This window comes from Dipteris shenzhenensis, chromosome 8 (assembly GCF_047967505.1).
Source record: "Dipteris shenzhenensis isolate YYH24624 ecotype China chromosome 8, Dip_SZ_1.0, whole genome shotgun sequence".
Lineage (NCBI taxonomy): Eukaryota > Viridiplantae > Streptophyta > Polypodiopsida > Gleicheniales > Dipteridaceae > Dipteris > Dipteris shenzhenensis.
Window position 1 is genome coordinate 43441371 of NC_141603.1, and position 72089 is coordinate 43513459.

At 43.7% G+C, this 72089-nt stretch overlaps 2 protein-coding genes across 3 annotated transcripts; both read right to left on the reverse strand.

Moving 5' to 3' along the window:
* Window positions 1–7067: 7067 nt before the first annotated feature.
* Window positions 7068–40878, reverse strand: LOC147899553 (aspartate--tRNA ligase 1, cytoplasmic-like). 2 transcript variants are annotated; one of them, XM_087378372.1, is made up of 11 exons: window positions 40700–40878; window positions 40081–40578; window positions 38697–38807; window positions 38496–38612; window positions 30297–30587; window positions 30002–30112; window positions 29829–29882; window positions 29585–29664; window positions 29353–29468; window positions 7613–7727; window positions 7068–7504 (listed from the first exon to the last, which is right to left on the reverse strand). In XM_087378372.1, the coding sequence occupies exons 2-11, from the start codon at window positions 40570–40572 to the stop codon at window positions 7378–7380; spliced, it is 1614 nt and encodes a 537-aa protein (XP_087234498.1). In that variant the 5' UTR covers window positions 40573–40578; window positions 40700–40878; the 3' UTR covers window positions 7068–7377. The 2 variants fall into 2 exon arrangements, with proteins under 2 accessions (XP_087234498.1, XP_087234497.1); XM_087378371.1 differs by having other exon boundaries at window positions 7069–7504; window positions 40081–40878.
* Window positions 40879–61417: 20539 nt separating this feature from the next.
* LOC147899554 (pentatricopeptide repeat-containing protein At3g12770-like) lies at window positions 61418–66621 on the reverse strand. Its single transcript, XM_087377747.1, has 6 exons — window positions 65871–66621; window positions 65578–65789; window positions 65272–65418; window positions 64915–65115; window positions 64249–64812; window positions 61418–61525 (listed from the first exon to the last, which is right to left on the reverse strand). The coding sequence occupies exons 1-6, from the start codon at window positions 66619–66621 to the stop codon at window positions 61418–61420; spliced, it is 1983 nt and encodes a 660-aa protein (XP_087233873.1).
* Window positions 66622–72089: the final 5468 nt, after the last annotated feature.

Consider the following 72089-nt stretch of genomic DNA (forward strand, 5'->3'; position numbering starts at 1 on the left):
AAGACACATATACACATCATATATATGCCAACATACACACTCATTCAATGCTATGAAAAACAATTTTCCCAACTAAAAGGAATGCTAAGGCCAATTTGAAAATTGGATTAAAAACATTTAAATATTGTAATTAAAACTTTTATTCCTTGAAATTAAAGGCAACCTAGGATCCAAAGGTTGAGACCTATCACAATCATAGACTGATCATGCTTCTTGTAAGAGCGAACTCTAGAAAGAAGAGCACATGTAGGTGGTGGTAAGAATTGGCTCAACTGCTATTCTATTTCTTAAGGAAGAGTTGCCACGTAGCAAGAGGAGCTAGAGTGGAAGGGAGCTGGAAGATGTGCCACCTGATAGCTCTCCTTCTTATTTTGAGTGGCACATAGCACTAACTAGCTACCATCTACTAAAAGGGTGCTACATGGTGCTTTGTGGAAGCCTTATTGTTGTGAGTGTGCCAGCATCGTCATGGGTAATATGGAGTGTGCTACGTCTTCTAACCACGTTTGACATGCTAGCCCAACACACTTCAACTCTGAAATTTGAAATTCAAACAACTTTCTTATGTCATTACCTCACTCTTTCTATGTTGTCTCCTCTTCACAGTTATCCTTGAGCTCAACACGCCCCCTCCCTACCTCCACATCTCAGCTCTAACATTTTTTCATACAAGTCCTTTTGCATGGCTTGGTCCTTCTACTTGGCTAAAAAGCAATGAATGGACTAGCATGATGGATGGCATACATAGTTAATGAGATTTGCAAGTGCATGGAATGCCAATTAGTGGTGATGGCTCAAAGTTCCAACAAAACTACTCAACCTTGCAAAGATAAGGAGGACCAAGGACAACCTTAGCTTGGTGATCTCAAAGCTTTGTCATCATTATTCCTACTTAAACCAGGCAGAGTCTGCACTTATGTCACAACAAAACTAGGAGAAACTTTCTGACAGCATTCATATGTCAAACATCAGACAACAACAAATTGTGAAAGTATCACACAATTGATTGATGAGCTTCTGGATTCGAATGCTTTGGAATGCAATTTTACATTACCAAATCTTTTTCCTTCAACTTTTTTTCCAAATATTTCTAGCTCCTTGTAGCAGTTTGAGGATGTTGACCAACTCTAGATTTAGTGTTTTATCTCTCATAAAAATTAACTTGAGCATGGACGGATTACTTTAAGATATTGCAAGCAGTGGAAGACTACATTGCGTCCACATCAAATAATCATTAGTAAGTCCTAAGTTATTAGGGATTCTATTAGCTACACAACATTTCTCTACTTCTTCGGCAACCAACATGTGCAAATATTCTATATACAGCATTAGTACCAAGCTGGATTTGTTTTGAAAAATGGACTTAGTTGTATGGAGATTTGGCACCACTAGTGGAGCTAAATAGCTATCCTCTGGGGAGGAATATGCAAAGCATATCTATTGAGATTGGACAACCATTTACAAGCATTGAGACATTGTGATCCATTGTGAAGCCAAGAATATTTGCTAATGAAAAGTCTTGGCATTAGGGTGGACATTCACTGACTTGGATAAGGGCTCCCCAACCATTTAACATTGATGAATAGCTGGTCCTAAGGAGTTGGTCATAAGGAAAGTCTAAAGAGCGAATCAAAACCATACGATGATGAAGACACAAAAGCTACGGATCTCAAAGTTGAATAGAGTGATGGGCAGGGTTACGACAAACAACTTGACAGCGTAGATGGTAATAAAGGACAACAACAAGCTAATGATCGATGACAGCAACAATGGGCTGGTTGACGGCAAGGTGAGGAGCCCCAACAACTTTGTCTTCTCCTCTAGACACATGCTTGCCTAATAAACCTTCGATGTTTTTTTCTTATGCACAAAATGATGAATAAAGCCAGCAAACTTTGCAAAAAACCTTTTGGAGTTTACGACTCCTGTGCTCGATTGGCTCGAAGTCGCCAACGAATACAAACGAGAACAGGGACAAGGACCCAAGTCGAATTAGATTTATGATCTAGGGTTATCCATTTTGCTTGATGGTTTCTATGCCCTTGCCTCCATTTCACTAGATCCATTACCATAACCCCAGTGTTAAAGTAGCATCCTTGCCTCCCTCAAAACACATATGACAAGGATTCATCTACAAAAAAAGCATCAGTAAAGTATGTGGTAAAATTTTCTATGCCACAACCCAATATTCTTCTCAAAGAACAGGCTCCTTACTTCACGACCTTAAGCTCATTATTTAATAAAATATCCCCCTTATTGCATGCAAGTTTGTAGAATCAAGGGTGGACACAGAACTAAGGGTGAGGTATAAAGGTGAGCATGAGAGAGACACCCAATCCCAGTAGAAGCAGATGCACAAGTCATGGTGTATAGACAATGTTGAACCATAACATGCACAAAGTGGTGAAATTCCCTTCTATCTATGTGGAAAACACAATAACTCCCACATCTGCCATCATAATTGGATTGGTTTACTTGAAAAAGGACTAGCGGACTTCACTTTATGAATATAGAGCTCCCTACAATTCTGTTTGGTTTTCTCACCAGTGTATGGCATCTCTTGGCTAGATTGTCATGTCTTTAATTTAAAGATCCATGCATATCAAAAATATTCATATGTTGATCTTTGCACTAGAAAAGCAACTCTTTTTTGCAAGAGAACTACAAACTATGCAAGGTTTGAACTGCTAGCTTTCATGACAGGGGATCCCCTATCACCTCATACAATGAGGCAACAAACAGGAATCTGGATCCCTTGAGTGAAGCTAATGATATGATCAAGATATCGTTTGCAAAGTAAATTAATCACACAAAAAGATATCATTGCCACCGAGGAAGTGGTGTCGTTTGTAAAGTTTGACATTGAAAACATTATTAGGGTCAGTGGTGGTTGTAATAGAGAAGAATTGGTGTCACAAGCATCGTAAGAAGGTAGTTTTGAAATAGTTCATGTGCAAGACCCAACTGAACAAGAATTGTCACTCGATTGGGTAATGTGTTCATGATTCGCCAAGGTACCAAGGCTTTGGTAACTCTTCCTAGAGGAAAAGGGATCAAGCTGTCATATAAAAGAAAAAACCAACAATTTTAGAGGTTGGTTTTCAACCACCTACATATTTTTTTACTATCGAGATTTAAGCTAGGAGTCTTTTTGAATAAGATTTTGGCTCGTCCACATTGCGAAGGCTCGCTGGTTGCAAAACCCTCCAAGTGTCATATCATCTGTAAACTCTGAGTCTAGCAACTCCTCCTCTTGTCAAATTAGGAGCATCATCCATCTTGAGAGCGCAAACTAGCCTAGCGCCTCTACTACAAAAGAAAGAGAAAGGGAGTGAATGGGCAACCCTATCAAGCTGGGTGGGAAAGAGGGAACGCCTCGCCCATATGGCCATCGGTAAGCATCTGACTGGAACTCCATTCAAGGCCGAGACCCCTCTAATCCATCTACCTAAAAGGCCTGAACACTGCAGTGTGCCCTCCAAGAAAGTACCACTCCAACTTGTCATATGCCTTATCAATATCCAATAAAAGGATAGCAAGAGGATGAGGCTTCTCCCGGGCCCAAGCTACTAGCTAGAGCCTCCCAAAAAGTGAAGATGTTGTGCAAGATACTCCTTTCCTAAACAAACCCAATTTGCTTGTTATGAATGATGTCCGCTCGTTGGGGCAACATCTCATGCGCAGTGTAGTAAAGTGATGAACTGCCACTGTTGTAAATCAACCATGTTTTCCCCTTTCGAGACCAAACATATCCATCCTCGACTCAGAGATTGTGGGAGAGAGCCTGCATCAAAAATCTCCTCAAAATCTAGTGGAAGAAGGGTGCCTCAAAATCAAACTCAGTAAAGTTGTCAACTACCACTATCTGAGGCGACGACTCCACTACCGTGAAGGATAGTCTCATACTCCTTTAGAAGCCCCAAAGCGCGAAGTCACCGTGAAGAGAGGCACATAGTGTGTCGAATTCACATCAACTGTGAACTCATGGTATCAAGGAATGAAATAAACAAGATGCAGACCCAGGAGGAGAGGGCTTCGCTCCACAAGTGAACAAATTGTGTCAGGGGAGTTCAAATGAAGAAGGAAGACCCCTCTCCCATAGGTGGTAACCTCCTGGATGTGGTCACCCTCTTGTGCTTGTATAATTCCAAACATGCACCTGGTTCTTGTTGGCGTGAGGCCAACTATCCTGCCCACCACTCCTCTGTCTTGAAGTAACTAGACTGCTTCTTCACAAGCGCTTGGCTTGTGGAGAGAGAGCCTCAACGGTGGGGAGTCGAGGGTATTGCCATGTGAGCCGCCCTGGCTACCACCAAGATTCGTTCTTCAAAAAATAAGCACTAATGTTGCGCTACCAAAAGGAGAAGGGAAGGGAAAACCAAAGGCTCGCTATAAAAGCCAACAGGAAAGGAGAGCTCGCTGATTAAAACTAGCAAAGGTAAGGGCCCTCAAAAAACCGCTACCAAAAGCTCCAAAATGGGGCTCACAACGAGCCAAGAAAAAGCTAACTGTGGAGGAGCTACTCCCGGTTGCAAAGTACACCACCAAGAAACGGCTCGAAAAAAACGCCTTGACGTCCTGGAACACCTCCACAACAGGCTCCCCCGAGAACTCGACCTATGGCAAAGGCACCCTTGACTGCCAGAAAACGGCCAACTACCAAGGTGGCCAGCGAACGCAACGAGCTGCCCTACGTTACGAGGTCATCACGAAAAGTGGTCTAGGGGAAGCGCAAAGAAGCTACTGGTTGGAGCTCGCCACGACCGAGAGCGGCCCAAGCTTTGCCCTCAGAGGCAACCACGACCAAAGCGAGTATGCAAAGCTGCTTCAAAGAGCCAGAGAGGCAGCTAAAGCTCTCCCAACCACCTAGAAGGAGACGGAGAGCTTGCAAGTACCCGCAAGGATCCGTCGAGGAGGAGCGAGAGCAATGGCACGCCAGAAGCGAGGGGAGAGCGCAACAATGGTGAGCGAAAGGAAGAACCGAGAGAGACGAGAGGCAGAAGAAGAAAGGCTAAAGAAAGGACAGATGGGCAACGAGCAAGAGAGAAACTAGGAGGCTCCATTGGAGTTAATTTCTAATCATCAATCCTATGCTTTTCTACTTTGCAGATGAGAAAGCTACCGTTTCATGAAAGAGATCATTTTTGTTTGGGTCTCACCATCACCAAATACAACCCCACATTTTTTTAAAAACTATAAAAATGTTGTCTTTGATAACTTTTGGTGAAGATTGCATTCAATTTTGATATAATTTGGTCGACTTGTAATGATTTCTTCTTCATAAAGTGACTTAAAGTAGTGTTTGATCTATCGTTTGGGGCTTGAAATGATTGACAAAAACATTTTTACTTCAATCGAGTTGATATGATGCATGGGTGTAGTTAGACTAGTAACTAGGGTTGGATAATTCTCAAATGACCATGATTAAGGATGACCATAGGTTATGCTATTTTAGATCGTGTAGAAAATAATGATGTGGCATGCTTAACATGTAGATATGGTTAGCGTGGAGATCATTGCCTTTCTCTAGCCATTGATCGTGCTATGTGTTGAGAATTGTGTCTGCCTTTGAAAGCTTTATATCATTACCTAGCCTCGTCGCTTCTTGAAGCGACCGCTGCAAAAGCTTTTGAGCTTGTAGTTGCCTTACTAAGCATGGAAACCTTGTTTAGATGCATTTGTTGACGTTCATGTCACAACCATTTGTAGAGGTCGTGCATTGTTTATTGCAAAGGTCCATCATGTGGACAATCAAAGATCGGCCTTTTTGTGTGGGCTACAAATTTTGGCATGCATGAGTTAAAGTCAACAAGGTGGTACGGACGACGCTGCTAGGTATATGTCATTGAATCCTATTGCTCAACCTCAACTACTAAGATTATATAGTTTTTTAGCAACAAGTGTTCTCGAGCAACATAGCCAAGCCTCAAAGACTAGGCCTCATAACGAGGCTCATCAAGGCCACTCGTGACATAAGATGAGGATTACAAGGTTTTTTTAAGCAAAACATGAGAGCCTAGAAGAGCAACAAGAGACGTAGATGTAGAGGACTTGAGGGTCACCATGTAGCCTTGAATGGTGGCTATTCGACTTTGAATCTACCTTGGATGATGCTCATGGTGTTGTTTTGGAGTTCAAAAAGGACCAAAGGCTTCAAGTCTAGACTAATTGCCACGAAAAGTTGTACGTATAGCAATCGATGCTCAATGAAGTACTTCCACGTGGTAAGTCCTTCCCTCGCTTGAGGAACATTTGGATTAGGAGCCAATGCACATGTCAAGGAACCGCAATAATACTTCTAGATGATGAGGCGACTTAGGGGAAGCCATGGAGAAGAATGAAGAATGTTTAGAGAAAGAGACCACCCAAGTCAACATGCCAAACTCATATCATAGCCAATCACATGTCAAAATCATGAGCTTGTTGAACTAAAGCTCCGATACAACTCCATCACAAATATGTCCGCTACACCATCAAGAAACTTTAAGGAGATGTAGAAGGACCTAGCTATTGGCGAAGAACAACTAAAACGGGGCAAGATCGACCAATACGCATATCTAATGAGAAAAATGTGTAGAGTGTTCAAACCTTTAACTCGATGAAGACAACACAAGTAGGACGAGATACAAAGCTGCTGAAAGAGTATCGTACATATAAAACTTATACCCAGCTTGCATACCATGAGTTAAGTTTACCAGTCCATACCAATAGGAAAGATATTGTAGAGTGTATCGCATTTGAGAGAGTGAAAACACAACTATCTATTTTCCTAGATTGAAATCTTCTAGTGTGAAGCGTATGAATTCATACACGTTGATGGATGGGGAGCAATGCCTACCGGAACAAACGATGGTTCATTATGTGACTTTCATTGGCATTATATCAAATACACAAGAGTGTGAAAAGTAAAAAGCTAAAAGATTACAGCTACAAAAATTGTGGAGGTAATCTGTAGAGATTACTTACCTCTACATCGTTATCTATTAAACTTCAGAAAAAACTTCGAATGTGGCAATTTTAAGTTGGTCTAAGGTTTTTCTAAAATGGTGGTGGATAAATAGGATGTGAGTTATGTGGTTCCTGTGGGTAATAGACATTAAAGATGTGCACAACAGTGAACTTAAAATGGTACATTGAGAATTTCTCTAATGCATCTCTTTAGCATCTCGTTTCATGATTGTTTTAAATGTAAATCCTGCTGAGCTGGTGTCTAAGGCAGCCAATAGCTTCTCTCTCTCTCTCTCTCTAAACAATGTGCTCATTCATACTGATCTAAGCTCTTTCAGGGCACATCAGCCCAGAAACCCCAAAAATAATCAATGCAAATCCTGTTTATCTATCAGTTATGCTCAAAAAGCTTATTTTATCACATCCACACTATGGAGCCAGCCTCATTGGGTCACGAGGGAACAGCGAAGTTTTCCGTATATTGTTCAGGGCACAAAAAAGCATCACCACTCTTTCCAAACCCACGCCCACACCACCATGCGGCACTGCACCCCACCTAGATAACAGAAGCATCATTCCATCAAAGTCACAATAATACAATAAAGCCTGTCCACTGTCAGATTTCACAATCAATAAGCAGTCTAAAAAGGCAATGCGGCCAAACCTGAATGAGTCAATATACGTGGACAGACTCTTGATATCAATCCCAAGAGCTTGTGCTCGCAAGACAAGAAGTTCAGGCTCGTGCACACGTTGAGCTCCAGAGATAATCTCTTCCCCTGTAATCAGATATTAGAAATTATACTGAGACATGGAAATACAAATCACAATCAAAAGTGTCACATGCCAGTTCGTGCCATTGTTTTGCTTATACAAACTGACCTGTCTTCACAACAAGAGGAGCCAGTAGTAAAATTTAAACGAGAAAAGCCTCAGTCCAAATGGTCATTTAGGTGGGAAAAACTCTACCAAGGATACGGTGCATGATCCACTTTAGAATACTCTAATGTTTTTTCAGCATGTCAATTGAAATCATTCACCAAAGAGAAGGGCAGACATGCTCATAAGGCTGGCACTAGATGATGAACAGTAAGAAGTGCTCTGTCTCAGAATAATCACTTTCGATTTTGTCTTTAGTGTAACAAAAGCAAACAGTCAATGTCAGGCGATGACTAGCATTCACAAATAGCCTGCTTCTTTGCAAACTGCGACATTGACCTCTTGCAGACACGAGAGTTTCAATTCTAAGAGGCATCTACCAGTAACATTTCAATACCAATTTTGAGGCTACTTTTAGCGGTTGTGGAGTTAAAGCTCCAACCTTCATCATTTTATACCTTAATAATAAAAAGTATTAGCTGTTCTTTTCAGCTAAAGAATTATCTGCCTTGACTCTCAGGAGCCTATAGCTCACATTTGGCCTCTGACTTGGCGACTATTCACTCATTGGACTCCCAAATCGTGAGCTTGCTTCAACTGAGATTCCCCACACAGAGCAGCTCTTCTCATCTTCCATCCAGCAACTAACATTCAAATCTAATTACCAAAAGTTGGCGCAACATTACAAGAGGTGCAACGACGAGAGCAATCTGCCCAGTCATTAAATGATACATCCTCAATCAATTTGACCACGTCATGGCACGGAGCGTTCCAAGAGGTTCATTAGGAGAAAGAAAAAGCAGTTTTCATTGATCATGGCAACTCTCTCAAGACGTTCATTAGGAGAAAGAAAAAGCAGTTTTCATTGATCACGGCAACTAATGCTCTCCTTGCTCTGCACTAGCAACTCAGTGGATCTTTTGGCAGATGCCTCCCCCAAGGAGATCATCCCTCGGATAGTCACATAGAGCTTTAAACTTGGAATGAAAATGCAAGGCCATGAACCCCTGGTCCCTATGCTCTGGAGTCTGAGCCCTCCATCTCCCCTCAGTCACCCCTCATCCTGTCTCTCCTGCAGCACTTTACCCTTTTCCACCCAGGCCCTTGATTTCACTCCCCCCTTCCCTTTCCAACGCTTTGGGTCTGCCTCCTTTTCCATTCCTCCACAAATTTCCGCATGAAAGAGCAACCGTCATGGATGAAGCACGTCAAGCTATGGCTGGTGGTCATTTTTCCACCGAAGTCCCAGTCAGGAAAAATTTTAAGAGCAGAACTATGGTGGAGTCCCATCTATGCACATGTTACAAGACACTGCAAGTGATGTGATGCAAGCAATGGGTAGGGAGGCCAACCTTCCAAGATCAACGCCAAACCTCTCCATGGGAACCCTTTGGATGCCGAATAGAAAGCCTTGCAGGACAACACAGCTCGAAGCACAGCAATGTTCTTATATGAGAATATCACCTGCAGATCCAGAGGCCCCATTGATCTCATGTCTGACCAAGGAATTCCCTTCATCAATTCAATGATTTAGATCATGACAAAGAAATTCCAGATCCAGCAGAAGAAATTGAAAATGTACTACTCAAGGGTAACGATCAAGCCGAAGCAACGAATAAGGTGCAAAAGGCTGTTTGTATAAAAATCTTAGGAAAGTAGCTGGCAACTGTTAAACTCGATGGCCAAGGAGAATATTGGGTCTTGAATAGGAGACCACGTAGCACTCACTGGCATCTCAACCTTTTGGTAAGCCGCAATCTTGCCCTAAACGGGACCTAAGTAACATAGCAGATTCTTACTCTGTCTTACTCTATTGGGAAGCTTAAGAGTAAAACGTGGTTAGTCAAAATTAATAGTTTGCAAAGCTGCCTCTAGTGAAACAGGGATAGGGCTAGACTCCCCACAAATGTTTGAAAGAAAGAAAGGGAGAAACGGGGAGGCTAGACTCCCCAAAAATGACCGAGGGAGTGAGACGGGGGGATGCATTAACGCCTTCAGGTGACCTCGTGGGCCTATGAGGACATGGCATTGATGGAGGGATTACTTGTTGAAGGGGCACACAAACTCAGAAATCCTGAGATGACAAGAGAGGGCATGGTCTCTGCAATCCCTGTATCCGGTAAGCCATATCGAGATTGACACCTCGCCTCTGGCAGTCCCCTCCAAGTAATGCTAAGATGGGTTGGACATCCATCGTGCGTGCTAGGGTCATTCTTTGCATCGTGTGTGGTCTCTGTCCCCACAACTCCATGTCACCTCTGCCTGCTGATCCGTTCTGCCCTCACTCTGCTATGGCCTAGGGCTGACTCAAATGCGTAAAAATATGTGACATATCGCTCCATATTCTATGGCACTGTCACCTCCTGCTATCTGATTTATCTCAATAGGATCTCTCTGTTGTCGCCGCATCTCAATCAGATAGAGACCAACACAAACCTAGTTATGGAAGTGGATCAGCCAAAAGAGTCAACCAAAGCCTTGCCCCTCCTGAAAGAGACAATGGTACCATCCACCGACCTCATAACAAGATGGGCAAGTAGTACATAGAAAATGCTCCTTAGTCTCTACCTTCTCTAGTGTGCATAGTCTACAGATCCGCTACTGTCTCTAGCTCTCCCTGCCCCAATCATCAACTGATGGGACGAGACGCGCATCTGCTCATGGCTATGTGAGACTCGTCTGTCCTCGTATTGAGGTCTGATAACCACTTCATCCTTTGATCAAAAAGTAGTCGCAAGAACTGGATCTTGGTAGGGAACTCCTGGTTCCCACTCCAAGTCTATGGCATATAGAGCTGGAGCAGATCCAACCGTATGATACGGTTGACCTCATCTCGTGGGAGCAAGGGGACGGGGCATTCAAGCTATACTAGAAGGAAGAGAGTCGGTCCATTCGAATGCCCTAACTGTAAAACCATCTGTGTATGCATGCATACTAGGCCGTGTTAACCCCTTTCTCGCTAGATGATTCTAGTCCCAACCTCGATAGTCTTCAGCCAAGCAAAAGCGCAAACCCTATAAGGATATGTCACCCTTTGAAAGATGGCATGAATTTGGAGTGGCATCATGAAGAACTCTGCTTGTCCTATCTGATGAACTGATGACTTATCCAAATCATCCTGGACCCAAAATTCACATGTAGCCTCTCAAATCTCCACCAATCGGTCACCCAAAGATCACTCCCCTAGAAGGGTGCTGCATACAAGGTTGTCGGCCTCACTAGTGTATCAAATCACCATCCCTTTGTCAAGAAGTCCTAGAAGTGTGCACGAAAGAGAGAGAGAGCCTAAGTACCATCTTGGAAAGGTCTCACGGCCTATGAGACAAAAGAATACGTCAAAGTTGATCAACTACATGCCGTCGTGGACGAGTACAAGGTACACTAAGACCCTTGCAATATGAAAAGTAGTGACAAAAACTAACCCTTGTACAAAGGTACAATAAGGAGTGGAATTGGACATCAAAAAACAAAGGAAGATATAGAAGTGGGGAGTAGTCGAGGAGCCCTCCCAATGGACACAACCATATTATGTTTGTGAGGTTCCGATGTGAAATCGTGAATCTATCATTGTCAAGCCGTCTCATGTGTGGTTTCCATGTCCTTTGTATGTGTCCGGACCATGTCAATGGGTGACTCCTCATGAGTCATGTCCAACAACAATCTTCCAATTAAAGCCGAAATAGACTGAAACTCCATTGTACATGCTCTAGTCCATCTCTGCTCTTGCTCTAACCCCTTGCAATCCCAGCTCCATCTCTCCTCGCCACCTCCTAATACTAATCCACTTTGCCCTCATCTCATCCACCTCCCCTCCTTGTGGCTCGCCTATGATTCAAACTCATAGAACTCTGTGACATGCATCTATCTCAAGTGTCACCATCTCCTACTTTTTAATCCGCTTGAGTAGGATCTCTCTATGCCTGCGCAACTGTATGGAATATAGAGGTAACATACACTTGATCAAAAAAATGAATCACCTGAGTTACTGGTATGCCTCTCATGTTAAAGGAAAGTGATATCTCCCCCCATGTCTCATATATACTAGGCATCTACCTAGATGAATCCAAGAACATTCCCAAACTCATCCTCTAAAAACACAACATAGTGCAGTTTCAATCTCATGATAGTCACTCACAAGGTTGAAAACCATAAACTCCATCATGCATAGCAGGGACTAGCTACTATGACATCCCCACTGACGTCATCAGCGCCCAACAGTGGGTGTAGACCATAGTATAAAAATATGCTCTCTCACATACAAATCCACACACCCACACATACTTGAGCATCCATTTATACAAAGTCTTCGTACTGAGTTTCTGTCGGCACTCCGGAGGTGAAGGGCAGACTCAGCCATGATGAAGGCTAGCACTAGAGAAGAAGGCTAATCAAAAGGTAGGCATCTACCATTTAAATGCTCCTCATATATACTAGGCATCTACCATTTAAATGCTCCTCGTCCCCACCTCCCCCAACACGCTTAGTCTACATACACTTGCATACCAAGATGTTTAATAGTACCATAGATGACCCCAAAGGTAGTCTCAATAGTCTCTAGTGTTAGAAATCGACCAACAGAGGGTACGCACATCGGAAGACTGATAGAATAGCCCAGGAGCTCAAACAATGGGTGTGGGGAGTGGAATCACAAACTTCTTCAAATTATTTGCATCACATAGATGTGCAGACTCATCAATAGACAATGATCCAGCCATATATAGTAGCTACCAAAACAATATATTTCTGTCCAAAACTATGGACACAACAAAAGAGAGAGAGATCCAAAGTCCCACCAGAGCATGGTCCTTTGATCTTACCACAAGGTACTTTTACTATCTGCCAGAAATTCTCGACTCGAGCTCGCGTGCTCCACCTCAAGCGTTTGTAGACTCTCCATCTAGATCCCTTCCACCTTGCTGTCTGCAAACCAGCCTAGGTGGGCTGCCAGTGAGTGAGCTAAGTCTGCAGGTCTCCAGCCAGGTTCACCTCCAGGATGAGGCCCAACTGTTGCTGCTGGTGCTAACTCCGTTTTGCACCTAAAGGCTGCTCCAAAAGGTAATTTATGAGGACACAAGCCCCTCCCTTTTATAGGGGCTGAGCCCTCCAAAACTGGCCAACCAATAGGGGGATTTGTACCAACCCCCCCTGGCCGACTTTATGCAGGAAGCCCTATATAAGGGCCCTTTGCTGGCCCTTTTGAACTGCTGCCAGGCCCCAAGGGCAGCCCCCTTTGGGCCCCACCCTTGGGCACACCTATGGCCAGGTGGATGGCCCACCATAGCCTCCACCTCTGCCCCTTTGCTCCGCCTATGTACAGCCTGCTTCCAGGGCCTGTTGCAGGCCAAGACCCTGCCCACAGCCCTCGCCATGTTGCGTACTCGTCCACACCACTCCCATCATGCTGCTCTTCAAGAATCACCTTCTGCCAGGGCAGATCCAGGGCTATGTGCCCTCGCCATCTCTCCTGTGATGCCATCTGATGCAGCCACAAGGGTCCCTCCAGGCACCTCTTTCTTTCTCTGATCTCTGCCCCCATGGCAGCCATGCTGCGGCTTATGTGGCATTCTCTCAGTTCCCAGGTTCGCCCCCCCCCATGCTCTCCTCATATGGGGGCTTACAAATTGGGAGACGACGTTTCCCAACACATCCCACACCCGGTGCAAATACGTCACTGCATAAAAGATGACCCTTGTCCCAAGTGGGATCATAGCAAACTCTAGCTATACTATTTGATGAGGGACAAAGGGCCTACTCCATATCATTTTGGATCCCATAATCACATGTAGCCTCTCAAATCTCCTCTACTCAACTGTCGAGAGATGACTCCCTCAGACAAGCATTGCATACATAGCCATCAGTCGTCTCACCAAGGTATCGAAAAGGTCACCCTCCGTCGAGGGATCCTGAAAATGTGTCTGAAAGCACATCGCTTCATCCATACCAAAGATCCCTAACCCAGGCTGCATGAAGCGTCCTAAATAACATTGCCCCTAAGTGTATGCCTATACAATCTTCACCTGCCCATGTATGTGCAAGCTGGCCGTAGATGTGAAGAATCATAGCCTTGGTCTTCCAAGGTTAAGAGTTAGGTTTGTCCTCCTACAGAACACCTCTAAGGCCTCCAAGTGTCTCTGTAAACCCACTGCCAAGAGGAATAAGAGGACAATATCATATGCATATAAGAGCATCAATATCATTGTGTCTGCCAACAGCGAAACCGTGCCTCCAATTCAGTCAATAAAGATCATGATCTCACTGTTGTAGGGTCAAAAAGTATCAGTGATCGAGGACATCCTTGCTTCACACCCATCAAGCTCTCAATCATACCATCGGGGCTTTATCATCCCTTTGACTCACGCAACACACATAATCTCACCACCCCCAAGATCATGATTCTTGGGATCCTAAACTCCTAGAGCCTCCTAATCATGCATGCTCATGGTATTGTGTCGACGGCCTTCCGGAAGTCTACAAAGCAAGTAAAGACTTTCTAAGATCTTGATCGCACCTCCTTAATGACGGCTCTCAAAATGAAAATGTGGTCCAAGGTCAAATGCCACGTACAAAACCATGCCTGCCCCAATGCCCTTTTGTTGGGGTAAAGGCACTCGCCACCCTATGTAAATAGTACTTTATGTTGTACTTTAGTGTAGGACACTTAAGTACGCTAAGTACACATTTGTACTTAGCTGTACTTAAGGGTTACTACCTTATCCATAATATAAAAGTGTGTACTTGGGGAGGTACCACTCACTCATTGTGATTATCCCCACTAGTGTGTGTGTACAGTGAGTCACTCCCTACTCCCTACTCTCTCCCTCTAAAACTATCAACTGGTATCAGAGCCAACGGGCTCTCCCCCCCCTCTAATCATCCTTCATCCTCACGGGCTTTTCACCGCGCCATCTCCCTCAGCCAAGTGGCTGGGACTAGCTTCGTCGCGGGATTCTCTGCGTGAGAACGGTCGCCATCTCTCAGCCTTCGACGCAGGCCTCCAAACGACGGCTGACAGCAAAGTCTGCACGAAGATTATCAAGCAGCTGCACTCAGCTGCTGCGCGAAAAGGTGCGAGCAGGCTGTGCGTGAGAGGCGGGCGAGGCGCGCGTGCGAGCGACGGCAGGAAGGCGGGCGAGGAGGCACGGGCACGAGGCGATCTGCTGCAGCTCGCTGCCGACAGCAGTCGGCCACAAGGCCGACACCTTCGTCGGCCAAGTGCTGACACTCGGCTACCACATCGCTCTTCCGATTTCGACACTTGCGCATCCAGGGCCAAGCCGACTGACAGGGTTCTACGAGCTCTCCGGGCGAGCGTGTGCAAGGCGGAGAAGCGGCGGTGAAGGCGTGGGCGAACGAAGCTGCAAGGCGCAGCATCAAGAGCTAGCTGCAGCGTAAGAGCTGCAGGTGGGCGAGCTACAGCCGATCAAGGTCAGCTGCAGCCCCGCAGCTGACCACTTTCGGCCAAAGGCCTACATACGTCGGCCACATCGCCACGAACAGCAGCACAAGCAGGGTACCGTGCAAAGGGTGCACCCTGTGCAAGGGCACACATGCTGTTCTTTTCTTGCACTTCGACAGCAGATTTTTTATTTTTTGTGCTTTCCCGCACATCGAGGAGGATCTTTGAGTCTCACTGGGCTCATACATTGAGGAGAAATTCTTTTCTGTTTATTCGTTGTCCACGGGACAACATTGTACTTCGCCATTGGCATATGAGCCAGTGTTGAGACAGGTGTTATTCACTTGGCCAGTGAAGGGTTACACAGCGTATGCATTGACAGATTTGCAGTGTGCATGCCTATTACTTGAGCAGAAGTCTATGCCATCTTGATGCGGTGTATGCATTGTCACTTGCAGTGTGTATGCTTATTCGTTGACAGAAACAGATGCATTAGTCCGGGGTGTTACCCACACATGCAGTAAATGCAGGCAGTCTACAAAATGTTGTAAAAAATGCCATTCTAGAGCACAGCAGTACTCTAAAATTTGGGGCTTTGCACCTGCTCCAGTGTATTACTGTTTGGGGGGAAGCTAATGCTCTTCTCATTCTACATTGGAACCCGTGCATTTCTAAAATTGTGACAAAATCCCTCAAAATCCCTGTTCAAACAAGGGGCTTTTGTTGGCTTCCAATCCTATACTGTATAATTGCAGTAGAAGGACTGTTCCAAGTCAATACGGGTCACTTTACAGCAGTTTTTTTTTTGGGGCAACCGTGTCATAATGCAGGTCTGAATATTACATGACAGTTTTGGAACTGTTATGACAGTCAAATCAGTTCTGTAATCACTGTTATAACAGTGTCATTTGCCTCCAAAATAATCCATAAAGTTGCTGGACTGTTCGAAGGCTGTTTTATTACAGCTGTACTGTTTTATTGCAGCAAGGGGGAAGAGTGGTTTATGCCACAAAAACAGAGTTCTTTTCATTGAAGCTTCCGCTTGCGGGAGAGATCTTTTATTTGTGCTTCATTGCACATACATTCAAGGAGTCAGGCAGTTCCATTGAGGAACAAACTCTTCTTTCTTTACCATGAGTTCCAGCAGCGACGTGTCGTCCTTGTTCCAGATAAAGAAGCTCGAAGGAGCTAAAAACTACGACATATGGAGGACACAGTGCTACAATGTGTTGATGCAAAAGGACCAGTACAAACCTATAAAGGAGAAGGGTGTTAAGCCCTCCAACGTTACTGATGAGCAGTGGGAGAAGATGGACAACTTGGCCATGTCTACCATTATGCTTACAGTTGTTGATTCACTGGTCGTAGGCATCAGGGATGAACCTACTGCGTGGAAGATGTGGAAACGCCTTGAGGATACTTATGCCAAGAAAAGTGCCACGGGAAAAGCTTACTGGCTGAAAAAGCTTGTTGGTCTTCAAATGAAGGAGGGGACACCTATGTCCACTCATATTATTGAGTTTAACAGCATATTCAGCCAGGTGATCAACCAGGGGTTGAAGCTCGATGATGAGCTGAAAGCTACACTCATCCTATGTTCTCTACCTGAGTCATGGGACACATTCAGGACTTCTACCAGCAACTCAAATGCCATTCTGTTATTTGCAGATGTGGAGAGTGCTCTTCTACAGGAAGAGATGAATAGAAAGAACAATTCTATTGGGAAGTCAAATGCTTTGAATGCACGCAGCAGGTCCAAAACACGTGGAAAAGACAAAGAAAGAGAAAGGAGCAAGTCCCGCTCTAAAAGTGATCTTGTATGCAACTATTGCGGCAAGAAGGGACATATTGAGAAAAAGTGTTTTAAAAAGAAGAACGACCTAAGAGCCAAAGAAGGCAAGTCTAAGAGCAAGGAAAAAGAGGAGCTGCATGTTACTTATGTTAGTGACAGTGACAGTGGACGTGAGATATGTTTCACCTCTACACTGGAGGCTCATACACTTCATGCTGGTGATGGATCAGATATGCTTTCCTGGATTATAGATTCAGGTGCTTCCTTTCATGTTACACCCTACAGAGATCTGTTTGTCAGATATGCAGGAGGGCAGAAGGGAGTTGTCTTTCTTGGTGATAACCATGCATGTTCGATCATTGGCATAGGTGATGTCAGGCTTGTTCTTGAAAATGGCCAACAGTTAATGCTCAAAGGAGTCAGGCATGTCCCTGAAGTGAAGAAGAACTTGATTTCCACAGGTTTATTGGATGACGATGGTTATCAGACCACCTTTGGCAGTCAGAAATGGAAAATCAGCAAAGGGGCAATGGCTATTGCCAGGGGTCCTAAGGTTGATACTTTGTACTCACTTCATGCTGGACATTGTACGCATTCCGATGTAAATGCCGCCGAGCTGCCAAAGATTTCATTGTGGCATAGCCGGCTTGGCCATATGAGTATTAAGGGAATGGAGCAATTGGCTCATTTTGGTTACTTGCCGAGTCTAAAATTTTCAGATTTAAAGAAATGTGAATTTTGTCTCTACGGTCGTCAAGTACAAATACCTCATAAGAGAAGGTCAGATCAGAAATTACAGCTCTTGGAGCTTGTACATACAGATGTGTGTGAGATGCCTACACTCTCTTTAGGAGGTTCTAAGTACATATTGTCATTCATAGATGACGCCACCCGCAAAGTGTGGGTTTACACTCTCAAAAAGAAGAGTGACACGTTCAAGGCTTTCACTAAGTTTGTTGCACTGGTCGAAAATGAGACAAGCAATAAACTGAAAGCTTTACGATCTGACAATGGTGGAGAATATTTGTCCAAAGAGTTTCAGGAATTCTGTGAGGCAAAGGGTATTCAAAGGGTGTTGTCTGCACCATATGATCCTCCACAGAATGGTACCGCTGAAAAAATGTTCAGGACCATTCAAGAGAAAGTCAGATCCATGTTGTCACATGCTGCACTGCCCCACACATTTTGGGCTGAAGCTGTAAAGACAGCTGTGCACCTTATTAATAGGTCACCAAACAAGAGACTATGTGGCGGTGTTCCTGAACAAGCATGGACGGGTAAGCCTCCGTCTTACAAACACCTACGGGTCTTTGGTTGTGTCGCGTATGTGCATGTACGCAGGGAGGACAGAACTAAACTGGATCCAAAGTCTCTTAAATGCATATTCCTAGGTTACGGTGACAAAGGTGAGATGGGCTACAGGATTTGGGATCCCAAGAACAGAAAACTTATACGCAGCAATGATGCCGTGTTTGATGAAACCATCATGTTCAAGGAACCTGTTGTACAACAGGGACCTTTAAAAGTAACTATTGATGATGACAGGCATCATGGGCAACACAAACAGGCTGTAAATCAGCCACAACAGCAGCATAACCAGCCATTAAATGATGCTGCAGCAGGTCCTAATGGACAGCCAGGTATGGCAGAAGACATCCAAATGGATGAAGCACAGTTAGGTGATCTTCCTGACATGCAAATGCAGCCAAGAGACATGGGACAGCCACCTTATCTGGGTGATGAACAGGCTGGACAGCCAGCTCAAGACGATGGTCATTGGGTTAGAAGGTCAACCAGACCGACGCGGCAGCCAGAAAGATTTGTTCCAGGCATTGATTATTTAATGCTCACTGATTGTGGAGAGCCTTCATGCTACAGAGAGGCTAGGCAGAGGGCAGACAAGGTTCAATGGGATCTTGCTATGAAGGCTGAAATGGACAGCCTTCACAAGAATGGCACTTGGGAATTGGTATCCTTGCCTACTGGTAAGAAAGTACTGCCATGCAAATGGGTTTATCGACTTAAGGTCACACCTGGTGAAAAGCCAAGGCATAAAGCCAGACTGGTTGCCAAGGGGTTCAAGCAGGAATATGGTGTTGACTTTGACGAGATATTCTCTCCTGTTGTTAAGATGACAACACTCAGAACTGTATTAGCATTGGTTGCACATGCAGATATGGACTTGGTCCAAATGGATGTCAAGACAGCATTTCTTCATGGTGATTTACATGAGGAAATTTTTATGCAGCAGCCAGAGGGTTTTACAGTGAAGGGCAAAGAGAAGCTTGTATGCAGACTGAAGAAAAGTCTTTATGGTCTAAAGCAGGCACCCAGGGAATGGTATCATAAGTTTGATACATTCATGCGAACCCAGGGTTACAGGAGAAGTGACATTGATCACTGCTTATATACCAAGAAAGCTTCAGATGGGAGTTTACTGATCCTCATCTTGTATGTGGATGACATGTTAATTGCTGGAAAATCTCATAAGGAGATGAATGCCTTAAAAAAGCGATTGCACCAAACCTTTGATATGAAAGATCTTGGTGATGCCAACCATATATTGGGTATGCGGATACTTCGGGATAACGAAAAGCGGATGCTATACTTGTCCCAGAAGGAATACATTGGCAAGGTCTTGCAGAGATTTCACATGGAGGGGGGGAAGAGTATTGGTACTCCATTGCCTCCTTATGTGAAAATCAGTGCTTTGGACAGCCCTCAGACAGATGCTGAGAGAGCTGAGATGTCAAAGATCCCGTATGCATCAGCGTGTGGCAGTCTCATGTATGCTATGGTTGCAACCAGGCCCGATATTGCGTTTGCAGTGGGAGTGGTTAGTAGATACATGGCAAACCCCGGCAAGAAGCATTGGAATGCAGTGAAAGGTATCATGAGATACCTGAAGGGTACACAAGATTTGTGTATATGTTTCGGCAGTCAAGATGCAAAAGTGCAAGGTTATACAGACTCTGATTATGCCGGTCACCCTGATACCCGGAAGTCTACTACCGGATACGTTTTCACTTTCACTGGAGGTGCAGTGTCGTGGGTATCTAGAATGCAGCAATGCGTTGCATTGTCTACCACAGAAGCTGAATATATTGCAGCCACTGAGGCATGCAAGGAGGCTATATGGCTATCTCGGTTAGTGGCAGATTTGGGTTATCCATTGGAGATTCCATTGTTGCATTGTGACAGTCAGAGTGCCATACAGTTGGCACGTAATCCTGTCTTTCATGCAAAGACGAAGCACATAGATGTGAAATATCACTTCATCAGGGAGGTGCTTGAAAACAAGCAAATTCAGCTTGTTAAGGTGCATACAGATGACAATCCGGCAGATCTGTTAACCAAAGGGTTAGCTGCAGAGAGGTATGCACACTGCAGATCTCTTATGGGTATTGGTTGAGGCCAATATTCTTTCTCTCCTTGAGGGCACACTGCCTTTAAGTGGGAGGTTGTTGGGGTAAAGGCACTGGCCACCCTATGTAAATAGTACTTTATGTTGTACTTTAGTGTAGGACACTTAAGTACGCTAAGTACACATTTGTACTTAGCTGTACTTAAGGGTTACTACCTTATCCATAATATAAAAGTGTGTACTTGGGGAGGTACCACTCACTCATTGTGATTATCCCCACTAGTGTGTGTGTACAGTGAGTCACTCCCTACTCCCTACTCTCTCCCTCTAAAACTATCACCTTTGTCCCTAAATCTTTGCAAATCTCCCTCTCTAGTACGGACCCATAGATTGTGGCCAACGTGTGGCCTATCATAAAAATGCGGTTGGTCTTGCATCCAATAGGGTCCCCACTCTTGTATATCGGCACAATGGTGAAGGTGCTCCAAGCGGGAGGAAATCCATGGGATACTACTACGTTAAATATTTGGGTTATGTTCTAGACGAGGACATCCTGCCCATGAGCGAGTGCTCTGTCTATCATAGTTACCATGGAACGAGAACATTCTAAGAACATCACATGCCAGAACGGAGGGTTCAAGAAGCAGGAATGTGGAAAAGAGAAAAAGAACACCATGTGATATGGCACATCATCATATGGCAAAACTATACTAGGACACGAAAGAAACCAACTTTTTATAGCTTTGAGAGGAGCCCCCCCCACCCCCTCTTTTATCTCCCCAAAAGGAAAGGATAATCTCATCAAGTAAAGGAAGATCACCTTTCACAACAAGTAAGGCATTGTGACACTCATTGCACCTTGCGTGCAGTCAAATGTCCCAAAGCCTGCTCCTGTGTAAGGTGAGCTCTCATCTCTTGGCTTCCTCATCATACAATGAGTTCTAGGGCATTTTCCCAAATGAAGGGTGGCATGTAGATTGCCGCATGCATAGAAAGGATTTAGAGGTAGACTGTGGATCGCTGATGTTACAAACGTATGAGATCAAGATCATGAGTGAGGTAAGGGGACATCACAATTTAGGACGCATAGATATCAAGGGGCATTGGTCCTTCAAGTTGCAACAAGTAAGCCACCAATGATGTTTTGATGCACTTCAAGGAACGATGTTTTGCTTTAGTCAAAAAATTTTAAAGCTTGGAAGCCACAAGTGTGACACTAATAGGAGAAAAAGCCCACCTTGATAAGGCTTTGGATGAGGTCAAGAAGCAAGGAGAAAGAATGCCAGAAAAGCGACGAAAGAAGAACTAGAGTTGCGGTATGCAATCTTTCTATTGTCGAGCATGTAACTACCAACTCAAAATTGAACTTGAACCCTAGTATTTTATCAAATTTTCAAAGGAAAAAAAGTGAATGTGGACATGAGACATGACATAGTGTCCGTTAGGACCCGATCCTCCCTGCAAATGCTGGGGTTGGTGATTTATTATTGACTTGGCCATATTGTTTGTGCTTTTTGGGAGTTGAAGCCCAACAAAAACATGAATAAAGCGATGCTCACAAGAGCTCATAACTAATCCTCATCGCAGTCTATACAATATTATCAGATGGACTACAATCATATGAATAAAGGTGTCGATATCTTTTGATCTTGCATCCAGCTTGGATTTCCTTATCTCCTCGCATCGAGAACATGCATAGCTCCACTTTTGCCTACAGCTCCCTCCTCTCCCCTCCCGCAGCTCCTCCACCCTCGCAGCTCCTCCCCGCCCGCGCAGCTCCCTCCCTGCCCGCTCTGCAGCTCCGCCTCCCTCCTTCGCCATTCCACCTCCCTCCTGCAGCCCGCTGCCGATCCTCGCCCATCCACTCCCCCGGTGCTGCTCTCTTGCCTGCATCCCCCCTGCCCACTGCTCTCCGCTCCAGCCTCCCCTCCCCTCCTAGCTGCTCCGCCTCCCCTCCTTGCTGCTCCACCCTGCAGCCCACTGCCCACCCCCTGCAGCTCCCCCTTCAGCCCCCTCCTTCTAGCTCTCCCACTGCCCATCATTTTCAGCCCCTAGGACTGGGTGTGCCTCCTGCCATGGGGGGGGGGGGGCTCACGCCCCTACTCTTGCACTAAGACCTGCACCGAACGCGGGATCAGCCAAACAAAGAAATGGGGAAAGGTGGCAAAGATATGGATAAAGCCGCCAAGAAAGATGACAACAAAAACAAGAAACAAACACAACTGAAACTCCAGGATGTGAACACACACTACAACCACAGTGGACTCGGAGTTGACAGCAAAGCAAAGGCGGGGCCCACCTCAGCCTCAGCTTCAGCTTCAGTCTCAGCTTCCGTCTCAGCTACATCAGCTTCAGCACCAGCCTCAGCTTCAGCTTCAGTTCATCCTCAGTTTCAGTTTCAGCTCCACTTCCGTCCACAGCCTCTACATCCGCAGCTATAGCTACTGGCACTGATATACCCCTACAAATGACATCAATTGCTCCACCCTCCCCTAGGATAGAGGGGTTGTCACTAACACCATCTCTCCCTTCTTCTCCCGCTACAGTTCTCTCTCCGAGTATGACACCTACTTTGGAGGGGTCATACATTGTTCCGCACTACTCAACCTTTTTCTCCCCTCTGCCTATCAGTCAACCCACGTTCCCACACCCTGTTGGGATCGCCTCCTCCAGGCCACTATCATCTCCATACCGCACCCATCTCACCCAGCCTCCAGTCTCATCCCCACACTTTCATGCCACAGTCCTTTTAGTTTCCACTAGGGCACGGACGAGCTGACCCATCAGAGGCTTGGGAGAACTTGCTCATGGAGGTTCACACTTCGCACGAGCAGACACCTTCACCCAGGAGCAAGCACGTCTCATACGGGAGCACTCTCAAGCTATCCGAGACCAGGCTGATCTTATTCAGAGGCTCAAACAAGAGATCTCGCAACTCTGACAGGAGGTTACTGCTATACACACAGTCCCACGCTATGAGACTCAGATATCCAAGACCCTATCCTGCACCATCTGGAACTGTAATGGTACCTTATGGTCAGAACCAGGGAGTTTCTCAAAATCCTATACAAGTCACGACATAGTCTTTTATACAGAGACACATCAAAGTCCAGAGCGCCTACTATCAGTCAGCGGGTATACATGGGAGTCTGCCTACAGAGATGAGACGAGGGATACAAGAGGGGTTCGAGGGTCAAGAGGAGTTGCAGTCCTTTACAGATACACACTTTTGGAGGCCATCTCAGTGGAGCAGAGACATGCATATTCCAAGTTTCTTTGGATCCGGATTCAGCACATTAACAGCCAGGATCTATTTATTGCTATTTGCTACTTCCTCCCTGAGACCTCCCACTTTGCCAGAGATATTCGAGGGGGGACTTCAACGCGAGAACAGGCGCTCGTAAGGCATCACTCCTCGACTTCAAAAATGATTCCACTCTACTGCCAGACATTGACCTTGAGGAGGCACGTATGCTATGGGTTTCGGCTGACAGACGAGGACCGTTCACATCGTATGAGCACGCCCTATTAGACCTCAGCAAGATGCATGATCTCATCCATAGTTGCCAAACATTTAAAAACATCACGTTTAGAAACGTTTGGAAAATTTTCCAAACGTGTTTCAATTCAAAATTTTTCCCAGGTGCCTGTTTTACCAAAAAATATATGCCTACTATATAAGTACACATTCCTAGGACCTAAAATGCATGATTTCATGCACTAATGGCACCCAGAACACTAAGGAGCATAGAGGAAAACATTTCAGCAATCTAATATGTTCATACACTTAGAAGTGAGCCCAAGAAGACATTTTCCAACAAAGCGTGATGGCGACAACTCCTTTGACTGTTTTGATAAAAAATAGGGCCAAAAATTGACCTTAGGGCCTTTTGCCCCAAAAACCATTGCCAAAAAAACGCGTTTTTTATTTCCTAACGTTTGAAAACGTTTAAAAAAATAAAAAATGTGTTTCATTGCAACTATGATCGCATCATCTATAATGGTCTTGACAGATGACCCGCCTCAGGTGGTTTCACGTGCTTTCCACATGGGGGAGGCTCGAGTGTTGTTGACTACATCATGGGATCCCCTACCTTCACATCTCGCATCACTGACTTCACCATAGCACCTCTCCCTCCAGGGGCTGATCATACCTATCTTTTCTATAGCATCTCCACTTCCCATCATGCAGCACTTCCCACCCCGCTAAGTTCTTACTCCACATACCATGATATACACTTTGATCGCGATCACTCACCTACCTACTCTGGCTGTCCATTTATACTTCTCGCCTACATCGACTTCATACCCCTATTAGAGGATCGTGATGCCCTAGTCATCCGCTCACTACACGAGGCTGCTCTTCAAGCTTTCCCCCACACCACCCGCTCCACCCGCCCACCACCCCCTGGGACTGTACCCTGTAATAGCTAGTACGATGATGAGTGTAAAGCTTTACGCCATCAACTCAGATTCAAAGTCTTCCGAGCGAACCAAAGACCCTACGCGAGTACCGTCGATTGGTACGCAGAAAGAAACTAGACTTTGTTCGTCGAAACGACGAGGAGCTACTGAACATTTTGTTCAATAACAACTCTTTTGGCGGAGATTTCTAGAGGGACGGTCCCCCTCACCACTCACTGATACCCAGGTGTGGTTTAATTATCCACGCACTCTATGATATTCCTAATTAGCCAGCCCCTAACCTCTCACATATGCCACGCCCCACATCCTGCACCCTCTTCACTAGGGGGGGTAAAGAATGCCGCAATGAAACTTCATAATGGCCGAGAGAAGGATCATGAGGGACTATGCACTGAGTTCATTGCATATGGGATTAACCTCCTAGCATCGATCTTAGCAAAGCTATTTAATGAAGTTGTTTGTTTGGGGTTTCCACGCACCTGGACCATTAACACTATCTCGCACATTCACAAGGCAAGGGATCCCATGAGTCCGGAGAACTACAGGACCATTACGATTGGACATGTCATGTCCAAGATTTATGCATCAGTACTTGATTCTGAGGTCAGCAGATTTGCGGAGGGTCAAGGACTTAGAGCAGCAGCACAGGCCAGATTCTGACATGATCATGGGACCATGGACCACATTCTCACGCTCAGATGTATCATCGAGGAGGCGAGGGCACGGAAGCAAAGGGTTTATTGTTGCTTTGTGGATTTCTGCAAGGCATTTGACACAGTTCCGAGAGCCCGCCTCATACGGTGCCTACAAGATTTGGGTTACGACCAGGAGATCATTTGGGCTGTCATGGCACTTTATGAGAGAGTTTCAGACAGAGTCCAAGCAAGATCTGGGTAGACAGACGAGATCATGAGCACTATCGAGGTGTCAATTATCACCTTATACATTGACGAGCTTGAGCCAGTGATGCAGACACAAGGGGGGGTAGGTTGCTCTCTTGCGGGCATGCTGATCTGGATATTGCTTTACGCAGAGGACGTGGCTCTCTTGTCTTCCTTAGCAGAGGGGCTCCAAAGACACCTTGACGCACTACAATCCTTTTATGAGTCTCATGATTTGAAGGTCAACTTGGGCAAAACCAAGGTTATGATCTTCAATACATCTCGAGCCGTCATACGCCAGGACCACTTCACATTTGATGGGTCACCTGTTGAGGTAGTTTCATCATACACTTATCTTGGGGTCGTCTTTTCGGGACCCATCTTCACTATGAGACCCGCGATGCAGGCACGCTTGAGCAGAGGATATGCTTCTTTGGCTAGACTAGAGAGGCAATGCTTCCACTCTCACTTTTAGGATCCACGGACCAAAGGGTTGCTTTTTGACTCCTTGGTCTGTCCAACGGGGATGTATGGCAGTCCATGTTGGAGGCTAGACTTGTCGGATACAGGGTGGGCCAAGGTGGAGCGGCTATAAGTTCTCATGTTATCACGGATGATCTGTGGTAAGCCATCCGTTCCTCACCAGATCATTCAGGCGGAGTTTGGGTCACCCCCATTACAACTAGATGCTGCATTTCAGGTCATCACGTATCTGTACGGAGTCAGGGAGTATGTGGATTACACCTCTGGACGTAGCACTGTCTTTTTCTATGGCACTTGCAACAGGAGGAGACCAAAGGTGCTGGTATGCACGCGCAGAGAGATGGTTCAAGGGATTGGGACTCCACATGGACAGACTTATCCCATTCCAATACAATATGGATGTTCCGTTTTCTCCCCTCCTATCACACAAGGTCAACCAAGTTATCCGTGAGGATCTATTACAGCTACACACATTCCAGACCTGGCTAGGCCCGAGTGATCTTCCCCAGTGAAGCTGGGCTTCTACAGAGATCACTTCTTGCATATCACAGCAGAGGGTTTCATTGACCCACCAGGGTACACTCAAATTTATTTACCCCCCTCACTGAGGATCTCTCTTTGGGCAGTTCCGGGTCTCTTCACATAGACTTTGTATCAAGAGCGGCAGAGCAGAGCGACTACCTAGGTAGAGGCGCATATGCACTTTGTGTGACATGCAGCAGGTTGAGACAAGGGAGCACTTTATCTTCAGGTGTCTTGCTTACTATGAGATCCGCGGGCGTTTCTACTACCGCTTCAGAGACAGCTATGGGGTTTTGGCTCGATTCATCTCCTACCTAGACCAGCGATGTTTGGCACGTTTCGTTCATGAGACTTCTTCCTTGGCTGATCCCTCTTAGAGTTCTATCACGGAGTTTTTCCAGCCAGATCACATGGACACCCATGGGACGAGGCCTCGACATGACCGTGACCCGAAGCCTGTGAGCCGACAGCTCAAACAGAGGGTTGACACACAGATCACACTTAAGGACATCCCCTCCACATTTAGAGTCGGATCTCGCCCGACGGGGATCACAGTAGCCTTGGTTAGACGTAGAACTATGACCAGGAGACATGCCAGGGCTGCACCTTTGAGTGGCCGACAGCACTCTATCGCCGATTTCATGCCCCCATTGCCACATCCACCTTGATGTCTTAATGATGATGATGATGATGAGATAGTCGACTACCGACATGACATGACTATGTTGTATTTAGGATTTAATACTGACATTCTGCATATTTTGCATTTGCATTGGTGTGGATGCTCGATTAGTAGCTCCACCACCATAGCTCGTTTGTACCAGGTTTTTCAGTCTCATAGACCCATCGGTCTTCCAAAGGCTTTAATAACCTTTCTTTCTTTCTTTCACCATCATCACTCTCTACCCAAAAGGTGTCTAAAAAGCTTCATGAATCTGTCCATGTAGATTGGAAATTGGAAGAGGCACATGGCACAACTAGAGCTCAGAAAACCCAAACTTCCCCCTAGGCTGCCTACCGTAGCAAGAGAGGGTTGGCAAAAAGAAAAGAAAACATGCGGAAAGGATATGAATAACATGATGCACAACATAGAGAGAGAGTTCAGAGGAATAATGGAGTTAAAAGAGATACCTTGAACATGTGCAAGGAAGTGGAAGAATTGAAAACATAAAATGAGAAGCTCAAGAAGAAGATGGTGGCAATGAGAGTAGCACAAGATAGCATGAGGAGATGGCGAAGGACATCTAATAAACATGTGGAGATTTCGAAGAAATTAAGAAAAAAGTTATTGAATGAAAGTACTCATAACGGGACAAGGTATCAAGGTCACAAGGGCAAGTCGAGACAAGGTGTTGGGTCCAAGGCTTGCTACGGTCTCAAAGGTGGGGCATCCAGGTTAGGAGCGGCACAAGATATGAAGGTCCGAGAGGAATGTCGAGATCAAACGCCAAGTAGGGCGAGGCCATGCGGAGGGAGGCAACAAGACCAAGTCTTGAGGCATCGGGCTAGATGGTGATGAGAGAGGCCAAGATCAAGCGCATCACATGGCGACGTAAGATAAGACGAAGCGAGGCATCGAGGTTAGGAGGGCAAGGCAAGAAGAGGCATCGAGTTAAGGCATTCCGTGGTCTCAAGGCATCGCAAGCGAGACATCCAGATTGAGGACGGAGGTGGGTCAAGTTCGAGATTGAGATTAAATTGGGGCGGAAACGGGCCAGGCTGGGTTCAGGCGTCGAGGTCAAGGACCGTCGTGGGATCGTGGACAGGCCATATGAGGTGGTGGACAGAGAGAAAAGAAACAAGGCATCAGGGGTGGAGCAAGGCTAGGTAGAATGAGGTGGTGGACGGAGCAAAACGAAACAAGGGATCAGGTCGAGGCTGGACGTGGGCGTTGGGTCACATCAGGTTGCAAGCGCAACGCAGGATGACGCATGCCACAGTCTCAACACATTGGGGTCAACATAGGAGGTCAAGATTCAGGCCAAGGCAAGCAGAAAGGAGTCCAAAATCACCACCAAATGGAAGAAATGATATGACAAGATCAAAATTCCCACCTAACAAAATCTGAATTCAAAACCTCAAATATTTGGAACAGTAAGGATCAAACTTTTAAGAAGGAAAACAGTTCCATTGGTATATTGCATTCTCTCTCCAAGACTTGAGCATGACTTAAAAAGAGAGAATTATTTGTCTATGCTAAGCATTGAGAGGTGTGCTAATACATCATGGCAAAAGGGTGATACAATATCAGCATGGCTTCATATGTTTCTGAGTATTCTTGCCCAAAACTTAGATATCCCTAATGAAGGTATTCAAGTTCACTTAAGGAGCACATAAACATTACCAAAAGCCCTTCCATTTGACTTTGAGGGCTATACGAAGATCAGGCTATGATTACATGAAGACCCTTTGTAAATCCAACAATGACTTTCACATATTCTCAATCGAAAAGTACCACGGCAAATAAAAGTCTTTGATTAAACATACAAATTGTGTACAAACCCACCCTGCAATACAAACTATATTCCTTACTTGCAAATCATTCAACATCCACCATCACTTGCATACTCCTTGGTTAAATGGTTCTATACAAAGGACAAGGAGATAGTGACCGTCAACAAAGAGTTAGTGCATTAAAAGTGGAAGGATTGCACCAACTAACCTCTTATAAAGACATCGAAAGAATTGCTGTATCGTGGATCATCATGGCAAGGCATTGTGTAGAATGGCCGGACAGCTAAAGGATAGCGATGAAGTATGAAAAAGTCTGTTTCATATCTGAAAGACAAAAACCCTCCTAAAAAATGAGAACGATAAGCAAATCAAAGACCCCCCCAAACCCCCACCCCCCGCCCCCCCCCCAAAAAAAAGGAGCTTATGGTTTTGCTCCATACTTTTCTCTGACAAGAGATCCCAGTTTCCTTTCAGATGCTGTATCCAGGTCACCAAAGGGGTCAATCTCCACACCATTTTCCTGCAGATAAATAAACAACTTGTTTCATACAATGCATGATCCCTGTATTCTGAAAATTCACAGCCACTGCACAGGTTCAGTAACTACTAAATGCAATCCAGCCAACCCTCCCCACCTCAAAAATTTAACCGATTTAGCTTCCAATATAAATAATTGTTTCTTGCCTGAAGTAGTTGAACACCCTCTTCAAATGTAAGACGCAAAGTTTTCCTCAAGTACTGCAACCGCCAACGAGTCATTAGCTTGAGACATGCAACAAGAACATGAAATGTAACCCTATGATAAACGTTTGCAGACATGTCAACGAAGCAAGTTTTAAACAGAAAACCATGGCAACCTTTAAGGCCTCAAAAGGATACTGCTCATTGATGGCCTCGATCTCTTTCTTGCAGTTCTTGTTTAGCCCATCAAAGATGTAAACGAACATCTCATCAAGAACATCCAAAACCTATAGCAATACAGAAAACCATATTCAATACCAACAGATCAAAGGTCGGTGGACTTATAGTCCACTTTCATTTGTTAGACTCATTTCCTCTCATTTTTCCCCTGGTCTGTGCTATAGTCCTTCCCAGACACCACAATAAGAACGGCAAATACATAACAGAAAGGAACATAGGCCACTAAGGTACCTCGAAGTAATGCTCCTTGATTTCCATTTCAAGGTCGAGCCCTGTAAATTCGCACAGATGCCTGTGTGTAAATGAGTTTTCTGCTCTAAAGACAGGGCCAATCTCAAAGACACGGCCAAAATCTGCACAGATTGCCATCTGCTTATGTAACTGTGGAGATTGAGCAAGGCATGCAGGCTGTCCTTTGTAGTCCAATTTGAAAACAGATGCACCCCCTTCACTTGCACCTGCTATCAGCTTAGGTGTGTGGATTTCAATAAATCCATGTGATACCAAAAACTGGCGGAAAAGCTGCAAAAACATAGCATGTATCAAAATCAAAATACACGATCCTTCAAATTTTACATATCTAGCTTTCATAACGAGCTACCAGATAGAATTCCTGTGTTTAGCCTAGTAGACTCATTCCTTTACACACATCAGTCGATATGTCTCAATCTTTAGGATCATCTTTATTCATTGACTTCTTGCTCAAGATGAAGGTAACAGCTTTGTCAAACATTACAGTACAATTCAATAGGAACTCATTGGAAACACAACAAAACTTCAGAAGCCTGTAAGCATCGTTTCGCAGTGGATTGGTGAGGGTGCATCAGTTCTCTATCCTGATAAACAACCAAGTATTTACTTCTCTGGCAGTAAGTAAATAACCTGTGCACTATAGGAAAGCTAAGACTATCTGTGAGTGTCTCAGCACAGTCTCATTCAACATATAGATATATATTCACTGTGCACCCCACAAGCAGATTCAGAAGCAGCAAACTTTTAAAAATGTTGATATTCATAAGAGTTCCAGTCTATGTAATGCTATGTATGTATGTGTGTACGCATGTGTGCAAGTGCACACTTGTGTCTATGTGTGAAGTGAGGGTGACAGAGAGAGAGAGAGAGAGAGAGAGAGAGATGGCGGCCTCACAGGCCTATGAGACAAAGTACAAACAAAACAGTATCTCATACAAGCCACCACGGGCTGCTGCAAGGGCACGCTAGGACCCTTACTGAGTGCTATGTTAAGCTACTCAAGCTAGAACTCATAAGTCAAAAATACTAAGAGGAAATAAATTATCATCCTGGTCCTCCGATGGGATATGAGGCTCTCTCGGGTCATCTTTAGCTTCCGTGATCTTTGTATCCGGTGGGCCATCCCAAGAGTGATACCTTGATTTTGCTGGTCCCCTCTGAGTAGATTCAGGATAGACTGGACCTCCATCGTGCATGCTCTGGTTTGTCTCTATGGTCTCTATGGCTCTATGGCTCTGCAACTCCTCGTCACCTCTTCCCACTGATCCACTCTAGCCTCATATCAGCTAGCTCCTCCACCGACGCTGACTTATGTGTAGAAGCCTGTGACATGAAAATGTGTCCAGTCTAGCTCTGTCTCCACAGCCATCGTTGGCTCCTGCTGTCTAATTTGCCTCAGCAGGTCTCTCTCTATCGTCGCAAGAAAATGGTTCAAATCAGTCTCCCTCTTGGAAAAGGCAGTGATATTGTCCGTTAATCCCATAGTGTCCGTTAATAGTGCTCCTCTGTCTCCACCTCCACCAATGTGCATAGCTTGCAAATCCATTGCTATCTGGGTGATCTTGTGGCTCTCCAAGTCTGGATCGTCGACTGGTGGGACAAGAGTCGCAACTGCCCAATGCCAAACCTCAATCCATGTGAGACTCGTCTATCCTACAAGTACTTGCACCTAATAATCATTACGTCTTGAGATACTCTCAGGAAGTGATTGTGATAAAACTAGAGCTTGGTAAGGAACTCCGAGTCCCCCCCAAAAGAGTAACGTATAGAGCTGGAGTAGATCCAACCATATGATATGGTTAATCTCATTACATGCGATCTGAAAGGGTGGCGCATCCAAACTATCTTGAAAACCCCTCTATTCGCTAGTCATCTAGATGACTCTACTGCTAATCTCAACACTCTCCAGCTAGGCAAGGCTCAAACCCCATGAAGGTAGGTCATTGGTGTCGTGGCAAACTCTACATGTGCTATCTATGAGGGAATGAGGGCTTACTCTAGATCATTTGAAATCCCATAAGCGCCGCAGGCAACGGGCTAGATGCAGGGGGGGGGAGAGAGAGAGAGAGAGAGAGAGAGAGAGAGAGAGAGAGAGAGAGAGAAGTTCAAGAGGCACATGCAAATAGCAGCTACAGGAGCCCATATTTGGAGAACCCCCCACAAGCCGCAAGGGCCATTGTACGTTGGGGACTGGGCACTACACAGAGGTGGCTCTATAGGGATTCTGGCAAGCACCACGATGTCATCACTCTCGAGCAGTACTCCACCTAGAGCAACCCCACCAAGGTCTTCCCCAAAAGGGAGTCCGCATTCTAGACGACCTTCTGCAAGATGGGGAGTTTCAACAAGTCACGGCAGAGATTTGGCAGCAGCCAGAGTCAACACCTTGCAAGGGCTGGGCTTCGTGGGTGGCCGAAGCGATCCAGAGGAGCAATGAGAAGTTGCAATCTCACGCCCATAGACGGAGGAGGGCTCTTCAAGAGTGTGAGCATGCACTGCGGAGAGATCTCGCCTCCATAGAGAGGCTCAAGGAGTAGGACCCAGGATCCCAGTGGCTTAGTGACAAATTTGAGAGCACGCACCTTGAGGTTCACGACACGGAGGTTCAACGGGCGGAATTCTCCTATCACTCCTCCGGCCTTAGCATAGGGATAGGATGACGAAGCAGTTCTTTCAGACCACTAGATCACGATTTTCTACAGTCATCTCTTTCAGACGAAGAGGATGACTCCAGCTTACCTTGTGGCCCGTGAACTAGTTTGGGAAGACGTTTCGACGGTAGTCTCGCGGGAGTTGTGCAGGACTCTAGAGGAGCCTTTCACGAATGAGGAGCTCTGGGAAGCCCTCAAGGCCCTCCCGACCCAAAAGTATCCTGGCGAGGATGGCTTGACTCCGACCTTCTTCCAGAACTTCTGGGAGATCATTTCCATCCCTTTCCACCTAGCCTACCAAGAGATCTTCGAGACGGGCTCCCTTCCTCAATTACTGAGCAAGGGGTGGATTTGTTTCATCCCAAAAGGGGGGGATAGGTCAAACATTTGGCAATGGAGACCGATAACATTGCTTGATACCGCATACAAAATCCTCACCAAGGTCGAGTTCGTGGTTACGGCCCCATCTCACCAACATTATCCACAACACACAGACCCGGTTTGTTCAAGAGCGTAGCATCCTAGACAACATCTTTACATTCTGGGAGGTAGTGGATTGGGCCAGGGAGGAGTCACAACCTTTGGCCATCAAAGAGAGAAACATTCACGTCATATGTGCATACGAGTATAGCTACTAGATGCCCAACTGATCTTCATTGCAGTATGCTACTTTCCTCCAGACACGTCATCATATGCCCATGATGTCACTACAGAGGGACACAGCCCTTGCGAGTCGATACATGATGATATCATAAAGTTCTCCAGACAAGGAGACACCCTCCTTCTAGGGGATTCCATGCAAGGACAAGGGATAGGCAAGTGGGCTTACTTGACTTCACAAATGAGAGAGACCCCCACATGATGCCGGAGTTAGATGCAGCAGAGCTTGGGATTCGGAGACATTCTACACATACCTCACATGTGACAGCATACATGCGACACTTGCTTGAGCTGGGAGCTGTTCACGACCTCATCATCTACAATGGCCTTAAGAGATGGCCATCATTTGGGGAATTCACATGTTTCCCACATGGAGGCGGGACTAGCACAGTGGACTACCTATTGGGCCCATTGGCTTTTGTCTCATGGATCCATGACCTCATTGTACCCCCCCCCCCCACTCGGAGCCAACCACTCATATCTGACCTTCAATGTTCTTACTGCTACGCCAGTCACAAGGAGAGTTCCTACCGCAGCCCGTACCCAGATCCACTTTGACCGCCCTTGATCAAGTGTATGTGTGTCACGTAGCCAAAGAGTTTCCGGCCCTACTGGAGGGTGATTTAGACCTCGCCCACGCTTCAACCACTCTTGTCACAATGATACAGGATGCTACAACCAAATCCTTTCCTACGACCCAATCTTCACAGGTACGAGATGGAAAGATGCCTCAAAACCCCTGGTTTGATGATGAGTGCAGAGAGATGCGAGCCCACCTCACATGAGAGCGAGCCTTGGGTAGGTCAATTGACGTCACATGAGGCACACCGGATCTTTCAACGGCTGACACGCCGCAAGAGACGAGCCTTCCTCACACACAAGATGGATGAGATCGTCGGATCATTTCGCGTAGGAGACCCGCCGACCACTGGATGGGGACTTCTTTCAGAGGGGAAGCCACCCATCCCCATCATTGATCCGCGGATGTGGCACACTTATGCATGCTCCCTATATGATGTTTCGAGGCAGACACCGCCAGACATGTCCTCTATGCCCAGGCCCACTTGCGGGGTGCACTTCACCGTCTCCACAACCGGAAAGCACAGGATCATGAGGGCCTCCAAATAGAGCACTTCACACATGGGCAAGTGGTTCTAGCACCGATTCTTGCACATATGTTTAACCTTGCAGTTTGTCACGGCTTCCCACCAACATGGAGCACCACCACTAGACAAAGAGAGAGAGAGACCTGACGGTCAACCTTGGGAAAACTAAGGTTATGATCTTCAACACCTCACAAGCAGCGATTCGCCGACCTAGTTTCAACTATCGTGGCGAGCCAATGGAGATAGTGCAGTCATACACATATTTGGGAGCAATCTTCACAGGACCCATCTTCATGATGACCCATGCAGCCCAAGCACGGCTCACACGAGGGCGTAGCGCTTTGGCTAGACTAGAGTGACACTGCTTCTAGGCGCACTTCCAGGATCCACCGACGAAGGGCTGGCTTTTTGACACACTAGTGCGACCGACTACCATGTATGCAGCATCCTTCTAAGGATGCGATCTTCCAAGGACAAACTCGAGGAGCTTCACACCGCTTTCCTCAAGGGGGACCGACAAAGACAAGGGGTCACTCTGGACATAGCTCAAAGAGTTTAGAGAGCGAGGAGACTGCAGCGCGAGACAGCTCGACAGACACAGATACGAGACATCTTTGCAGCCCACCAGAGAGCCATCACTGTACCAGGCTTATTATGTCTCTGAGTCCCGCCGCCGAGACTGACTTGTTTTTCAGTTTGTACCTGATACTGGATAGCTTGATCTGGTCCACTATGCAGTTGCAAATGACTATTTCTATTCATGATTATGATTTTGTTAGCATAGATTAGTACTCAGCAAGGGTCCTAGCGTGCCCTTTGCTTCAGCCCACTGAGGCTTTTATGAGTTCTCTTTTCTGTGTACTTTGTCCCATAGGCCCACGTGTTGGAATGGTCACCTCCCCATCTGTAAGCCCCCATATGAGGAGAGCGTGGGGGAGCAAGACCTAGGGCAGGATGTGCCCAAGAGAAAAAGAAAGAGAGGGGGCTGCCATATGGGCAGCACCTCACATCAAAGAGACCAGCATGGCTGCAACGGACGGAACCTGTGGAAGGAGCAAAAGGCGGGGACAGCAAGTCCTGGATCTAACCTGGCAGGAGGTCAGTCAGGGGCAGCAGACATGGCGCGGGATTGCACAGACAAAGGCGCCTATGTGGAGGGCATCTGTGTGCAGATGGACAGCCTGCGTTCTGACAGCAGACAGGAGCAGCAAGAAGGCAAGCCTTGGGCCTATACACAAGCGGTGAAGGTGACCCTGAAGGAGCTGTAGACTGAGCTTGAGTGGCAGCCCACCTAGGCTGGTTTCCAGACAGCAAGGTGGAGAGGATCGTTCTGTACGGAAAAGTCTACAGACGCACGAGGTGGAGCACGCGGGCTCGAGTCTAGAGATAGCTAGGAGATAGGAGAAGTACCTTGTGGTAAGATCAGAGGACCACACCATTGGTGGGACTCTGGATCTATCTCTTTTGTATTGTGTCCATAGTTTTGGACGGAAATATATTATTTTGGTGGTTTCTCTATCGGGCTGGTTCATTGTCTATTGATGAGTCTGCACATCTATTTTATGCACATAAGTTAAGAAGTTTGTGATTCCACATCCCATACAACAATGTGTGAGCTCCTGAGCATTACTATCAGTCTTCCGCTGTGCGTACCCTCTGTTGGGTAATTTCTAACACCGCGAGGCCTCCCGTGGACGTTAATACCTCTCTCTCTCTCTCTCTCTCTCTCTCTCTCTCTCTCTCTGCATTTTCAACCTGCCAAGCAAATGCGAAACGTACCACATTTGGAATTGGGGAATGCAAAATCTCTATACACTACACTAGTGCAGATCATCATTCTTTATGGATCCCTCCAGGGCTGGCCAGAGGCTCATGGAATAGCTGGGAATCAAGGTTCAAACTCCCTACCTCATCTTACTAGCTCAAAAGGGTATGCTACCACCACTAGAAGGAGAAGCCCTATGCCAAGACTTCAGATATCTCAATACAGTAGCAAAAATGAACAAGGACAAGCTCACCCAGACAGCAATGGAAGCAACCAAACACAAAGGCTGGTACAAAACAGGAATAGAGGGGCTGGGATATTGGCGATTGACCCATCAGAACTCCCAGACACCGACATTGACATCAGAGAACTGGTAACGGAAAAAATCATAAGATGGCCTTGGACAAGATTATTTCAATGAGAACATCTCTCTCTTCAAAAGGAAACTAATATGCCAGCTACGAACGAGCTCCCACGAACTCCAAGTAGAGACTAGTCAATGGAAAAATGTGCCACGTGAGGATTGGGTTAGTAGCCTATCCCCATCACAGGTCATACAGGACAAATGCCGCACGCTCCTCACCTGGGTGCTGTCGAGCCTATCAGCACATCAGGAAGAAATATGACATAAAGATGCCACATCCTCTTTGACGAACCAACGAAGAGAATAGAAGCTTACATCACAGTAAAGTCTTGAACCAAACATGCAAACACATTACCCGTTGTTGTTGACAGCTATTTTCGGAGCTGCAATGGACTCGCCTATCCAGTTGGGTCTCCAACGGACACTAATACTATCATATCATATCCTCTCTCTCTCTCTCTCTCTCTCTCTCTCTCTCCGGTTATGCACCAGCCAGGGCGACATGACATACGGAGGATTCCGCTCCGCTCCAGTCTTTTTTCTTTTCATCGTCACACCCAGATGTATTTGATTATGTATGATCAGACTTAGGACTCAGCACGGGTGTTGATGCTCATTTAGTAGCTCCACCCTTACTGTGATTTGTATCAGGTTTTCTTTCAGTCTCGTAGACCCATCGGTCTTCCGAAGACTCTAATAAAATTTCTTTCTTTCTTTCTTTCTTTCTCTCTCTCTCTCTCTCTCTCTCTCTCTCTCTCTCTCTCATATGTGTGTGTTATGTGTTCTTTCATAAAAATGTGTTCTTCCTATTCTCCCTCCCTCCACTTAAGGTTTAGCACGTTCTTCTCCCTCTCTTCCCTTCATTTCATCCTTCTAATGTGTTCAGTAGTTGGATTGGGTACAGCATTTGTGTGAAAGCATATAGCCCTAGCTCACATGTCCTGTCCTACACCTGTGTGAATGAAGTGAGGTCATTCACTTGCATTACATTCTGATTGTAGGCAACTGATGTACTATTTTATTGCCACATGAAATTACCAAAGGAAGATGTCTTTCAAGTGGACCTATGTGGAAACATTCAAAAACCTTGATGGCAGGTCCGTTATTACTCCAAAATCCTTCTGTCAATTCCCTTCATTTCATCCTTCTAATGTGTTCAGTAGTTGGATTGGGTACAGCATTTGTGTGAAAGCATATAGCCCTAGCTCACATGTCCTGTCCTACACCTGTGTGAATGAAGTGAGGTCATTCACTTGCATTATGTTCTGATTGTAGGCAACTGATGTACTATTTTATTGCCACATGAAATTACCAAAGGAAGATGTCTTTCAAGTGGACCTATGTGGAAACATTCAAAAACCTTGATGGCAGGTCCGTTATTACTCCAAAAAGCTTCTGTCAATAAGCTTCATTTTTCAGAATACGACCAACATTCTATGACAAACCCTACTTATGTCATCAAGCAGAAAAGACGTGTAGTGTTAATACTAATACTTCAGTAAAGAGTTTCCATATGCGATCACAGGACTTTCTCTGTAATAGATCCCATATGACTAAAGTCGGCCAAAACACGTCATGCAGGCAGCAGGACATTCCAAAGTCTAGTAGAAAAGTAAACAGACACAAGCTTACCATTCCAACATATGACTGGATTCGGAATATTCCTTGATTTGCAGAAGTCCGCAAGTCTAAAACTCTGTAATTCAGTCGAGTGTCTTGGTTTACCCTCACGTATTGTACATCCCCTTGCTGTGCATAACACGGTAAGAGCTGAATGCCTGGCCTTGATACAGAATATTAGAAATCTAAAACAGACTACCATGTAGATTCTACCTCCTCGGCTTTTTGAAAGTCCTTTTCGCTGCGAGATGCATCCTCTAAATTGATAGGAAGGACTTGTGCTGCCTTATTGACACAGTACACTTTGTGCCCATGGAGTTCAACCTGTCCAATACAAATAGGCATGCATCAATGAAACCACGGTTCAATTCCCAAACCAAACAACAACAGATATGCTTGATGGATTCCAGGAGTATAATCACAGACGTAAAAAGATAGAACATATACTGCTACGTAGACTCCAGTAGAAACTTTCAACAGTAAGGACACTGGAACTCTGAAATAGGGGTGGAGCTTGAGGCTACTCTTATCACCTAAGAGCCTCCACAGAGTCATACAAAAATTGTTAAGGTCTATTCCAAAGCTCCAAAAACAAAAAGTATCTTGAAATCAAGTCATGGTTTGGTTGTTTTCTAAATGCTTTTTGTGAAGACAATAACAAAACCCACTAAAGTTCAAGCTTTTTTATGCAGGAAGCCACCCGCAGAATACACATCATTCTCATTATAAGAATCATATAAAAGATGACGAAGGGTAACATACAAGATATTCCAATTCAGTATTCATGTCTTTATATGCTCGCCATGATGAAGGGTAATGTACAAGATAATGAAGGGTGGCATACAACATATTCCAATTCAGTATTCATGTGCTTTGCAAAGACTTCCTTTGAACAAGGTCTTTTGCTAGGACACATCTACAGATGTATCGAGTAAGAAAACTCTGGACGTCACTGTCCATTATGGCAATGTTGTGCGGCTAGAGAACGTAAATTAGGGATTTATAAAGCTCAGTAATGCTATGTCAAATTTGATTTCCTTAGGTTAACGCAAGCCTAGGTAAGAGATAGCAAAGGCTTCTCGATTCTTGCTGACATAAACACGTGGGAGTTAACCCTATATGGCAGAAATATACCTAGATGAATCCAGGAACATTCCCAAACTCATCCTCTAAAAACACAACATAGTGCAGTTTCAATCTCATGATAGTCACTCACAAGATTGAAAACCATAAACTCCTATATGGCAGAAATGCTTGTTTATCTGGTGCAAAGCCTCTTCCCTTTCAAAGTGTTATAATGAGAAGGCACGGCCATTCGAATAAAATGGTCACGAGGGCATTCTGTGGCATCCCTACTAGTCATTACCGCCCAAAAGTAGGTGCAGGACAGATGCTCCACTTTAGTACTCGTACGACAAACACGCTTGGTTCTATAGCATCGCCAATGCATAAGGCATCCATAGTACCACTGGAAAGCAGACCTAATAAGCTTTGTCAAGAGCTAAACAAAAGTATGTGGCTTCAGGAGGACTCGACTGTGCAACGCCAAAAGTAGAAACCCAAATTCTGTTAAAGGAAAATAGAATGGCAAGCGTACTTGTTGCGAAGTGCCAGTTATGGTAGCGCCAGGAATAACGACGGTTCCTTCCACATCGACGATTGACTCCTTCGACAGATTAGAAACGAACTTTACCATTCCCTTACTGACTACATTATCCTTGATTTGGAATACACACTGGATCGTGTAGCCTGCCTCTCTAATCACCAGAAAAGCAAGCTTCCCCTTGGACTTGGTGCTGTGGCAACGCCCTCGAACCAAGACCGTCTGACCATTCAAATTCTCTCCCACGTTAGCGACAGCAGTCCATGTGCGCCCGCTAATAGCTTTCGATTGTAGATCTTCTAACGGTACATCTCCGTAGTTACATGCCAGTGGGTCTTCTTCGGCCATGACAGTAGTCGCTGCCATTTGACGGGTGAGGAGCCTCTCGGCTTTCTTGGCAGCCTTTTGGGCAGCCTTCTTACTGACAGGCGCAGACCCATCCGGTTGCTCGTTAAAAGCATCGTTTAGGTTGCTGTCGGAGGCCATCTCTGGCTGCGCACCGAGCCCAAGAGTGAGTGAACTCGTCTCCATCTCCCCCACTCCCTCTCTCTGTCTCTCACTTCCCCTCTCTTACGCTCTCTGTGTGCTTGAAGCCCAAAATGGAGCTGCTCACCGCGATCTCGAGCTCGCCCGGCCGGTGTACTGTGTCGCGTTCTCTCGCCTCAAACCCAAAACCCTTGGGACCTTCCACTTCTACTCACACTTCCTTACGGCCCAAGTTCGCCGTTTTACTTAAAGTTCGCCATTCAATCAACGCACGTGGTTTTGTATAGGTCCTTTGGACGAAGATGATTGAGGTTAACTATGGGTGATCGCTTACACACTAAGCAGACTCGGTGATCCCTTTAAGGGGACTAAAAGGACCGGCGTTCTCAAATCAAATAAAAGTGTTTTCCTATTGGCAGCCAGACCCCGTGTCAATTGGCAAGGGTCCCATTGGGCGGGGATCAAGGCCCTAATCACAAAGCACCAAGTGGCAGCCACATCAGCGCATGCTCTTACTACCCATACTTGTCAATGGGCAAGGGTCGACATTGGGCAATCACAAAGCACCAAGTGGTAGCCACATCAGTGTGGCCCCTTACTACCCACCCAGTGTGTCGAACTCACTCTAGTCTTCAAACTTAACTGCATCCATGCAAGAGAAGCCCCTTCAATCAAGACATTATCGAACTAGCTTGCTACTGGGAGGAATTTGTTCTCTACATATAAATGAATGTTGGTACTAACACGGGAACTGTTTGATTCCATTAGGTTTTTTGGTTCTAAGCTAGTGCTTGCGTAGGCTTTGGGTCTTGTTGCTATTGAACCATTCGTCTTTGCATGCGTGAGCGATGAGCTCCCTCAGTAAAGAGGAGGAGGTGTAAGGTGTTCACCAGCAAGGTTCAAGAGAAGGTGGGATCAATGAGTTGGTGTGCGAGAAATTATATGCATCGTCTAGTCTGAAGCACTCTGTCTCGGTTTGTATAGAGGAGGGTGAGCCCAGTAAGGTAGCGAAAGAAGCTCAGCCATCCTATGCAGAAATCCTTACGAGGAGTGGATTCTCCTAATTGACTAATGAGGAAGCTTGGGGCTCGCAAGGAGTCTTAGCCTTCGAAGTGTGAGTTGTGGGAAATAGGATCCAAGCATAAGGCGGTTTGCAGACTCCAGTTTGATGCCATCAAACCTAAAATCAAAAAGCTGGCTAATGCAGTGTTTACTTGTTTTTCACATCTTGTGTTCCACTATTCAATGAGCTTCGGGAGTTCATGGCCTTTGAATGTGAAGTTTCAGCTAAAGGTTACGTGGTTTGACACATGGGTAATTGATTTTTTCTCCTGCGATGTGTTTCTAAGGAACTTATGAATGACTTCTTGGGTCGGTCTTTCATGCTCATGCGTACAGTGGTGCTTGCAATCCCTTGAAGTCCTTCTTTCTCATAAAGAGTGCTTTGCCTCTTTCCTGGATGCTTGGTATCTATGCAGATAGACTAGTCACTATGCTAGGAGCGCCCAACATGTGAAGAGAATATGCGTTTAGCACGATGCGAAGCGTTGAACGATGGGGCAGCTAGTCATGTAGCAGGATCTCCAAAGGTTGGTGACAAGTCCAGTATTCAGGTACGAGATCAAGATGGGAATCATCTGGTGATAAAGTCATAGTTTGAGGAGAGGCAAGGGCTCAAGGTTCGACTCAATCCTCTCCAAATCTTTCATGGGGGGTTTAAGAACGGAAGGCTATCAAGCATCATGATTCAAACCCGTTGTGTTGAACCAAAGGACCCCATCGACCCAGAATGGTGACATGCAAAGACATCCGACCTCGCCTAAAGGTCGTTCTAGAGGTGTAAAGGTTCCATCAAGAAGTTCCTCCCTGTATGGGAGGAGTTGTCATCAAAAATCAGGTCAAGGTTAGTGGGGGGAGGTGGGGTGGGTGTGAGGATGATTAGAAGGTGGTTGGAAGAAAAGCTCGTGTGTTGGCTACAGCCCAACCACCATCTCAATTGGAAGTTCTAGAAGAAGTGAAGGCAGTGGTGGATAACATAGAAGGTGTGGTGGCTCGACTATGTGCTCTTGTGTCTTGATGTCGAAGAAGAACTTCAGGAAGCTTACAGTAACAAAACATTGTTGGAAGAGAAAATGTCGGCTCGTTGCCACGTCAGCCATTGGAAGGTGTTTAGACAAGCCGGTTGACAAAGTTTTGAAGAGGCTCCAAAGCATGGCGCGGAATGTTAGCAATGGCAAGGAGAACATATTCAATTTTCTATGGGATGTGTACACAGCTCTTGCACAATAGCAGCTCTACAAGTGGTGTTAGGACGATGTCACTTGTGTGGTGGAATGTTCGAGGATGCTACGACAATGTGAAACATTAAAGTTGGGTCGATGCTGTGCGGAGTTGAAACTTGACTGTGGTTTTGCTATAGGAAATCAAGTGTGGCCCTGAGGAGGGGCTATGGGTAGCATTTGAGCAAATCAGATATGACTCTTTTGTTAATTCTCTAGTAATAGAGAAAGGGGGCATTGCTATCTTGTCTAAAAAGGGTATGGGCGCAACTAAACCATTTGCTGATCCTTTGGGTAGACTTTAGTTGTGCCAGTCTAGGTGTCTATGCTCCAATAAAGCTCAAATCTCGGGGCGGTGTTGGAGGGAGATTAATTTGAATATTGAGGAGTGTATATGGGGCCTTGGTGGCAACTAGAACATGATTAAGGTGTTTGCTAATCGTTCACATTCTACGAGTTGTCTGTGAGATGATGAAGTAGTTGCATTGGAGGAGCTTTGTCTTGATAAGGGGCTTCTTGATGCTATTGAGCTAGATGAGGATGGATTGCAGGATATTCTTGGAGCAATAGAAGGAAGGGGCCGGATTTTCAAGCAAGTAGGATAGATAGGTTCTGGATAAGTTCTACTTTTCAAAGGAGGGTTGGTGGTTGTTGGCCCCTATGGGGGGTCAATGTATGCTCAACTCATATGTGTCATATCATGTGCCAGTCGATTGGTTTTTCTCAATTCCAAGTGCTATTGGCAAGTCGTATGGCATCTCATATAAATTTGATAACAAATTGCTCATCCAAAATGGGTTCAATGAAGCCATTTGCTCCACTTGGCTTGCAGTTGGGAACGATGTTCCAAATCCGTGTGACATTTGGCATGCTGCTATTCATGCCATGTTGCGAGTGCATAGTGAAAAGATGGCTCGCAGTGTATACTTGACGAAATGTAGGCTCAAACCTATGGCTCAAGCGGTGGAGTTGCTTGCTAGGGACTCTATTCCCTCTACACTGCTAGTTGAGATTGAAGAAGCTCTACAAGTAGATGAGTCGAGCTATAAGCTCTCCACTGAAGTATCCTCTAGCAAGCCCAATACTTGCCTCATTCAGCATTATTGCCTCTAGCAAGCCCAATACTTGTCTCATTCAGCATGATTGCCTCTTTTGTGGGGTAGTGCGCAACTTGCCTCTTTTGTGGGGTAGTGCGCAACTTGCCTCTTTTGTGGGGTAGTGCACAACTAGCCTCTTTTGTGGGATAGTGTGCCACATTGCAAAACCTCATATGCTCCCTGGTTATACAACTATCCTTTGATCGAAGCTATACTTCCAAGCCTTCAAAACTAGCTACTTATGCTTGTCTTGGGCATCAATTCAAGAAATGTGGCCTCTAATAGGTATTGAAGCATGTCATCATACTCAGTTTTAAGTAGATCCACAACAAGTAACTGAGCATCTAGAAGCTCCATGGTGACTCCTTGATCTTAATCTAGAGGGTAGGTAGACATGAAAGGTATTCTACACTTGCATGGGACATCCCAATTTTATAAATGATTTTGAAATTGAGTTCTTGCAAAATAGCAACATCGTCATCCATAGATTACTACTTTATTGATTAGATACAATAAAGCTAAAAGGATTACCAAGCAAATAATGTTGGAACTTATAAACACTATAAACCATTGTGAGTGCTTCATGCCTGGTAGTTCTGTAGTTGTAGTTGGGTGGCATCATAAGCCAACAAGTGGTGTAGTACACTAGGTAATCCAATCTACAATTCAGCTATGCTAAGATAAATCTAGTGGCATACCCTAATACATCAACATGAATGTGGAAAGTCACATCGTCCCACCTGGGTTGCCTCAAAAGCAGTGTCTCAGCTGTCTGTTTTTTTAGAGCATGGAACGCTACAAACAACTCCTTGGTCTATTAGAAACTGTTACCCTTCTTGGTCAATTCATAGAGAGGAGCTACAATCTTGGAAAAATCCTTTACTAAACCCAATAAATGATTTGAGTTTGGTTGAATTCTCAAGGTCTGGCATTTGGTCTATTGATAAGATCTTGCTTGTCTCGGTTCTAATCCCTTCCTTGGAAATTACACGGCTAAGCGAAGTACCAATTTTAACACAAAAAACTCATTTGGTTAGGTTTAAGGAGATCCCGACCTATCTGCACGTAGAAAAAACTTTTTCAAGACATGCAAGATACATAGAGATTGTCGAGTAAACACAAAAATCATCCAAATAAATGGCACTGAACTCAGTTAGGTACTCTTGTTTCTACCATAAACCTCTGAAATGTTGATGGTGCATTACGTCAACCAAATGGCATGACTTTGCAAGCATATGCACCCCACTCAGTAATAAATGTAGACTTCTACTGTATGGACATGAACGTCTACACATTGTAACTGGGTTTGAGGTTGGTTGAAGAGTGCCAAAATACTGCATGATTGGCATTTCAAGATACTGACAATCAAGACTAGGAAGACAAAGGTCAAAATCCCCATCAAAGGGAGTAATATACTGATCAGCTCTATCAACCCAAGGACTTGGAAGTTGTTGACTAGTTTCCACAAGGTGTAGAGTCTTAGCTAATAGAGAGATACATTTTTCCTATGGGTGAAATAGATCTTTTCTAGGTAGCTACCAAATATCAAGTTGGTTCTTCAACAAAGATATAGGTTGAATCCAAACTATGCCAAGCAAGTCAATTGATCAGTTCCTTTAAACACACATTCTTTATGTAATCTATAAGAGTGATTAACTAGTTCCAATCATGATGGCGCCCAAGAGAATGGGAAGCTTTGAGTATGTGTTGATATAGGAATCCAATAGTGCTTGATCCATTTCTAATTACTCTTATTGTTGGTATTCTAGACCAAGTTGCAGGACATGAGATGCACTTGTTTATGGTGGATATATTAACAGGATCCTATCTTGTCATTGCTCTTGGCTCCCTTGGCACATTCCATGGATGGTAAAAACCTTATTGTGATTCGATTTTCTATGGGATGTGTACAAATCTCTTGCACAATATGGGCTCTACAAGTGGTGTCAGGATGCTATCGCTTGTGTGGTGGAAAGTTCGAGGATGTTGCGACAACGTGAAACATTAAAGTCACATTGATGCTATGCGGAGTTGAAACCTGACTGTGGTTTTGCTATAGGAAATCAAGTGTGGCACTGAGGAGGGGCTACGGGTAGCCTTTAAGCAAATCGCATATGATTCTTTTGTTAATTCTCTAGTAATAGAGAAAGGGGGGGTTGCTATCTTATCTAAAAGGGTCTAGGCACAACTAAACTATTTGCTAATCCTTTGGGTAGATTTTAGTTGTGCCAACCAAGGTCTCTAGGTTCTAGCAATATTACAAGTGTCTATACCCCAATGAAGCTCAAATCTCGAGGTAGTGTTGGAGGGAGCTTAATTTGAAGATTGAGGGGTGTGGATGGGTCCTAGGTGGCAACTCGAACATGATTGAGGTGTCTGCTAATCATTCGTATTCTACGAGTTGTCTGTTAAATGACAAAGTAGAGGCATGGGAGGAGCTTTTTCTTGATAAGGTTCTTTTTTATGCTATTGATCTAGATGAAGATGGATTGCGGGAATAATCTTGGAACAATAGAAGGAAGGGGTCAGATTTTTGAGCACGTAGGATGGATAGGTTCTGGATAAGTTTACTTTTCAAAGGAAGGTTGGTGGTTGTCAGCTCCTATGGGGGGTCACTGTATGCTCAACTCATCTGTGTCGGATTATATGCGAGTAGGTTGGTTTTTCTCAATTCTAGGTGTTGTTGGCAAGTCATACGACATCCCATATAAATTTGATAAGAAATTGCTCTTCCAAAATGGGTTCAGAGAAGCCATTTGCTCCACTTGGCTTGAAGTTATGATGTTCCAGATCCATGTGACAGCTGGCATGTTGCTATTAGTGCCATGTTGAAGGTGCATAGTGAAAAGATGGCTCGTAGTGATACTTGACGGAATGTAGGCTCAAACCCGAGGCTCAGGCAGTGGAGCAGTCTGCTAGGGACTCCATTCTCTCTACACTACTGGTTGAGATTGAAGAAGCTATATAGGTAAATGAGTTGAGTTTTAAGCTCTTCACAGAAGTGTCCTCTAGCAAGCCCAATACGTGCCTCATTGAGCATGATTGCCTCTTTTGTGGGGTAGTCTGCAACATTGCAAAATATCATTTGCTCCTTACTGATACAACAATTCTTTGATCAAAGCTATACTTCCAAGACTTAAAAACTAGCTACCTATGGTTTTCTCAGGGCATATGTTCAAGAAATGTGGCCTCTAATAGTATTGAAGCACGTCATCATACTTAGTTTTAGATCCACAACAAATATCTGAGCATCTAGAAGCTCCATTGTGACTCCACCTGCATGGGACACCCCAATTTTATAAATGATTTTGAAATTGAGTTCTTGCAACAGCAACATCAATCTTAGATGACTATTTTGTTGATTAGATACAATAAAGCTGAAAGGATTACCAAACAAATAATGTTGGAACTTATAAACACTATAAACCATTTTGAGAACATGCCTAGTAGTTTCGTAGCTGCACTTGAGTGGTGTCATAAGCCAACTAGTATAGTACACTGGGTAATCCAATCCACAATTTGACTATGCTAAGACAAATCCAATGGCATACCCTAACACATCAACATGGATGTGGAAAGTCACATCCCACCTGGGTTGCCTCAAAAGCAGTGTCTCAGCTGCTTGTTTCTTTAAAGCATGGAATGCTACACACAACTCCTCAATTTATGAGAACCTGCTACCCTTTTTGGTTAACCCATAGAGAGGAGCTACAATCTTGGAAAAAATCCTTTACAAACTTCTTATAGAAGCTGATGAACCCAATAAATGATTTGAGTTGTGTTTGATTCTCAAGGTCTGGCATTTAGTCTATTGATCAAATCTTGCTTGCCCTTGGTTCTAATCCCTTCCTTAGAAATCACATGGCTAACCAAAGTTCCAATTTCAACACAAAACACTCATTTGGTTAGGTTTAGGGAGATCCCTACCAATCTGCACCTAGGAAAAACGTTTTCAAGACACGCAAGGTACACAAAGATTGTCGAGTAAACACAAAAATCATCCAAATAAATGGCACTAAACTCAGTTAGGTACTCCTTGTTTCTACCATAAACCTCTGAAATGTTGATGGTGAATTATGTAAACCAAATGGCATGACTTTTCAGGCATATGCACCCCACTCGGTAATAAATGTAGCCTTCTACTGATCCTTAGTAATGGCCATCCATAAACGGGTGCATCTCATGTCTTGAAACTTGGCCTAGAATACAATCATTAAAAGTATTTAGAAATGGATCAAGCACTATTTGAGCATTAAGATTCCTATATCAACACATACTCAAAGCTTCCTCATTCTCTTGGGCACCATCATGATTGGAACTAGCTAATCGCTCGGATAGATTGCATAATAATTCATGCTCAAAGGAATTGATCAAAAGCTCGACCTTGACTTGCTTGGTGTAGTTTAGATTCATCCTATATCTTTGTTGAAGAACCAATTTGATATTTGGAATTGACATGATTTGATACTTGGTATTATACTGCATCAAAAGAATCTTCATAGCATGGAGTGGATGATCCACCTCATGTGCACTTACTAAGACTCTGTGTGGTTCCTTCAATGTGCCTATATTTAGTTCCTAGGTGGGCTTTGGAACCAAGTTCTTAGAACCAAGCCGAGTTATAGTTGTTCTTGGCTTGGCTAATTCTCATTCCTTTGTCACATCTTCAATAAAATGGTCAAGATACAGGTGTTTCACTCTTCCAACTTCTCTTCTTTCATATTTGTTTGATGTTGGCAGCTACCTGGAAAAGATCTATTTCACCCATTGGAAAATTTATTTCTCTATTAGCTAAGACTCTACACCCTGTGGAAACTAGTCAACAACTTCCAAGTCCTTGGGTTGATAGCTAACCAGTATCTTGCTCCCTTTGGTGGGGACTTTGACCTCTGTCTTCCTAGTCTTGATTGTCATTATCTTAAAATGACAATCATGCAATACTTTGGCACTCTTCAACCAAGTTCAAGCCCAATAACAATTCTTAGACATTCATTTCCATAGCAATAGCAAGTAGGCTTATTATATAATGCACTCCTCCAATCGTAATGACCACATCAATTGAACATGCCTTCCACCAACAGAATCCTATGTTGTCATTTCTCTTAGCTCCCTTGGCATGTTCTAGCACTTTTGTTCCAATGTACTTGATTGCCAAATGGTGATTGTTATCTTTACCATCTAGCACTTTTGTTCCAATGTACTTGATTGTTGCCAAATGTTGATGGTTATCTTTACCCTTTAAATTCTACTCTACCAAGCTTTACTCTATGGCTTATTGAGGTGCTTATGACTTGCCTTAGGCTCGTGCATGAGAGAGAGAGAGAGAGAGAGAGAGAGAGAGAGAGAGAGAGAGAGAGCATAAGGGAAGTCCTAGTAAGAAGAGCATCAATTGTGTGAGTAGGGGAATGTGCCAACTTCCAACCTTATTCCTAAGTTCTTGTGCATGCAGTGTTAAAGGCCCAAATCTCTACTTGATCATTCCAATCTCAATTGTATAATACACAAAGTTGCACACCAAGTTGTATTACCCCTTGCCTAAGTTCAATTCTATCCTAACAATGATAAGGCACTTGCGGTGTACTTGCTTCTTTCTTCCATCATTCTTGCCAAGTTTTTGTGCAACTCCATGCATGCATGTCCAATATCTCTCTCATGTGGGATACAAGACTCAATCTAGCACCACGGATGCATGAAACTCAATGTTGAATCATGGATTCATGAAGCTAATTCTATTATAAGTAATCCTACTTTTGATTACGTCGTTAGCCAAAACAATTGAATTTGTATAATGCCTTTCATACTTGGTATGACATTGACTTTGCCATTAAGCAAGATTCCTAGCCTAGCATATGGCCTCTCCCTTGCTACTTCTTACTTGGATCTCAACTCATGGTCTCGAAGAGGGTTACAAGAAACATATTTCCCAATGCTCATGGGAAACCACTCACATAATCCTATTGTCTTGTGGCTTTTCTGATTTTTAAAGAGTCGTGGCATCATATTTAATGGGATAGTTTAATGAGATGAAATGCTTAGTATGTAAAGGTCCCACATTGGTGGAGGATTAATCTTAATACCCTTAGATCAAGCTAGTTTCATAGCCAAAAGTGACCCGTCCATCAAGCGGCGATGATGATGCTCCTGAGAGTGGCATGGTGAAGATGTGATGATGTGGTAGCATAACTGCTAGTTCTTGGACAGGATGTGATGATGGAGGACACTTCCCTTGCGCCCTCCACATAAGGGAATGAACCCAAGTTTGCACTTTGGAGTAGAAAAACTGCTCCAAAATCTGGCTCGTGGCCACAGTCCTATGAGATATACTTAGGGGCTTAACACATGGGAAGAAATAGGATCGGAATGGGAAAAGGTGGTCCTGGGTGGTCCCATGGATATTTCTATCCTATTGCCATCCCACCATGTGCTAACAAAATAGGGTGAATTACATTCATGGGGCCTGCCACATATGGGTGCAAGTTTATGATCGTTTGTTTGAAAGAGTAGTGCATATTAGCAAATGGTCAAACCAGTATGTATAGCGTGTTCCTGTAAGGTGGTTCTTTGTCATCCATCTTTGCTACTAGAGCATAAGTCTCATCATAATCCTAACCATTATTTTGTGCAAAGCCTCACACACGTGGCAATGCAATGTAGGCTACGCCATGTGACTTAATTCCTATAGGATTGAATGCCAATCAATCCATGGAAAGGCCTTGGGAGTGATGAATTGTGTGAGCAACTATCAGTTGTAGTGGAAATTGATGTGTGCAAACTGTGTTGAGAAGGTTTTTCCCTATTTGGAATTATGATTTACTTGGAAGATAGGTGTCCATGATGGATCAATTTTACTCCTGTAGAAAATTATGTTCTCTGATCAAGTCTTCCCGTCAATTTGTTTGTTTGTGAAATGCACCCATACAATGAATGGTTTTTTCTCCAGGTTAGAGTCCATGAAAGTGGCATTTGCTCTGTAATAAGGCCATCAACAATGTTCAAACTCCCTGAACAAAGTTCTACTATCATACTTGGTTTAAGGCATAGCTCAACGTGAAGGTCTCTAGTGTTATTCGGGTTTGTTGGGAGTTGGATTGTCTTGCTACATGTTTAATGATTCCTATCCATGGCTTTGAGGTAGTGGGGTTGAGAAGTCGACATATAGAAGATCTCTTCATTGTGCTTGTCTTTAGATGCATTTATGTAGAATAGGTGTGGGACTTCGTGCTTATTAGTAGGTGCACGATGGTAAAGCACATTCAAGTAGTTCAAAACTTTTTGTGTCTATGTGCCAATATGAATGCGGTTTTAAATTTCAATGAAGGTTTGGTTGGGTTGTCGCATTGGTGTCTTTAGCTCGTAGTAATGTACATGATCTTTCCAAATGTAAGGTAGCATAGATAAGGTTGTTACCTTTTTAGAAAAAAATCCATGCATCCTTTGTTTGGATTGCTTGGTATAAATCCCCACAAAGGAGTACATGCACACCTCTAAAGGATTGCAAATGATTGTATTTTATTTCACGCATATGCATGTCCACTGCAATTAGGGAAACCTCATTGAAAACTATTAAGTCCAAGTTTTTGTAGAGTGCTAAAAGTGTTTGAAGACTTTCTATAGAAAGGGATTTGTATATGGAGGTCATGATCAGTAGGTGAAGAGTTGAATGCAACTTTTCCAGTGTGTGCTAGCACGACAATTCTAGGCAGACTAGCCTTAGTTGTGTCATCGTGATAGTAGTGCCTTAGCAATGCTTGGATCAACACTAGCAATGTAAATGTCTTGCCAGTGCCTGCATTTCTTGATAGAAATATGCACAAGGGCATTGCTTGTCTTAGGCGTTTCTTTAGCAAAATGTCTTCTGCTGTTGCATGTTGTTCGTAGCTCAAAGCATGAACTAATGCATGGTAGTCTTTGTTTTGCTGTGCTTTGTTTGTAAGGTGACCATGTTGAATGGATTGATTTTGCTTAGGAGCTTTGGGGAGCTCCACTTGCAAGTTAAACTCATCCTTTTTGTCATCGTTAGCATAGGAGCTTGACATACAAGTTGAAATATTGGAGGTACAATTTGAAGGTTTGAAGGACAATAGCTTATTGAACAAGCTCTATTTGTTTCTATTGACTCCTTGTTTATTGCGTAAAGATCATGCCAAGTTGAAACCTATACACTTAGAGAAGTGAATGACCATGTGAGAAAAAAAGGCAAGTGAAGCAAGCATAACTTTCTATAATGATTTTCAGGGTCCTTAGATTGGTTCTAGTTGTTGAAGCAAATAATCTTGTTGCATTTGTGCTTCTTGTGTTGTTTTTGTTGCTTTCGTACTTGCTGACAAAGGAAGCTAAGCAAACATCTAACATGGTTGATGTACACTGAGCGTACTTAGTTACAACATCTACGAAAAAGATGCCATTGCTCTCAGGGTATAGCTTTGCTAGTTGGTGTCGTCGTTTGAGTAAGGAGGTTCCTTCTTCAATAGGCTAGTGTTAATGTACAAGAATTCTCTAGTGCTAGTTGTGAGGGGTAGAGAGAGACATAAGTAAACATCTTGCTGTGTGCTTATATGATGTGTGTTTAGTATTGCATTGCCAACTTTGTGTATGTGTTCATTTGCCGGAGCGTTCAAGTGAATGCAATCAGAAATCACTCTCGTAACAACATCGGCCGTCTCCTTGTCCACCTTTGTCATGTACGATGTGCAATATGTTGCTGCTCCATGTGGATTCAAAATGAATTGAAGCTCAGTGTTGGCTTGCCATAGTTTCGATAAAGTTGGGTTGAAATTGTTAGTGAATATATCTTTAGACAGACGCCTTAAGAACATTGTTGGTTGGCTTGCCAAAGTTTCGATAAAGTTGGGTTGAAATTGTTAGTGAATATATCTTTAGGTTGACGCTTTAAGAACATTGTTGGTGGGCTTATACTTGAATGTAATGTGGAAATGTATTCCTCTTCAGTAACCTTAAGTTAGGTGAAATATTCATGAAATGTTAGATGAAGGGTTGTTGGCTTTGTTAGAAGCACACATATATGTTTCATCTGTCCTTTCCATTTATTTTGGGTTTCTTCTTTATTAAGAGGAGTGAAGAGCATTGTTGTGCACATTTGGGTGGGGGGGAGAATCCAAAACGGCAAGCCTTTCCTCTTCTCTTACAAGTGTCCTTGTGTTTATAGGATTGGATGCTCAGGTTCGGTAGGTCAAGCATTGATATGTCACATCATATGTAATTGTCGACAAAGTCTTCTATCTCACTATTTGTAGAGACACCATACACGTGATCCCTAGATCCAAAGCAATCCGTCACCATGCTGGTTACCACAATTTTGGAATTCCATGATGATGTGGATTACTTTTCCTAGAATTGAAGAGTCTTGTTTGAGAAGCCGTTTGAGTGCTTGAAATTTGTGCTTGTATATTGAGCCCTTGTTATGAGGTCTTGCCAGATTAAGTTTCCTATTCTAATAGATGCATTGTCAAGGCCATTATCAATTGATTTATGTTCAAGTTTTCCTAAACACTCAACCAAAGGTTCCCAAAGCCTTTCTACCATAGACAAAGTTATGAAGAAAGTAGGAGGGCCTAGTTGACGCACCATGGCAAAGAGATTTTTTTAAAGCTTCATTTTGTAGTCTGAGGATGTTCGCAAACAAGCAAAGTCATGTAACCAACATTCAAATGCAAAAGGCGCTCCAGATTCGTGTTCTCTAGTGCATCCTTTGCTTTTAACTTGCGACCACGTAATTGTGCTTTGCGCACATGGACCCATGTGGAGGACAAAATTTGATGTACCAAGATTTTCATTGTTTTGAAGAAAATGTTTTCTATGGACATTGCAAATCGACGGTCCTTGCATGTAAGTTCCCAACGCACGATGTATTGGTATAAAATATCTTGAGGCACATTGTATGTGCACAAGTGGCCATTAAAAATACTTGGAAATGCCAGTTCTTCACAATACTTGTCTTTAAAAATGCTCAATGGTGAAAATCCCTCTGAAGGAGCAACAACAATAGCTTTGTCTTTGAAGTCAATTACTTGTTGGCCTATGTATATGGCATGCAATTGCGTGTCAATTTCAAGATTCTCATTGTTTGCATCTAAAGGAGTGGATGTTGTTGAGTCTTCTTCCAATGCTTTATTTTGCAATTGACGAATGTGCTGAGTCCAAAGCGAGTTTAATTGGAATTTGTTATCTTTATAATGTATAGCTTGCAAGAGTTCCTTCAATGCACAGATTGTGAGTGTGGGCCTTACCAAGCCACTCATGTCATTGTGTGTGTATTCAGCTTTCCTTTTAATTATGTGTGTATTCTTCTTTAGTAAGCTTAAGTTGGGTGAAATATTCATGAAATGTTAGATGAAGGGCTGTTGGCTCTGCTAGAAGCGCACATATATGTTTTCGTTTGTTCTTTCCATTTCTTCTTTATACTAAGACGAGTGAAGAGCATTGTTGTGCACATTTGGGGGGGGGGCGAATCCAAAATGGCAAGCCTTTCCTCTTCTCTTACAAGTGTCCTTGTGTTTATAGGATTGGATGTTTAGGTTCAGTAGGTCAAGGATTGATATGTCATAGCATAAGTAATTGTTGACAAAGTCTTCTATCTCGCTATTTGTAGAGACACCATACACTCGTGATCCCTGGATCCAAAGTAATCCGTGATCATGCTGGCTACCACAATTTTGGAACTCCATGATGATGTAGAAGTCCATTACTTTTCCTAGAATTGAAGAGTCTTATTTGAGAAGCCGTTTGAGTGCTTGAAATCTATGCTTGTAATATTGAGCCCTTGTTACGAGGTCTTGCCAGATTAAGTTTCGTATTCTAGTAGATGCATTGTCAAGGCCATTTATGTTCAAGTTTTCCTAAACACTCAACCAAAGGTTCCCAAAGCCTTTCTACAATAGACAAAGTTATGAAGAAAGTAGGAGGGCCTAGTTGATGCACCATGGCAAAGAGATTTTTTTAAAGCTTCATTTTGTAGTCTGAGGATGTTCAGAAACAAGCAAAGTCATGTAACCAACATTTAAATGCAAAAGGCGCTCCATATTTGTGTTCTCTAGTGCGTCCCTTGCTTTTAATTTGTGACCATGTAATTGTGCTTTGCGCACACAGACCCATGTGGAGGACAAAATTTGACGTACCAAGATTTTCATTGTTTTGAAGAGAATGTTTTCTATGGACATTGCAAATCGACGGTCCTTGCATGTAAGTTCCCAGTGCATGATGTATTGGTATAAAGTATGTTAGGGCACATTGTATGTGCGCGAGTGGCCATTAAAAATACTTGGAAATGCCAGTTCTTCACAATACTTGTCTTTAAAAATGCTCAATGGTGAAAATGCCTCTGAAGAAGCAACATCAATAGCTTTGTCTTTGAAGTCAATTACTTGCTGGGCTATGTATTGTGTGTCAATTTCAAGATTCTCATTGTTTGCATCTAAAGGACTGGATGTTGTTGAGTCTTCTTCCAATGCTTCATTTTGCAAGTGACGAATGTGCTAAGTCCAAAGCGACTTTAATTGGAATTTGTTATCTTTATAAAGTATAGCTTGCAAGAGTTCCTTGAATGAACGCATTGTGAGTGTGGGCCTTACCAAGCCACTCATGTAATTGTGTGTGTATTCAACTTTCCTTTTAATTGTGTGCGTATTCTTCTTCAGTAAGCTTAAGTTGGGTGAAATATTCATGAAATGTTAGATGAAGGGTTGTTGGCTTTGCTAGAAGCACACATATATGTTTCATTTGTTCTTTCCATTTATTTTGGGTTTCTTCTTTACTAAGAGGAGTGAAGAGCATTATTGTGCACATTTTGGGGGGGGGGGGGAAGAATCCAAAACGATAAGCCTTTCCTCTTCTCTTATGAGTATCCTTGTGTTTATAGGATTGGATGTTCGGGTTCGGTAGGTCAAGCATTGATATGTCACATCATATGTAATTGTCGACAAAGTCTTTTATCTCGCTATTTGTAGAGACACCATACTCTCGTGATCCTTGGATCCAAAGCAATCCGTGATCATGCTGGCTACCACAATTTTGGAATTCCATGATGATGTAGAAGTCCATTACTTTTCCTAGAATTGAACAGTCTTATTTGAGAAGCCGTTTGAGTGCTTGAAATCTGTGCTTGTAATATTGAGCCCTCTTGCCAGATTAAGTTTCATATTCTAGTAGATGCATTGTCAAGGCCATTATCAACTGATTTATGTTCAAGTTTTCCTAAACACTCAACCAAAGGTTCCCAAAGCCTTTCTACAACAAACAGAGTTATGAAGAAAGTAGGAGGGCCTAGTTGACGCACCATGTCAAAGAGATTTTTTTAAAGCTTCATTTTGTAGTCTGAGAATGTTCACAAGCAAGCAAAGTCATGTAACCAACATTCAAATGCAAAAGGCGCTCGGCATTCGTGTTCTCTAGTGTGTCCTATGCTTTTAACTTGTGACCTCATAATTGTGCTTTGCGCACACGGACCCATGTGGAGGACAAAATTTGACATACCAAGATTTTCATTGTTTTGAAGAAAATGTTTTCTATGGACATTGCAAATCGACGGTCCTTGCATGTAAGTTCCTAGCGCACGATGTATTGGTATAAAGTATGTTGAGGCACATTGTATGTGCACAGGTGGCCATTAAAAATACTTGGAAATGCCAGTTCTTCACAATACGTGTCTTTAAAAATACTCAATGGTGAAAATCCCTTTGAAGGAGCAACAACAATAGCTTTGTCTTTGAAGTCAATTACTTGTTGGGCTATATATGCCATGCAATCGCCTGTCAATTTCAAGATTCTCATTATTTGCATCTAAAGGAGTGGATGTTGTTGAGTCTTCTTCCAATGCTCCATTTTGCAAGTGACAAATGTGCTTAGTCCAAAGCGAGTTTAATTAGAATTTGTTATCTTTATAAAGTGTAGCTTGCAAGAGTTCCTTCAATGCACGCATTGTGAGTGTGGGCCTTACCAAGCCACTCATGTAATTGTGTATGTATTCAGCTTTCCTTTTAATTGCCACCACAACAGTTGCACCATCTGTGAGGAATCTAGGAAGAACATGTTGAGCTCTATCAACATTTGCAAATACATTGATTATACTTTCTTTGAGACCGTATTGGATATCATTCAACGTGCTTGTGAATGTAGTTTTCTTTGGTAGAACCATGTTCGTGTGGCAAAATGTGGGAAGTTTAGTACTCTTAATATGCTTGAGGCAAAGGCTACACAAACATCTTCACTTGGGAGGTAATTTTGTTTCACTGATATAATTCTCCATAAAAAAACTAGTCATTTCCGGTTTTAAAGTCTTTAGCTTTAAGAGAGCAATCTTGGCACAATTATAGATAAATCTATGATATTAGCCTATATGCGTAGTAAATCTTTGCAATCCCTCAGCATTAGTAGCAGACGGTAGCTCCAAGATGAGCTTGATTTTGTTGCAATCCATAGAAATTCCATTCTTGGTACAACATGGCCTAATATAACACCGTGCTTAACCTAAATTTAATACTTGAGAGCATTGAGAGATATCCTATAGAGGCAATACCTCTCAAAAACAAGTGTGAGATATTTAAGATGATCTTCCGATGTGGAATGTACATGCAGGCCATCTAGAAACACCTCCAGGATGTCCCTCAAGTACTCTTTAAAAGCTGAGATCATCAATTATGGGAATGTAGCGGGAGCGTTGGTGAGCCCAAAGAGCATAACACTGGAAGCATATACTTCCCATTCCATGGTGAATGCTATTTTGTGCTGATAAACTCATGCTATGGATATTTGATTGTACCTAGAGAACCCATCCAAGAAACTATAAGCCTCCTTTCCTATGACTCTCTCTAGCACATGCTCTATAAAGGGCATCAACAGATAATGGCCTTGTGTTGTCACATGACTGACCTTTTTAAGATTGACACCTACTCAAAGTTTGCCATTCCTTTAAGAAAAATGACAATGAGGGACACCTTGTCCGTATGTTTGACCTCATAAATGAATCCTACATCAATGAGTTTTTGTATTTCTTCCCTCATGATCATCCAATCCTTGGGATTCGTGGGATAGGATCTTTGCCTCATCGGTCTTATGTCATACGTAATCGGGATGGTATGTTGCATGACATCGGGAGGCTCACCCTTCATGTCTATACTTCCAAGCGAAGCAGTCTTTATATTCATGTAGGAGGGCAATAAGGGCCTCTTCTTACCTGATTGTGAGGTCATCAGCTATGTAGACCGGTTTAGGGTCCTTGCATCATGAAGCAAGGTTCACTTCCTTGACCTTAGCTAGGCCGTTCCATAAGCATATTGAATTTGCTTCTCTACAATCCTCTTAGCTTCCTTGAGAAGTATTAGTGTAGGCCTTGAAATGCTTGGGGACCTGGTGTAAGTCAGCCTCCCCTTCTTCGTTGCCATCTAAGGCTTTTTTTCTTGAGTAGCTTCTCCTTAGGAGAAGCCTTCTTGTTTTTGGCCCTTGGGGCCTTTTCTTTCTATGGGACTTGGCTGCGGGTAGAGAATTTCCTCTACCTTTAGAGATCCTAGGGGGCCTTAATTATTTCCAGCATGGCTCCCCAGTTGGAAGAGAACTCATGGTGTGCCGTGAACAACATCGATGTAGCTTAGCCAATGGAGTTCAATCTTGATCTTTCGTATCCCCTTTCCATCCTCAGGTGCCATCAAAACATTAATCGTATATTAATGGGACTACAGTCCCACGAACCTTTGGATCATACGCCACCATCTGTGTTCTTATCTTCTCGACCGTGTCTATGGTCACGAGGACATGCATCCAATTCAGGGAGGACTTGGGTTTTGCCAGCGGGGCATAGTAGTGTTCGTCCTGGTCCTCTCTAGTATCCTCTCATTGTAGTCTTGGAACATGCTTATGGAGGTTGTCCGTTGTGTGGTGTCGGACTCAACCACAAATAGATTGCTAGTCATGGGGTGACCCTCATAATTTGTTTGTCCTTGCGCAAATACATTCTGTTGGAGGACTAGACCTGTTGTGCGCATAAAGGGTCTTCCTAGAATGACATCATAACAATCTAGTTGGCCATGGAAATCCATAATGACAAACCATACATGGTAGGTGAGGCCAAAGGTTTTGATCTTGATGTCCCTTAGGACTCCCACCAGTTGAACTATCACTCCATCTGCCAATTTGACTGCCAGATTGGTACTTTCAATCTTGGGCCATCCCCACTTGATCCAACAATGTTTGGTGACAATGCTAACACCTATACCTCCATCCGGGATTTTCATGAACTTTTGTTTTGGTAGGTGATTGGAAGCACAACATTGGTGTCATGGGTTTCAAAAAATTGGCCTAATTTATCGACCAATATTTTAAGAAGGTTTGGCTCTTCTGCAGGGGCTTTGACTACCTCGGTGGGCACCTCCTTAGGGGTAACCATCTGCCCATTCATCCAATCGAAGAGATCTCTCCACACGATGGGATTCCCTCTTAATAGGGCTGCAATAGGCATTTTCAATTCCGTGGACAAGAATGCGGCTAGCATGGCCATACCTTTAGGTTGGGTAAGAGGCTCTCAGCCCTCTGATTGTGGCTCTTCAAAGCCATAAAAGGACATATGGTCCTCCTCTGCAGCCTGATGCCACATGCGATCCTCTGCGAACATCTTGTGTCTCAAGAGAGAACGTCCCATAGATTTGCCGACTGAAGCTTCTTCATCCCACCTTTTCTAGGATGGGAGGCGCTTTGATCAGGGATTCGTAGTTTGGATAAATCATGTCCATTCCCTTTTTGATTCTTAGGCATTGCTCAAATTTCTCTTGACAATCTTGGACCACCTTGTCGTGCCTCAATGCAAGGCGTTGCTTTTTTATAACAGGGTAGGGATATTCATTATGACCCAGGGGGTTGAGTTCTACTTGTAAGATGATATCCCTTTGGCATTATCCTTTCCTTGCCGAGGGTGGTGTGATGCCAAAAATTGATATATTTCATTTGGCTTTGGTGTTGCTTTTCTCTATGTTTGATAAGAGTGTGACTATAAGTGATAGCCTAGTGGCTTTCACTTATTTTCATTTTCTAAGATATTGTATGGGATTGAGAGGATGAGTGGAATGGATCATTGTAAATCCTATATGTATAAATGATAAATACCTTGGTATGGGGTGAGAGTTATTTGTGTATGGGATATTATGGGGTTTTTAAAATATAGGAAGAGTGAGTCATATAAAGAGGTGGGTCTCATGTCCAGGTGTTCCAATAATGTAAGAGAGATCACATGCCAAGCATGTGGAAGGCACGTGGAGGAGTATGGAAGAGTGTGGAGAAAAGAGGAGTACTTCATTTTTAAGCCGTTTTTGTAAAGAAAAAACTCCAAAAGACATACTCAAGAAGCTTCGGAATATGAAGCAAAAACATCTCTTAGTTGAAGACTATGCCCAAATGTTCAAAAATCTAAATAGAAGGTTGACAAACAATTAACCACCCACTGATGAGCAGTTACGAGATTATTTCTGTAAGGGACTAAACAAAGAATTACAAACAGAAATAGAGCTGGCAGAGATAAGCTTGGAGGAGTAAATGATTTTAACATGGTCGATGCGACACAAAGAGCAGAAAGAAGACTAGGCACAAAGTCAAGGTCTAAAAAACAAAAAGAAGAAAAGGCATTCCGACTCTGACACAAAGATAGACACTGATGCAGAAGATGAAAGTGATGATATAGAAGAGGATACATCAGATGACGAGAGTAAAGAGGAAGAGAACTCAAAGAAAAAGAAAAGACGGAGCAAGAACAAAGAGAAATCAAAAGGCAAGACGAAAACAGACAAGCTCTCTAAGTTAGAGTAAATGATTAAGGAGCAATTGAAAACTTTAAAAACACCCCCACCCCTACCTAAAGTTGCTTGTGCATTTCGTGGGAAGGACAATCGTGAGAAAGAGAGATGATGGTATAATCCAAATTATAGAGGGAGAGTCTCTCCTCATGTGCAAAATTCAAACAATCAAGCCCCACTCATGGTAGCTAATCATATTGCAGTAGGCAAGCAAGGACAACAACGATTCAATAACGCACCACCAAGAAGACCCAATCAACAGAATTGAAAAAGTCAGCAAGGACAAAACCAAGATTAAGCATGCACATACTACGGCATGGAAGGCCACAGACAAGGTTCTCAATGTAAGCTTTGATGCAAACACAGAGGAGAAAGAGGAATCCCAATAATCAATTATAATACAAGAGGTAACCAAAATCAGTAGCAACAACCACCACCAGGTGTTCCTATGGTGTACTTGGATCCTATAAATGAGGATTACAATTAACAAAATCAAAGAAATCATGGTAACATACATGCACTAGCAGTGACAAGATCCAAAGGTACAAAGCCCATGCCCAGCCTTGGAGATGCGCCAAGAATGACGGCAAAGCCAATGAACTGGCCTAATCAAGCACAGGTCCAAAATAAAGCTCTACAGCAACTACTTGAGAGTAATGCAGCAACATAAGCAAGATCATCACAGCTCCAAAACAAGGGTAAGGCTAAGCTTGACCTCAGACAACTCCAAACACAGTCCGACAGTCTTTCGACGAAAAACGTCTGACATCAACATACAGACAATAAACTTCAGCAAAGCAACATCCAACAACTTAACAGGGTTCCAGATACACACACAACAGAACAAGCTTCTTCCAACCCAAGATATATTCCCAAAGAAAAAAGTGATTTGCTAGACGGAACCAACTCGGACTCAGTATAGCAAAAAAACAGAGGTGACACGGTCAAGCTGACGGAAATCAAAGAGAAGCAAGCCGTTCCAATTGCAGACACCACATTGAAGAACATAAGTTAGATGCAGCAAAAGGCCAAATATGAACATGAAGACCCCACACTCTTCTTTAAAGAGCTTTTGGATTCCAAAGTTCAGATAACATTGGATCAACTTCTAAATCTTGTTCTGGTATTCAAGAACCAATTATGTCAGAATTTGCATTTTAAGGACATTCCTCAAACAAAAAATCATCCATAGAGTGAAGATAAAGAGGAAACACCCGACATTTATACATCCACCATTGAAGATGTGGATTATCAACTTCCACTCATAGATGTAGATTATAAAAGGCAAAGGATGCCAGAAGTATTGGTAGATGGAGGATCAGGAGTGAACATCCTCTATAAGGATCTATTTAAGAAATTTTGTTGCAATGAACTTGCACTAGCACCATTTCAGGTCAGAATGGTTGACCAAAGAAGAATACAGCCTCTTGGAATACTAAGAGGACATGAAATTAGCATTATGGGACTATCCTTTACAGTCACATTTGTGGTACTTAGAATGGAGGAAAGAGATTGTGCCTATTCCATGTTACTTAGAGCTGCCAAAGTAAAACAAGACTGGGGATAAGAGAGAATAACGATTAGGAAAGGCAAAAAGAAGTTTAAAATCAATCTCTCGTCAAAGAGAAGCTTTCCAGCCACTACAAGCAGAGGGCATCAACATGATAGCTGAATGAGGAAGATGAGGAGGAGTTTTCCCCATATTTGAAATTGATGTAATCAAAATCATTGATCTGTATACATGCTCAAATCAGCAAACACAACAGCCCACCGACCTACAACCGACCACTGCAAAATAGAACACGGTCGGAAAACAGTTGAAGGCAGATTCTATCAACCACAATATGACAAGTGACAATCATGCCAACCTAGATGACACCCTACAAGAAGGCAATCAGAAATCAGCTGCACAGGCCATCCTAGAAGCTGAAACTCAATTTGAGGAGCATATGCAAAAGAGTGCCAGAGTCCGACAAGATGACTTGGAAGAGATGAACCTTGGAGACCCTGACAACCCCAAGACAGTTTTGGTAAGTATAGGTCTTCCTCCACCTTTCAAAGAGGCATTAAAGGACTTACTGACAAAATATAAAGACATCTTTGCTTGGCATTATACTGATATGAAGGGAGTAGACGAAGGGAGTAGACTGTAAGTTTTGTCAACACAAGATCAACTTAAAGCAAGATGCTGTCCCAGTGGTGCAAGGAAGATATAGATCGAGGAACCCATGAAACAGTGTGGCTAGACAAAATTTTCTTCCACGAGTTCCCATAGTTATTGGCGGACTACTTGGAGGCCATGCAACTACCGCCAAGCTAAGGAGGACGAAATGTCACATGCACCTTGCACTTGGGTGCAAGGTGACAACTATTTTCATTGACAAAGTGCCCATGGTCCCTATTATAGGATATTTTGTCATATGCCGTGACCCCATTGTGAGCCCTTGTCTAGAGATAGTCAAGCATGAGCTACATAGGTTAGTTTCTTAGCCTTAGGTCAAGTTAGAAGACAAGTCCTTGTTCACTACTATCCACTGGAAAATAGTAGGTTAGTGTTTCCGTCTTCGGGTTTTAGATAGGTCTAGGTCTCAGCCTAGGGTAGGAGCCTGGAAGGGCCCCCAAGGGCTGGACCAAGTTATTGGGACGGGAGTAGCCAAGGAAGGAGCCCAAAAGGGTCCTGAGGCAGTTCTATGAACAAAGGAAATGGGCTGGGGGGAAGGCTGCCTTCTGCCCCTCCCTAGGTAGTAGGCAGCTAAGGGCTAGGGAAATGAGCCCAACCAGCCAGCTAACCAGTCGATTCGCTGGTCGGCTATTTTGGGTTCGTTGGCTCAGCCTTACCAGGCCTCCACAGCCCCCTATACAAGGAGGGGCTGGCTGCCTTCAGTCCTCATCCAGTTCCCCTCACAGAACAGCCTCCAACTCTCCAGCCCAATGCAGCCTTAGCCCTTCTAGAAGTCCCCTACTAGACAGCCATCAGTTGAGCAGTCCCTAAGGGTGATCCTTGAAGGTGTCCACGCAGCAGCATAGCCCGTGTGGGCAGCATAAGGCAACATGTCTGGCTGCTTGCAGAGCATCTGGTGGATAGAAGTTGTATGGAACTGCGGTGGGGTCAGCAGGGAATGTACAAAGCATTTGACACAGGTGTACGAGCCTGGAAAGGTTCTCGAATGCTATGGTGATAAATGATGATGTGTAATATTCCAAAAGGCCAATTGTGAAAAACACAAGGAAGATTCATGAACACGATTACCATCTTAGAAAGGAAGCTCACTTGGCTCAAGTCGTGATCATAGGGACAATAGCAACCGTACATGATCCTCTATATTGAATTAAAGTCGTGTGGCTGCATGAAAGTCATGATTTAGTACCCCTTGGTCATATTGGTTTCGGTGCGCATAAAGGCAAGCTGCTATGCCCACATAAGCCATCTTTCTTTGAGCTTTGTATGTATATATTTGCTTTGAGAAAGTCTTGTATTCCCCAGAAAAATGTATGCACAATCCCTTCTACCTCACTCCAAGTCTGTCCCGGCTTGTTCCATGCTTGTTCTTTCACTCTCATTGCCTGGACCACCTTCTTGTCCAGAATGTGTGCATCTGCATAGATGTTAGACATCAGGACGTAAGATACAGCATCATTTTGATCAACGCGCATTGCATGCTCAAAAGCATGTCTCCCAAGCTCCACGTTACCCCATTTTTGACAGGCAGCCAACAAAGTATGCCACACAGCAAGATTAGGTTGAAAAGGCATCTTCTCCACCATTGCTACTGCCGCATCTACTTGGCCCGCACGGCCAAAAAGATCAACCATGCAAGTGTAGTGCTCGATATTTGGAGTGATGCAATAATCTTTGCTCATGGCCTCAAAGTACTTCTGGCCATTATCCACTAGACCTGCGTGACTGCATGCAGTAAGAAGACTAAGAAATGTGACCCGGTTTGGCTTTATGAATTCTGCTCTCATTCTCTCAAGCATATAGACAACAAATTCACTTTCTCCTAGCTGGGCACATCCTGTGATTAGTGCTGTCCATGAGACTACATCTCTAATTGCAAGTTTGTCAAACACTTCCTGTGCTTTTACAAGCCAGCCACATTTGGCATACATATCGACCAAAACATTCCCAATACAACAATCTCTTTCCAAACCTTGTCTAGCAATCTCAGCATGTACTTCTCGGCCCTTGTCTATGGCTCCTACGCTGCTAGAAGCTTTCAAGCAGCAAACAAATGAGACAGCATCTGGAGACACACCCTCCAGCTGCATCTCTTCAAAACAGTTCAGTGCTTCCTCACCAAGTTCATGTTCAGCGTACCCAGCAATTAGTATGTTCCACGAGACTACATCTCGGACTGACAACTTGTCAAACACCTCCTGTGCTTTCACAAGTGAGCCGCATTTGACGTACATATCGACCAAGGAGTTGCCAATGAAAGGATTTCTATGCAACTCCTGTCTGGCAATCTCTGCGTGTATTTCTTGGCCCTTGTCTATGGCTTCTATGCTGCCACAAGCTTTTAAGCTGCAGACAAACATATGAGCATCCGGAGAGAAGCCCTCCAGTCGCATCTGTTTGAAACAGTTCATTGCTTCCTCACCAAGGCCATGTTTAGCATATCCTGCGACTAGTGCAGTCCAAGAAACTACACCTCGAACTGCCAGCCTGTCAAACACTTCCTGTGCTTTGACAAGCACGCCACATTTTGCATACATATCGACCAAAGAGCTGCCAACAAAAGGATCTCCTTCCAACCCCACTCTGGCAATGTCAGAGTGTATTTCTTGGCCCTTGTCTAGGGCTCTTATGCTGCCACAAGCTTTCAAGCTCCAAACAACCGTGACAGCATCTGGAGACACACCCCCCAACTGCATTTGTTCAAAACAGTCCAGTGCTTCCTCACCAAGCCCGTGTTCAGCATACCCCATGACAAGTGCAGTCCACGAGGCTACATCCTGAACTGGCAGCCTGTCAAGCACTTCCCGTGCTTTTGAAAGTGAGCCACACTTGGCATACATTTCAACCAAAGCGCAACCAACAAAACGACCTCCTTCCAATTGCTTTTGGGCAATCTCAGCATGTAATTCTCGGCCCTTGTCTATGGCTCCTATGCTCCCACAGGCTTTCAGACTTAGAACAAACGTGACAGCATCCGGAGAGACACCATCTAATTGCATCTGTTTAAAACAGTTCAGAGCTTCGTTGCCAAGCCCACGTTCAGCATATCCTGCAACTAGCGCAGTCCATGAAACTACATCTCGAACTGGCAGGTTGTCAAACACTTCTAGAGCTTGTCCAAGCATGCCACATTTGGCATACATATCAACCAAAGTGCTACCAACAAAAAGCTCTCTTTCCAACCCCATTCTGGCAATCTCACTGTGTATTTCTCGGCCTTGTTCGGGACCTTTTGACCTAGCACAAGCCTTCAAGAGGGCCACAAACGTATACTTGCTTGGACGTACATAATCCTCTTGCATTTTCTGGTAAAGCTTGAGGGCATGTTGTGATTCTCCACCTTCAATATAACCTGTAATGAGAGAGTTCCAAGAATATACATTCCGATCAACCAACCTGTGGAAAACCTGCTGAGCATCGCACATGCTTCCACATCCAACCAACATTGGCACAAGGTAGTTCCCAAGAGATCTATGACCTTCAAGCCCACTTTCGCACATGTAGGCCTGCAAGCGCTTGGCATCTGCTAGATTCTTAGTTTTTCTGCACATTTGCATGATGCATGTAAAGTAGTCAACCGATGGCAGCTGTAACATCCGTTCCAAAGAAGTGAGTGCCTCCTCTACGCTCAGCATCTCCAAGCCACTGTTTTCTTGCGCTTTAGATGCATTCATCTTTACTCCAGACCTTGCAAACTCGTCCATCCACCGATGGCCTTCAAATTTGACCTCATTGGATGCTTTGGCCCGGTGCATCCTCTTCCTTCAGGACCTCTTGTTCTTAACCCAACCTGGCTATCAATCCATAGCGACTCCTTAAAGATTCTATGCTCGAAATCTGGAGAGCCCATGGGTGTCTCTATTAAAACTCAAAACATCGGATGTCCCACCACTGGGAAAGATCCTTCCATAAGCGCTCGACCAATTGCCAGAGGTGTGTAGAGAGAGAGTTTTTGAGGTCTGTTCTGCGGTACCGGAATTAAAACGTTTTAAGGTGCTCTGAATGGAGGCAGACGAAGAATCCTGAACCAATGGTGTGGAGTTCCGGCGGATTGGCGCGCCACTCCCTTTCAGTTGTCTTCCTGCACCATGGGGGGAGCTGCAGGCGGTACCAAACGTATGCTCATTGCTTGCTCTGATGTGGGGGTTCTCCATGGATTTCGTTCCCGGCCTCTCTGCTGGGCATACAAAGTCCCCAGGTGTGTCAATACCAATGTGTGCAATAGTAAGGGCCTTCAAGGTGTAATGACATAGTGGGAAATTGGGAACCTCTGATGTGAACCTTTTTCTCTTTGCATGTCGTGAAGGTCCGGAGAACTAGATTTGCGGTGGCAGGCAATCTTTTAGTCGTCGAGCACGTAACTACGAACTTGAAATTGAACTGGAATCCTAGTATTTCATGAGATTTTGAGAGGACAAAAGTGAATGGTGGACTAGAGATGCGATGCACGGTCCATTAGGACCTCATCCTCCTTGAAAATGTCAAGGTAGTGATTTATTATTGATTTCGTGATGTGCATATTTTGGAAGTTGAAGTCCAACAAATACATGAATAAGAGGCCGTCCCATACCATCCCTAATTGCGATGTAGGGGCGTCTTTGTCATATGGATTACAACCATATGAATAAATGTGCCGTTATCCTTCAATCTTGCATCCATGTTGGACTTGCTTGCTCCCTCACATCAATAACATGCGTTAAAAGAGAGGAATGTTGTAAGAATTCAGATTGAAAACAAGCAATTTTGAATGGACGAGCAATTGAAAATATTTGTATGATAATATATAATATATTATTATTATAATCACACATAGTGTGGGTAGGAAGGTGGCGCACTTCCTTTCTCAAAGAGTTATAATTCGAGGAAACGGGCCCTTCCCTAGGTGCCTAGATAACATCGAGAATATAAACACCGAGAATATTAGCGTCGAGGATAAATCTCGTGAATGGATAAGATACTGGCATACTACCTGAATGCCAATAGTCGTAATCATAGTCAAATGCGAGTAAAATCATTATTTATGAGTAGTGTGATAGGCGAAAGGCATTGCTTATGGAAGTAGAGGCCTCATCACGATATTCAAACCACTCCTAGCATTATCACTCTCATCATCACTCCAAGAGTTATTACAATCTACTTAACCCTTAGAGCAAGCAAGTCTTTGTGTTTGATTTCAAAGAACCTGCATAACTATTGGGAATCTGCATCCCATCTCTTCAAGTCGCTAAAATATGTTCATGCTAATCGCCATAAATTGATTAACCTGCACTGAACATATTGCCACAACAGTCTAAGATTCTAAAGGAAAACCACTTGAAGGCAGGGTGTAACACATACGAAACATGAAATTACAAGAGTAGTAGCTGTAGTAGCACACACCAAGGATGCGTACAGAGCTAAGGCCTCAAGCAAAGGCATGCCTTGATCAATTCATATACCTATTCCAGTTTCCACCCCTTATTTAGTGATTTGCCCAACAAGCTCATACATTGAACAACTAAAGCTTGTTGGGCCTTGGCCTGCTCTTGGTCACAGACTTCATGCCCATCCTCACCCCTACTACATGTCTCTCAAATCCAAAACCCCATATTTTTGGCTATCTAGATGTACAATGTTCCGACAAGCTCGCTCATGATCTCTAACTTCGATTTCCTCTCTTTACAATGTTGTTACAGTCTTGGCCTCCTTTTTCGATTCACGAATGAAGCCTCCATCACTTGCCGTGCCAGCATATAACTTCATGCTATCTAATCAAACATGAATGCCATCCTTGTCGCTCTATCTTCCAATGTAGCTGATCTCAATTTGAGGCTTGAAGGCAATTCAAAACTACTAGGAAGTTTCTCATGACATGCTCAGCTCATCGTGGGTTACATTGCCCAATCAATGATCTAGTCAGAACACTTCTGCAAAGTTGTCTGCCTTTGGTATCAATTCTATCCGCATAATTGCTTTGTGTGCATTGAGTGAGAGCTAATAGTTGGGGTGTCGGGTCGCTTCTTCTACCTTGCCAAGAGTCTTAACGAATGTCTGCAAATAGCCAAGACAACCCTATATCTCATAGTATGCATTTGCAACTCTGACTTTGGAGATAGCAAGAACAACAACAAGAAGATGCAAAGGTAAAAGCTAGTGCTAAAACAAAACTAACACATTAAAAGCCAATAAGGTGTGATCCAAATGGTGAAATAGGAAGAAACCGAGGTCAAAAGGGGAGATCGTGCAATTTCCAGCATTCTTGGAGAAAACCAAGCTAATCCAGCAAAAATCAATCGTTGACTACCATTCGATCGCCTTCAAATAAATGAAGGGGATGCAGATGAACCTCCACCTGATCTTCCAGAGCTTGAAGACCCTAGGGATGGAGTAGCAGTAGATTTTGAACAAGTAGTAGAAGACATAGTTGCAGACAGCAACAACGATAGAGAAGAAGAATCAGATGAAGATTTCAAAGAAATCCAGAGTAGGACAAGATTTGAAAGAAAAAGAAGAACACTCGGATGAAGACTCTCAAGCAAGACAACAAAAATTAAAAAAAAGATATAAAGACAAAGAAGCAAATTCGGACAAAAAATTCAAACAAAAAGAAGCAAATTCAGACAAGAGATCCGAACAAAAAGAAGCAAATTCGGATGAGAGATCCGACGAAGAAAGTAAATCACATGTGGATGCAAAATTTGCCCAAGACAGAGAATCAAGCTTTTCATAATTTACTAAATAGTCCAAAGAGTTTGAATACAAGTTCACCACCACCATCACTCGGTAAGTCCACCAGCACACAGGCCGAACACACTAGTTCACTTGATGGCACACCCACAGGTAGTGAGTTTGAAATGCAATTTTTTAGAGCTTCATGGTAAAGATAAAGAACATCCAATTAGTCATGTTGCACGATTCAAAACTTGATGGTGAGTTAATAGTTTCAACATTTTGTTTGGGGATCTGTAAAAATTGCAATAGTTCATGAGCACACTAGCTAGAATTGCTATGCAATGGGTTAGCCCGTATGGAGTGGGAAACTTTGCCACTTATAATAAATTAAAGACATAGCTTTGGAGAGGTTCCAAAAAAAGAAAACCTTTAAGGCAATCAAAAACAAAAGAAACTGTCCGTAGAATTTTATGCCCAGCAATTTTTTAACTTGAATGCATGATTGGATGCAATTGAATCAATGGAAGAATATTTTTTCAAGGGACTAAAACAAAAAATTCATAGTTTTGTTGGTGGTCTCATACTGCCAATAAGTGCAAATGGGTTCAATGCCCTTGTTGATGCAGCCAAAATAGGCACAATTAAGAAGAAGAAGAAGAAATTTAAGGTGGAATCCAATGAAGATTCCGAATAAGAATCAATCAGATAGTGATTCCTTACTTGAGTAGTATTGAGTCTGAAAGTGATTCAGAAACTGACTCAAAGAAGAAAAAGAAGGCAGCAACAAAGAAAGCCAAAAAGGAAGAAAAGAAGATGAAGAAAGAGAAGTAGAAGTAAGAAAAAACTCCAACTTTTGATTTGGAGAAATTATTGGATCAAAAGTTGACAGAACCAACCACAATTGCAGTGTGATATTTGTAGCAAGAGTCATCCAACTTCAGCATGCTGGTATAATCCTAATACATGCAACAATCCATAGCAACAGTCATAGAGAACTCTAGCAACCACGGGCATCAATGCGGTAGCCATTGGAGCATATGCAGTGGTGGTCATGGCACAACATCAGCAACACCAACCTCAACAACAACAAAGAAATTAGGGACAACAAAGGAACTAGAACCAACAAATAATTGAAATCAACAACAATCAAGACAATGTGGCTATTGCCTAGGAGCGGATGGTCATCATCTAGGACCTAGTTGTGTCCTATGGGTGAAGCACCAGGTTGAAAGTGGAATTCCAATTTTCCGATATGGCAATCAAGATCCACCATAATTTTCTGGCTTCTATTCAAAGTAGTGCATCAACAAAGTGGCATTGAATATATGCAACAACTTTGAAAAGATACAATATGAAAGTTTGAGTATTTAAGCTAAAATTTAATGAAGTCCAATGGCATCTTGTTGGCTACGTTGAAGTCACTTGGAATTATTTGATTAGCAAGGTGTATAATCTTGACAAGTTTATTACAGGCTAGAATTCATCCATGACCATAGACATTGGAATGAATAACCAAGGGCTTTGCAAGATTTCATGGGTGGGTGCTGCTATAAATTTGGACAAGATCTTACATTTCGAATCTTGTACACAATGGGATTGATTGGTTTAAGCCACTGGGATAGCTTCTTAGCTAAATAATGATGTCTTTCTATTTATCTAGCTCGTTTGGCTTGTCGACTCTACCATTTGCATTGGAAACTTCTTTCCTCTATCACTTGGGCCCAAAAGCTCTTTGGATTCTTCACCCTTGTACAAAGGCTAGAGAATAATATCTCATAGTATTTTGTAAAAAGGATCTACACATACCAATCAATATTTTTGAGCATAGTCCATAGAGAAACTTTCTCAATAATTGTGCTCATCTTTTGACAAAGTTGCATAGAAGCTCCTTAGCATAGAGATTTTGAGATTCATTGTTCCCCTTTTCTTTATAAAAAACTCAATCCTTCAACCTTTTCCCTACACTAGGGTTGAAGAAATTAGGCATTAGGATTGGTAAAAAGAGTCTCCCACTTGACCCTTTGTCTCCTTCGAGATTGGCTTGGCATATACATCAATTGTGCCACCATGTGATGATTTTGTTAGTCATGTTATGCCAATGAAGAGAGACTCCTTGTGATCTTGCTAGTCAAGTTCATGCCAATTAAGAGATTTTGAAATAAGGATCCTTCATTAATTGGCTTTTAATGTATTTATTTCATTCTTCTTTAAGAAAATTTATTTGCCATAATTATGGGAAACCATACTGACACAATGAATTCAAACCATCCTCCTTTAACTATATTAGCATAAAGTACTAAGGCGATGGGAAATAGGAGGGCATGAAAAAATGAATGGAAAAGAGAATTAGTAAGATAGAGGCCTTTACGTAATGTCTTCAAAACATGGAAGGAGTTAGCTAAAAAAGACCTTATCTTCTGATTTCTTCCACCTACTCTTCCCTACTCTCCATCCTAATTTCTAAATCCCCTCTTCTTTCTTGCTATTGTAAATGATCCCCAAGAATCATAAATCGCAACTT

Excerpts from the sequence above, each read along its gene's own strand:
- LOC147899554 (XM_087377747.1), bottom strand. The coding sequence starts at position 66,621 with ATGGACGAGTTTGCAAGGTCTGGAGTAAAGATGAATGCATCTAAAGCG. Across the intron at positions 64,813-64,914 it reads CCATAGACAAGGGCCGAGAA|GAAGTGTTTGACAAACTTGC; the intron begins GTACATGCTGAG and ends GTAAAAGCACAG. Across the intron at positions 61,526-64,248 it reads CGGGACAGACTTGGAGTGAG|TTTATTGTCTGTATGTTGAT; the intron begins GTAGAAGGGATT and ends GCTTTGCTGAAG.
- LOC147899553 (XM_087378371.1), bottom strand. The coding sequence starts at position 40,617 with ATGGAGACGAGTTCACTCACTCTTGGGCTCGGTGCGCAGCCAGAGATG. Across the intron at positions 38,613-38,696 it reads ACTTTCAAAAAGCCGAGGAG|CAAGGGGATGTACAATACGT; the intron begins GTAGAATCTACA and ends TGTTATGCACAG. Across the intron at positions 29,883-30,001 it reads ATCCTTTTGAGGCCTTAAAG|TACTTGAGGAAAACTTTGCG; the intron begins GTTGCCATGGTT and ends TGGCGGTTGCAG.